This window comes from Pogona vitticeps, chromosome 3 (genome assembly GCF_051106095.1).
Source record: "Pogona vitticeps strain Pit_001003342236 chromosome 3, PviZW2.1, whole genome shotgun sequence".
Lineage (NCBI taxonomy): Eukaryota > Metazoa > Chordata > Lepidosauria > Squamata > Agamidae > Pogona > Pogona vitticeps.
Window position 1 is genome coordinate 20,275,469 of NC_135785.1, and position 72,089 is coordinate 20,347,557.

At 40.7% G+C, this 72,089-nt stretch overlaps 1 long non-coding RNA gene across 1 annotated transcript; it reads right to left on the reverse strand.

Moving 5' to 3' along the window:
- Positions 1–7,429: 7,429 nt before the first annotated feature.
- LOC144587775 (uncharacterized) lies at positions 7,430–25,721 on the reverse strand. The gene is made up of 2 exons (XR_013542916.1): positions 25,535–25,721; positions 7,430–7,531 (listed from the first exon to the last, which is right to left on the reverse strand). It is a non-coding gene; the product is annotated as an uncharacterized LOC144587775 (long non-coding RNA).
- Between the last annotated feature and the right edge of the window lie 46,368 nt (positions 25,722–72,089).

The following is a 72,089-nucleotide window of genomic DNA, read 5'->3' on the forward strand; positions in this document are numbered from 1 at the left end:
CGTCCTTCACAACGTTGGTACTTTCTGTTCCTTTAAAGCTGCTTGTTGATGGAACTAAAGTTTTTGTAAGTCATGTGTTCTTTACTGCTAATCCATAAGTATATCATCCAGCTTATTAAAATCAACTGCTTTATCTGTGACAACTTGCCTATCCCAGTATAGTATTTCAGAATTGTTTTCTAAAATTGGAGGTGGCTGGAATTTACAGTATAGAGGAAAAGATGTGAATAATCCATAGAATTTAGCTACTTGCTGAAAAATGACATATGCAGTTTGGTTATGCCTGAATATATAATCTGTTGATACTAGTTTAGGGCATCCAGTTATGATACGATAAGCTGTTCAGATCCATGATAGGTCTTATATGTATCATTTTTAACTTGTTTCATAATTCTTTTCTGATAGTATCTGGTACAAATGGCCTGGCCTTGCATTGTGCATATGAACCCCTCAGTTTCGAACTGAACATGGTCTAATTTAAGCTAAAGATTCAATTGTTGTTTGTCAACATTACCATCTAGAAGATAACTGGAGTGCTGTTCCTGCAATGGTTTCTCAAACCATGTATCTCTGCATTCCTGGGCTTTGGTTAACATAGATTAGTTCTCATTTACAATTTGTAAGATTGCTAATTCTTTATCGTTTTCTACTATCGTATGGTGAAGTGGAACGATGGTCCCATGGGAATAGTATCCATGTTTGATTATTTGGACTGAAACAGAGATCCTTGAGGTAATAAATCCATACCCACCCATACTCCATGACAAATAAAAGCATTGTCATCATCTCGGTCTCATCATCATAGCTCAAAACTGCTGGATAGATCAGTGGTTTAGGCATCCGGCTGTGGAGCTAGAGGTTGTGAGTTCTGAAATACATTCCAAATAGTTTCCATATTATTTCTACATAAGCTTTTCAAATTATGACGTTTAGAAGTCATAATTGCAGGATGTTCAGATAAAGGAAGAGGGTTACAAAGCTGAACTGATCCAAAATACTATAAAGAAATATTCAACATGCCCTTTGGGCATGTCAGCTTTCTGAGCGGAAATCACGGTTTAGCATAGTATTTGGCGGTTCAGGCAGTCCAGAAATAACTCACACGTAGTCCAACAGCATTTCCTTCAGCATAGTGTATTTACAGCAAATATATACAGCAGTCTGGCAGCATAGCAGGCAGATGTGATCTTCAAGCAGGTAAAGATATAACTAACTGTACAGCCATACATATATACATACACAGGACCAATCAGGTTACACATTACCTCATCCCATTACCTCATCCCATTACTTCATTTCTGGGTTGCATCAGCCCTGGATTACATCATCTTTGCTGAGTCATCCTGACCCAGTTTCAGCACACCGGATTGTTATGGCTTCTCATTAAACCACTCCATTCTGTTCAGGCCTGCAATTTTCCTTGAGAGGGCATATATTCAATAGGGTGACATAAAAATGAAGAGCGGCACAGCAGAATTCTATCTGTTCCAGTGGCCAGCTGGTCCTGGAAGGCACATAAATGACGAAGGCAATGGCTCCCCTCCTCCTGTTTGAACCAAGCATCTGGTGCTGTGAAGCTTCCATGAAAAGCTTACTATGGAATCTCAGGTGGTGTCGGCGGTCCGTACCGCCTTTTTTCATCTCAGGCAGATAGCCCAGCTGCGGTCCTACCTTGATGTTGGGGCACTCACTACCTTGGTGCATGCGCTCGTAATCTCAAGATTAGACCACTGTAATGCGCTCTACGTGGGGCTACCTTTGAGGCTGCTGTGGAAACTACAGGTGGTACAGAATGTGGCGGCCAGATTACTTAGTGGAGTGAAAAAATACCAACATATCTCACCCACTCTGACCGCACTGCATTGGCTGCCTATCCTATTCCGCATTAACTTCAAAGTGTTGATGCTTACGTACAAAGCCCTAAATGGTTTAGGGCCTCGATACTTGGCGGAACGCCTACTCCCACCAAGATCTACCCCTGTCACTCGTGCGAGCCAGGAGGTGAGGCTGAGGAGCCTGGAAGGAAAGGACATTAAATCGGGCCTTCTCAACGGTGGCTCGTCGCCTCTGGAACAACCTACCTCCTGAGATTCGCGTGGCTCCCTCGCTGGGTATTTTCAAGAATCAATTAAAAACATGGATGTTTCAGCAGGCCTTCCCATCAGATAATTCCTAACGCCCTCTTTTCCCTCTCCTATAGTTCTCCCATTTTGTTTAATGTTTTTGTTATGTAAAGACTGTTATATATATATATATATTTATTGTATTATTTTATGTTGTTAGCCACCTAGAGTGGTCCTGATCCGACCAGATAGGCGGGATATAAATAAATAAATAAATAAATAAATAAATAAATAAATAAATAAATAAATAATAAAATGTCACTTAGGCATCAGAAGCACAGTGGCATGAATAGACCCATTTACTGGGTGTGTTTAATGCTTTTTAAAAAAATACATAGAGGCTAGAAGCTATCACCGTATCATGTGACCATTCTGTTTTCCATGAAGAAGCACTTAATTTTTCCTCTTGTAGTTCAAATTCTTATAGGGCTTTCCAGAAACTACTCTTTTTATAGAAAGAAACCAAACACGTTCGATGAAATAACACATTTACTTGACACTGGACATGCCTATGATTGTGCTGGAAAGGTATCCCCTTCTTGGCCTTAAGCTAATGTTGTGCTAGTGAGGCATTCCTCCTCATTTAAGCTCATTAGCATATTCAGTATTTAACCAGTGAGTATAGATACTGTCTTCTCAAAAAACCTGAATATAAAATCATATATACATATGCTACATTCAATATGCCAGCAAGTTTGGAAAACTCAACAGTGGCCAGAGGATTGTAAAAGATCAGTCTACATCCCAATCCCAAAGAAAGGCAGTGCCAAAGAATGCTCCAAATACCGTACAATTGCACTCATTTCACACGCTAGCAAGGTTATGCTCAAAATCCTACAAGGTAGGCTTCAGCAGTATGTGGACCGAGAACTCCCAGAAGTACAAGCTGGATTTCGAAGGGGCAGAGGAACTCGAGACCAAATTGCTAACATGCGCTGGATTATGGAGAAAGCCAGAGAGTTCCAGAAAAATATCTACTTCTGCTTCATTGACTATGCAAAAGCCTTTGACTGTGTGGAATACAGCAAACTATGGCAAGTTCTTAATGAAATGGGAGTGCCTGACCACCTTATCTATCTCCTATCTATGTGAGACAGAAAGCAACAGTTAGAACTGGATATGGAACAACTGGGGTTCCTAAGTGACGGAAAACATTTCTGGAGAAGCAGCATCAGTTTAAATGGAGCAACCGCTCCTTTCTAAGAGCAGATTATTTCTGATGTCGTTGGGTCATTCATATCTGATGCAAAATTAAAAGGCTAGATCCAATGGTTGGTTTCCATTGGAGTAAATCCATTAAATCAGTGGGATGTTGATTTATTACTGACTCTACTTTAGGGGCTACCAGTAGGATTCAGTCCACAGAGAAGAATTACTTGACCACATGGGATGTTGATGGAAACTCAAGAAAAGAAGATCCCTTCTGGATTAGACCCAAGGTCCTTCTGGCCCCATTGTCATTTTCCCACAGTGATGGATCAAATGCCCATTGTAAGCCAATAAACAGGACTTGTAGGCAATTATCCTCACCAGCTTTTTCCCCCCTGGCAACTGATATTTAGAGGCATCATGAAGGAAGCAAAACTCATTATGACTAATAGCCATTGGTAGCTGTAGCTTTCATGAGTTTGTCTAATTCACTTTTATAGCTATGAAAGTTGAGAGCCATCATCACACTGTGTGCAAAGCTTCGATAAGTTGCTTCTGGGACTATGACTGCTCTGGGCTGCTGTGATGCGCAGTACTTAGTATCATAATTTGTCTATATTCTGTGCGTAAAGAATGTCTTCCTCTGTTTTTGTCTGCTCCAAATTTCCCACCATTTGGCTTCATTCCAATATTCCCAGTTTCAAGTATTAGGAAATAAATTCTCATCTCCACTTTCTCCACACCATGTGTATCTTGGCCCAGATACTATCCTTCTTTTCTTCACTGCATATTATATAACTCTTATCACCCCCTACGTTCTTTTTTTCTGTACTTTTCTTCTTCTTCTAAAGGCCTAGATATTGAACAGAAACATTCCTTGTGCCTGCTGGCAGCTTTTCGGTTTTCACGTATTTATCGTTCACAGTTGTTCTCTGAAGTCAAACTGGTACATGGTTTAGGAAAGACTATTCTAGACCAGGATGAGAAAACACCCCCTCTTCTAAGTCAACACTAAGGGTACATTTTAGGACATTCTCTTCAATATCAAGAGTACTTTAAATATCTTTTAGATATGGTAAAGACGCCTACAGCATCATTTATAATCTGGTGTCTGAACATGAGTGTGCTAGCAAGAGGTTAATAATGCATAAACAGTTCTTTTATAAAGGAACACAACATACTCCACAACAACTAGAAAGGTGGGCGTCTGTTATTCCATTTGCAGAAAAAAAAATGCAACCTCTCCCTTGAAACAAGATAAATTAGGTCCCAAAACCTTAGATCATTCCCCCTTGCATTTTCCAGCTTGTAGTTACAAGATTTATTTCAGTTTATTGAACCTTTCCCCATGCTTTATTTATGATTAACTAGAATGGTTTGACATAACCATCCACTTCACCATTTCAGAGCATCTCCTTGTGCATGGGTATAAAAAATAATTAATAAATAAATAAATAAATAAATAAATAAATAAATGAATGAATGAATGAATGAATGAATGAATGAATAAATAAATAAATAAATAAATAAATAAATAAATAAATAAATAAATAAATAAATAAATACAGTGGTGCCTCGCATAGCGAGGTTAATCTGTTCCGGATTAACCTTCGCTATAGCGAAACATCGCTGAACGCGACAGGGAAAGCCACTGGAAAGGCTCCTCTACTCACCGTTCAGCGAGGTTTCCTATGGCCAGCAGCCATTTTCGCGCCCTCGTTAAGCGAGGGGAGGGCGCGAAAATGCTGTGCGCGGCCATTTTGAGGCTTCCGGCGGCCATTTTGTCCGCCAAACAGCTGATCGTCGGAGCTTCGTTTTGCGAAGATCGGTAAGCGAAACGCTTACCGATCTTCGCAAAGCGAAATTCTCCCTATCTGAAGCTCGTTGAGCGATCACATTAGCGATACAAAAAAAACGATTGCTATGCGATTTCATCGTTATATGGTGCGCTCGTTAAGCGAGGCACCACTGTAAATATGCACTGAGGCAAGAAAGTAAAACATCCTCTCAGACTTCTCTTTTGCTTTAGGGTGATGTATAAAAGAGTAAATAACTGAAAGAAATGTTTCGAAAAGCTTAGACTTTTTACAGTGATCAAAGTCAAATAGGCTCCAATCCAGCCAAGAATATAAAAATGCTGTATGAACTTCTCTCTTTCTTCTTTTTTTTCCTAGCTGCAGATGAAATTGAAAAGTCTTTTCCTCTGAGTCAGATCTAGTTTAAAATCCATTAGTTAATATGGTGTGCCCAAAGGTTACAAGTGTGAGAGCAGAGAATTCAAAGCCAAAGTCCACATTTTAGATAGCTTTCAGACCTCTTTTTTTGATTTACACATTCCTGTACCCTTCCCTCCCCCCCACACACACACCAGATAGGGAGATAACAAAAAGAGTTCAGTCCTCTGGGCTGAAAGCAGTCTCAGAGGGAATCAGGTCACTGAACATACCTGACAATAAGTTGCATGCTATAGATACAATCCACTGAGAGGATTTCCTGCATGTTGTTTTCCCTGACAGGAAATTTAGTTGATGTGTTCCAAAAGGAGTTTAGCCCAATGGGGCCATGGTGAAACAAAGCAGAGGAAACAGCAGGCTCAGGGAAACTTATGTTTTGCAGAAGAATGGAAGAAAACAATGGAGGGGCCTAAGGGAATAAGCATCTTCTGCTTGTCAAAAACAGTCCAGTGCAAACTAAGTGTGCCCAGTAACTATACAATGTTTAGTGTCTTTGAGGACAAGAGAAGTGGAAACACAGCTGATAGGCTGAAGGTAGGGTATAGCATGAAGCATTCTGAAGAAGGGCATAATTGGCTGTAAGCCTACCCAAATGTCTTCCTTACTTGTTCCAAATTAAAGAAAGAATAATATGCTAAATTGTTTGATTCTAAATTATGGCTGAAGTCCTGTTGAGGTTTTATGCCTACATAATGGCTGGGAATGCAATAGCAAATGACTATGCCGACGTCTTTACTAGCAGCCACGCACCAAAGAGATTTATGCCAATTGTGTTAAATTGGTGGGCTTAACTAAGATAATTTTGGCCATTGTTCTCAAATCTGTCCAACACATACCAATGCTTTGGCTATCCTTCCCCCCCCCCATTTTGTTCTTTACCCAGTCCTGAAAAAGGTGACATACTGTAAATGACTGAGAGGATAAGGCAATTTTCTTATGAGGAAAGGTATCTGTTGGCCTTTTGTGTTTTATGCAACAAGATTTTGCCCAAAGTTGTAATTTCTCATCCTTTTGCAGGCCTCGACATCACAAGGCAATTTAGCAAAGAATTCTTAATCTCTACAAGAGGGATCACATCCATATTGAGAAGACAATAACTGCATCTTTGTTTTGTGTGGCAGCAAAAATGACTGGAGGTACTGGAGATATAATGATGGTCACCTGGATGGCATTAAACAGAGTAGACAAATGCATGCATGATAAACCTATCAATGGCTACTAGTTATGATAGCTGTATGCTACCTCGGCTATCAAACTCAGTGTGTCTTTCAATATCCAGTGCTGGAGAACAGGAACAGATAAGTGCTATGACACCTAAGACATGCTGAGGACTTATCATGTATGTGGTTGGCCACCATGGGCACACAATGCTCAAATAGCTACTCCTTTGGTCTGATCTGCATGGCTCCTCCTGTTTTCTCATTGGGACATCTTAGTTTCATTACTCTCTGTCATTCTAACTTACCTCAGAAGAATGTTCTTACAATAAAGGAGGAAGGGTAGAACCTTTTATGCTCAGTTAAGCTCTTTTGGAGAAATGCAAGATATAAAGGCAATACAAAATTGATGATTGTTCTTGATCTGATGTTTCTGTTATTGTTGTGTGATGTTTTATAGATTAGCTGATTTTAGATAATTTTGTAAGCTTCTCTGACAATGTGCTAGGAAGGTGAGATTATGAAATAAACAAACAAACAAACAAACAAACAGTTTAAGCCACTTTCCCCCTTATTTTAAAATTTGGGTTTGGTTTGGCTTAATTGGTTTAATAATGATTTTAAATTGGAATGCATAATAGAAATATCTGACATGAAAAAATAATAAATCATCCCCACTCACATGCAAGCCCGACTGAAATGAATTGGATCTTTGTAGAACCACAACCCTCCAAAATTCCTTCCCCATACCAGGGCTGCTGGAGGATTCTGGGAAATGTAGTCCAAAAAAGAGAAGTAGTGATTTGTCAGAGAAGGATGCTGAAGAGCTCTGAAGCACCTGCTTCAATTCATTTGAAGTGTCTTCTTTCTAAGAACATACATTTGGATGATATTGTGTTACCAGGAAAAAGTGCAATGATCGAGAATGCAATCAAGACTAGTATCTCTGTCTTCAGCTTGAGGGCTGAAAATTGGTCATGGTCACTGTGTATAGCTCTGCCATAGGATGATTACATTTCTATATGCAGAGTGGCAGAAACCCAGAGGCTGAAAATATAATACACACTTAGCTGGGAGTAAGTCCCATTGAAATCTGTGAAATTTCGTTTTCAGAAGGCACAAAGATTGCACTCTGTAAGGAAAGCGACTTACATCATCCAGATAATAGGAATTATTTCCACTCTCCATTAGTTTTAATAGGAAACACACTGAGCAAAAAAAAAAAGAGCCTTATCACACATTTTTTGGCTTTCCACTGTTTAGAGTTTCTCCTTCTTAGTCTTCATTTGCATCATGTGCCAAGCTAACCTCCTGCTCCTACGATTCTCCCATTAGGAATAAAATGCTGGTCCTCACAGACAAGGTAATCAAAATGGCTCTCATTTCTTACCTCATTACTGAAACTTTCTACAGAAAAGAAAATGTGAAACACTAAAACAGCAGAGTTGAAATAGAGTCATAGAGTTGGAAGAGACCATTGAGGCCATCCAGTCCAACACCCCACCATGCGGGAACATCCAGCAAAGTACTCCCAGCAGATGGCCATCCAGCCTCTGCTTAAAAACCTCCAAAGGAAGAGACTCCACCACACTTTGAGGCAGCTTATTCCACTGCTGGACAGCTCTGATCATCAGGAAGTTCTTCCTAATGTTCAGATGGAATCTCTTTTCCTGTAGATAGAAACCATTGCTCCGTGTCCTAATTTCTGGAGCCCTGGAAAACAAACCTGTCCCCGCTTCAACATGACATCTTTTCAAATATTTAAACATGGCTATCATGTCCCCCCTCAACCTTCTTTCTTTAAGGCTAAATATTTCCAAATCCCTAAGTTGCTCCTCGTAGGACATTGCTTCCAGACCTTTAACCATTTTTGTCATCCTCCTCTGGACACATTCCAGGTTGTCAACATCTGTCTTGAATTGAGGGGACCAGAACTGGATGTAATACTCCAGGTGAGGTCTGTTAGAGTGGTACTATCGCTTCCCTTGATCTAGACAATATAATCCTATTGATACAACCATTGACTTTCTTGACAGCCACATCATACTGCTGATTCATGTTCAGCTTGTGGTCTACCAAGACTCCCAGATTCCTTCCACAGGTACTGTTGTCTAGCCAGGTGTCTTCCATCCTATATCTGTGCAGTTCATTTTTTTCTGCTTAGCTGTAGGACCTTACATTTGTCCCTGTTGAAATTCATTTTGTTAGTTTTGGCCCAGGATTCTAATCTGTCAAGGTCATTTTGAATTTTAATCTTGTCCTCTGGGGAACTAGCAACCCCTGCCAATTTGGTATCATCTGCAAATTTAATCAGCATACTCTCTATTCCTTCATCCAAGTCAGTGATAAAGATGTTGAATAGCACAGGGCCCAGAACAGAACCCTGAGGCATCCAGGATGAAGAGAAGCCATTGGTGAGCACCCTTTGGTTTTGGTTAGTCAACTAATTACAAATCCACTGAACAGTAGCACTGTCTAGCCCACATTTTACTAGCTTCTTTGCAAGAATATCATGGGGAACTTTGTCAAGGCCTTACTGAAATCAAGATATGCTACATCCACAGTGTTCCCTTCATCTATCAAGCCTGTAACTCTATCAAGAGATCAAATTAGTCTGGCATGACTTGTTTTTGAGAAACCCGTGTTGACTTCTAGTGATGACAGTATTGCTTTCTAAGTAATAACAAACTGTCTGCTTAATGATATTCTGTAGAATCATTCCAGGAATCGATCTCAGACTGACAGAGTGATAATTGTTTGGCTCTTCTTTTTTCCTCTTTTTGAAGATAGGGACAACATTTGCCCTCCTCCAATCTGTGGGGACTTCCCCTGCTCTCCAAGAATTCTCAAAGATTATTGCCAGTGGTTCAGATATTGCTTCTGCCAGTTCTTTTAATATCCCTGGATGTAATTTATCTGGCCCAGGAGACTTAAATTCATCCAAGGTAACCAGGTAGTCCTGTACTACTTCTCTACCTAGTCTGTGCTGCATTTCCCACAATACTTCACCTGCTCTTCGTCCCTCAGATTTCCTTTTTGGAAAATACTGAGGCAAAGAAGGTGTTGAGTAGTTCTACCTTCTAAATAAGCAAGTTAGAATTAACATTCTTTCTTCTGTTCTCACATGGTCTGGGTACTGCCCCTTACTGCAGTGGGATGAGACCCCTGTTGAAACCATGGGTTGCTAATGCTGATGCTAATTGCCTCTCACATCACCCTCGCTTTCTCTCTCAATTATAAAGGAACAACATTAAATGCAAAAAGTGATGTAAAAAGTGAAAGTAAGATTATTCTGCTAGTATAATCAGCAATAAGCATTAAAAGACAGTTCCCTAGGCATTCTGGCTGGCTGGATAGCTCAGTGGTTTAAATATCTGGTTGGGAGTTTGATTCCCCAATGTACCTCCTGCAGGTAGAGTCAGCTTATGTGGTTTTGGGCAAGCTGCACAGTTCCAGGTGCCCCCAGAAGAAAGGAATTCTGAATATTCTCTACCTCAAAAACCTTTTTAAAAGGGTTGCCATAAGTCAGAATTTACTTGAAGGTACATGATTCTTTATTATAGACATTATGAATCAAGATTTTCAGGTTTTATGGTACTCTCTTAATAAGGATATTAAAATATTACACTCAGTTCTTCATTCTTACCACTTTAGATGGAAATCTTAGGAGGGAATTTTCAAGTCCTGTCTTATTCCTGGCTTGTGTGGTTGATAATTTTCTCCTATGAAAAGTAGAGAAAGAAACTAGAGGACTAGTTATCCTTGACTTGATTCTAACCAATAGAGATGACTTGGAGGAGGAAGTGGCAATAAGGGGAACTCTGGGCGAGAGTGGCCATGTTCTACTAAAATTCTAGATTTCAAAGGAAACCAAAGTAGAGTGTAACCACACATATATGTTAGATTTTTTTTTAAAAGCCAGTTTTAATAATCTCAGAACAAGGATGAGTAAGATCCCATGGCAGGAGGCACACAAACACAAACAGTATATTTATTTATTTATTTATTTATTTTATTTATTTCATTTAAACCCCGCCTATCTGGTCGTTACGACCACTCTTGTAATAGTCCTTGTAACAGAAAACTGGCTGATAGTTAAAAAAAATTCAGTGACCCTGTAATTCTTCAAAGTCCATCATCATTTTGCACACTTCATTTGATTTGGATGAATGTGCTATTTCAGCAATCTTATTAAATTTGCTCAAAACATTTCTTCTTTTTCTCACTTTCTTTTCTGGTCAATGTCCTTCAACAAATCTGCAATACAGAAGCTCTCCCACCAAGATTATACGGACTCCCCAAAATCCACAAAGACTCAATCCCACTCAGGCCTATTGTAAGCGCCATTGGCTCCCCAATATATGAATTAGCGAAACACCTAGCCACCCTCCTACAGAACCACATTGGACAAACCTCATCCTACAGCAAAGACTCAGGAGATTTCATAAGCAAGATCAGCGCCCTAAAACTCAACCCCAGGGACAGACTGATTAGCTTTGACGTAGTATCCCTATTCACTAAGGTACTATAAAGGACACCCTGACACTCCTCCAGCAGATCTTTCCAGAAGACATCAAGGCCCTTTTCCAACACTGCCTAATGACCAGCTTCTTTCAGTAGGATAATGAGTTCTATGAACAGACAGATGGAGTGGCCATGGGGAGCCCCCTCAGCCTGGTTATAGCAAACGTCTACATGGAACATTTAAAAAAAACAGGCCCTGGCTTTGGCACCTTCACACCCACAGTCTGGTTCCGATACGTGGATGACACCTTTGCAATTTGGAACCATGGTAAAGAAAAACTAGAAGAATTTCTAAACCATCTCAACAACGTCCACCCAAATAAACAATTCACCATGGAAAAAGAAATAGAGAGCCAACTCCCTTTCTTAGATGTCATGGTCATACACAAAACTTACTTCCTATTGTGACACAAAGTCTACAGAAAACCCACCCACACAGAGTGGTACCTACACAAAAACTCTAACCACTACCCACAACAAAAAAGAGGCATAATTAAAACACTGGTAGACCGTGCAAATAGGAACGATGAAGCTCGATTTCTCAGCACCAAACTCAACTGTCTGAATTTGGCCCTGCAGGCAAATAGCTATTCCACGAATGAAATCACAACAGTCATCAAACCAAGAAAACAACACCAAACTGAAGGGGGGGGGGGAAAGCCACCTACAAATAAAGTATTTCTGCCGTACATCAAAGGGGTCACAGACCGCATGGGGAAACTTTTGAAAAAACACAACCTATAAACAGTATTCAGGCCCACTACAAAAATACAACAAATGTTATGGTCAGCAAAGGACAGAAGGGACCCCCTCACCACTGCAGGAGTATACCGGATACCTTGGAGTTGTGGCCAGGTATATATTGGAACCACAAAACACAGCATTCACACCAGAATCAAAGAACATGAGAGACACTGCAGACTAAAACAACTGGAAAAATCTGCAGTAGCTGAACATGCCCTAAAACAAGCTGGACATGAAATTCTATTTCAGAATACTGAAGTATTGGACAACACCAGCAATCATTAGGTTAGACTGCACAGGGGAGCCATTGAAATCCATACACACCAGAAGAGCTTCAACAAAAAAGAGGAAAGTCTAAAACTTAATAAGGCATGGCTCCCAGCACTGGAAAATACAACCTGCAAAATGTCAACGAACTCTACCCAGCCACAAAGACCAGAGATCACTGCACACAAAAGACCAGCTAACGACACCCATCAATCACAGTGACCAATCATCTCTCCCCTTATCACAACAATACACCCACAACAAAAACATGCTGATCATCATAATCACCCAATCTCCTAAAAAGGACAAAAGCTGATCTGACAGCTATAAATACTCAACTATCCAACAAACTGCAACAGAGCACAGACAGAGTTCTGACTCCTGTCCTCTGAAGATGCCGGAGACTGAGACTGGTGAAACATTAGGAAAAAAAACACCTAAAGAACGTGGCAAAACAGCCCTGAAAACCCACAACAACCATCGGATCCCAGCCGTGAAAGCCTTCGAGAAAACATTGAATTATGTTTGGTGAAGACCTTAGAAAGAGCATTATCAGTGGCTGCTCCCAGCATATGGTATTTTTTCCCTCAATGAGGCTACACAGTCCTTTTGCCGGAAGGTTAAAGCCTTTCTTAAGTTGGCTTTTGAACTCTGTACACCCTTGCAGGAATTTATTTATTTTAGTGGGGTAGATGCAGCATAATCAGTGTATTAAAGTTGTTTTAACTTGTTTTAACTAATCAACTCTTTTGGTTTAATCAGATTTTAATGTTAATGCATTGATTTATTGTGATCTTAATGTTTAAAAATGGTTCTACACTGCCATTTATCCCTTCATTGGAAGAAAGGTGGAATGAATGAATGAATGAATGAATGAATGAATGAATGAATGAATGAATGAATGAATGAATGAATGAATGAATGAATGAATGAATGGTCTCCTTAAGTGAATCCAGGCTGCGCTTTGAAAAGACAGCAGTGGCAGCTTTCCCACCCTAAGTGAAGCCACAGCTGCTGTCTTTGCAAAGGGCAGTCAGTGTCCCTTTTTACATGCGTGGCTAGGAAGCCAGGAGACCTTGGCAGCAGCTATTAAGGTAAGGGGATGTTGGTGGGGTGGGTGGGGGTGAGGGCTGGGACTAAGGTAGGGAAATGAAGGGGTGTGGGGCTAGGCTGTTGGGGTGGCTGGATGTGGGAGGGGGGTGGCTGCCTACTGGCCTCTGATCAGCTGATCGGCGGCCAGTAGGCAGAATGGGCTTCTGTGCCATGTGGTAAACTCTCCTGGGGGTACCCAATTTGTGGGTGAGTAACTTGGATGTCGGCACCCAATCTTCACCAAAGTTGGCAGGTTTGTTAGGGAAAGACATAGGAACCTCCGTTGTGATTCCAGATTCTCTTTACGCCCTTTTTTATATTTCTTTTTGCGTCTTAAAATTCGCTTGCAACTAAATCATTAAATGTTACTTTTTGGGGGCATTTCATTTTCTTGGAATTGAATTTTGTTTTCAGGGGTCATTGGATTTAAGTGTCATTAATTAATTAATCCCAGGTAGCCGGCTCAAGGTTGACTCAGCCTTCCATCCTTCTGAGGTCAGTAAAATAAGTACCCAGCTTGCTGGGGGGGGGGGCAATGTGTAGCCTGTATAATTAAATTGTAAACCGCCCGGAGAATGCTTGTAGCGCTATGGGGCGGTATATAAGTCCAATAAATAAATAAATAAATAAATAAGTACCTGGGGAGAGCTTCCCTGGGGGTCTCCTATTTGTGACTGTATAACTCAGGGGTCCACTATCCAATGTTCACCAAAATTTCAGGAGTTGTAGAATCGTGTCTGAGGAAGCTTCTCTGCAAATCCAGTGCCTCTAGGTGCTTAGGTAAAGGTAAAGGTTCCCCTTGACAATTTTTGTCCAGTCGTGTCCGACTCTAGGGGGCGGTGCTCATCCCAGTTTCCAAGCCATAGAGCCAGCATTTTTGTCCGAAGACAATCTTCCGTGGTCACATGGCCAGTGTGACTTAGACACGGAACGCTGTTACCTTCCCACTGAGGTGGTCCCTGTTAATCTACTTGCATTTGCATGCTTTCAAACCGCTAGGTTGGCGGGAGCTGGGGCAAGTGACGGGCGCTCACTCCGTCACGTGGATTCGATCTTACGACTGCTTGGTCTTCTGACCCTGCAGCACAGGCTTCTGCGGTTTAGCCCACAGCGCCACCACGTCCTTTCTCTCACTAGGTGTTTAGGGGCCAGTTTTATAGCTATTTAAAATGCAGACAAATTGACAAATTGATTCATTGATTCATCAAAGAATAATATATTCCTATACGTTGATCCGTTAACCTTGACAACTCACGAATCAAAATGAATTGCCATTTTTTTATTTGTCCCCATCTCTAGTGGTAACCAATTTTTCAATGCAAGAGGGTGGACAAGCAAACAGATTACAACCTTATGCCCAATGTGCTCTTCCTGGATCCAAAGCATGTGGACAGGGAGAGAAGGGTTTCAATATCATGAACACAATGATGTTGCAAAAGCTTTTTATTAGCAATAGAGGATTTGTCCTGGATTGATTTCTGAATATTAGCAGAAGATGACTTTATTCAACATGGTTACACTTGGATCTGAGACAGAAGGATTTCACTCAATGTCTGGATAGCAGAGCAGTTTAGATATCTGGCTATGGAGCCACAGGTTGAGAGTTTGATTCCCACTATGCCTCCTTGATAGGGGCTGGCCTGGGTGTTTCATAGCTATGGTTCCCAACTTTCGGATGTGCTTGGAATACAACTTCCAAAAATCCTGGCCAGCACAGCTAGTGGTGAAGACTTTGGGAAGTTACAGTCTAAGAACATCTAGAGACCCAAGATTGAGAACCACTGATCAATAGGGTGTATTTCAGATCTTCAGTTTTAAGATAAGATGAAGAAACCAAGAAAGAACAAAATACAAGCATGTGAAGTTGAACCTCCCTTGTTCTTTCTCCCACTGCTCCAAGCTTGCACTCACAGGCTTAAGGAAAAATGTCTTACTTAGATGTTTCCAGAATCTAAAATAGTCTTGTTCTTTATCCAAGGAGTTTTGGCACTGGAGTGGATCTGGAACAACATCTATGAAGGCTGCAGAAGAGCTCCAGAAGGTTATCTCCAAACTGTAAGAATGGTTCCTTTCTTCCTGAAAACCTCTGGCTAACATTCATATATTCATGTGCACGTACGCGTTCATGTAGGCTTGTGCATGAGAATATGTGGCATTAATACATGTATAAATGCATGGAGCAGGGTTTTGTTTGTGCAGAAACATCAAAGGGTGTATGCACGTCTGTTCTTTGCTGCAGGGACACCCCTGTTCTCGTTCACTGGTGCAGTATCATTGCATTAAAAAAATACTTTGAAGAACATTTTTCTAAAGATTAATGTGGATTCTAATATTGGCAACACTATCATCCAAATGACAATGATATTCATTCTCACAAATTTTAAGGTATAGTGATTATATGCGTTGGCTTTTTTTTCACTGTGACACAGATTATTCTAAAAAGAGGGAATCTATACCTTTAGTGTGTGAAAAATGTGTTCTTCTGCTTAAAATAGTTCTGAATGCTGTATAATATTTTAAGCCAGCTAATTAAAATGGAACATTCAGTAGATTCGTGATGGCAAAGATCTGAATCCTGCCAAAATGTCATTTAAAATCTCCTTTCCCCCCTGAAAATCTTGACAGCTGTCAATTAAAGAATATTTTTAATTTACCACTAAGAGCACTGAACACAGATAGCCATGTAGGACTTTACCACACTGTAGATTAAGTTCCAGATATCTTCCTGTCACTTCCACAACAAGGCATAATTCAGTCTAGGGTTTTTCCACACTGGGAAATTTCGTGTGGTCCAGTCCATGCTTAAAAGGTTCTTATTAAACTGGCCCAAATCCTGTTGATATTGTGATTGTTGTGGGTTTTTCGGGCTCTTTGGCCGTGTTCTGAAAGTTGCTCTTCCTAATGTTTCGCCAGTCTCTGTGGCCGGCATCTTCAGAGGACAGTAACCTCTGCTCTGGTGTAGTTGGCTTGAGTGCAGTATTTATGACTGTGAGATAGGCTTTTGTCTCTTTCTGTATATGGGTGATTAGTGTGTATTGTTGTGGGTGTATTGCTGTGCTAAGGAGAAGAGATTATCTGTTCCTGTGGTTGATGGGTGTCATTACTTGTTCCTTTGTGTGTAGTGATCCCCTGTCCTTGTGGCTGGATAGAGTTCGTTGACCTTTTGCACACTGTATTTTTGAGAGCTGGGAGCCAAGTTTTGTTGAGCTTCACACTTTCCTCTTTTTTGTTGAAACTGTGCTGGTGCTTGTGGATTTCAATGGCTTCCCTGTGCAGTCTGACGTAATGATTGCTGGTGTTGTCTAGTATTTCAGTATTTTGAAATAGAATTTCATGTCCAGTTTGTTTCAGGGCATGTTCAGCTACTGCCGATTTTTCCAGTTGTTTTAGTCTGCAGTGTCTCTCATGTTCTTTGATTCTGGTGTGAATGCTGTGTTTTGTGGCTCCAATATATACCTGTCCACAACTCCAAGGTATCCGGTATACTCCTGCAGTGGTGAGGGGTTCCCTTCTGTCCTTTGCTGACCGTAACATTTCTTGTATTTTTGTAGTGGGCCTGAATATTGTTTATAGGTTGTGTTTTTTCAAAAGTTTACCCATGCAGTCTGTGACCCCTTTGATGTATGACAGAAATACTTTATTTGTAGGTAGCTTCCCCCCCCCCTTCAGTTTGGTGTTGTTTTCTTGATTTGATGGCTGTTGTGATTTCATTCGTGGAATAGCTATTTGCCTGTAGGGCCAAATTCAGACAGTTGAGTTTGGTGCTGAGAAATCGAGCTTCGTGGTTCCTATTTGCACGGTCTACCAGTGTTTTGATTATGCCTCTTTTTTTTGCTGTAGGTGGTGTTTGGAGTTTTTGTGTAGGTACCGGTCTGTGTGGGTGGGTTTTCTGTAGACCTTGTTTCCCAGTCGGAGATCAGTTTTGCGTAGGACCATGACATCTAAGAACGGGAGTTGGCCCTCTATTTCTTTTTCCATGGTGATTTGTATGTTTGGGTGGATGCTGTTGAGATGGTTGAGAAATTCTTCCAATTTATCTTCACCGTGACTCCAAATTGCAAAGGTGTCATATTTTATTTATTTATTTATTTATTTAATTTATTTAATTTATATCCCGCCTATCTAATCAATTAAGATTACTCTAGGCGGCTTACAACAATAAACAACAACAATACGGATAAAATAAATTATACAAAGGAAAAGTTACAACAAGATGGGACAAAACTAAGGAAGAAAAAGGAAGGGTGATCAGGAGTTAATATTGGAACCAGACTGTGGGTGCGAGGGGTGCTGAATCCAGGGCCTATTTTTCAAAATGCTCCATGTAGAAGTTTGCTATAACCAGGCTGAGGGGGCTGCCCATGGCCACTCCTTCTGTCTCTTCATAGAATTCATTATCCCACTGGAAATAGCTGGTCGTTAAGCAGTGTTGGAAGAGGGCCTTGATGTCTTCTGGTAATATCTGTTGGATGAGTGTCAGGGTGTCCTTTATTGGTACCTTAGTGAACAGGGATACTACATCAAAGCTGATCAGTCTGTCCCCAGGGTTGAGTTTTAGGGTGCTGATCTTGCTTATGAAATGTCCTGAGTCTCTGATGTAGGACGAGGTTTGTCCAATGTGGGTCTGTAGGAGGGTCGCTAGGTGTTTGGCTAATTCATATGTTGGCGAGCTGATGGCACTTACAATGGGCCTGAGTGGGATAGAGTCCTTGTGGATTTTGGGTAGTCCGTATAGTCTTGGTGGGAGAGCTTCTGTCTTGCAGATACGTTGGAGTGCAAGGAGAAACTCCTGATCAGCATGTTTGTTTGTTTTGTGACTATGTTGGTTGGATCCTGTTTCACTTTTCTCTAGGTGGTGGGGTCTAGACGTTCTCTGATTTTGTCCTTGTATTTTTCTGTTTCCATGATTACTGTGGCGTTGCCTTCTTCTGCTGGCAGGATGATGATGTCCGGGTCTGAGTTCAGGGACTTGATGGCATTTCTCTCCTTTCTCGTTATGTTGCTTTTGGGGTTTTTTGCTTTCCGTAGAATCCTAGTCACTTCCCCTCTTAATTCCTCTGCTTTTTCTTCTGGAAGATGATATAATGCTGATTCCATGTTGGCAATTATGTCTTCCATAGGAATTTTACTGGCTGTGATTGCAAAATTTCCTCCTTTGCTTAAGACTGAGGTTTCTTCTGGGGAGAGTTGGTGTCCCAATAAGTTGATGATGATGTGTATGGTGTCTAGTGTAGGTTTCTGTTGGCTTGTTTGGCATTTTTTTGAATTTCTCTTTTTGTCTGGCTGTGTGGTTCATCATTTCTTTTTCCATCTTTTTGTAAGAGAGGGTATCAATCTTGTCCCAGTCTTGGCTTCTCATTTTTTGGCTGATAGTGATGTGTAGGCCTAGTAGTTCTTTGCTTGTGGAGTCCAGTTTTTTGCGGGTTGTGTGGATTCTTTCCTGTAGGAGGGCATGTTCCAGGTGGTCATAGATGTGGCTGGCCTTTGGGGAAATGATGGTCGTTTTTGTCCTGAGGAAGGCTGCTATGGTTTTGTGTCTTTGCAGTGTAGTAGAAATGTTAAGGAACATAGTAGGTGTGCTCTTTTGCTTCGGAATGTTTCCAGTCTCCGGGTTTGTCTGACTGTTTCCTCCCCATAGAGGTGTTCAATATATTCATGAAGGCTTTCACGGCCGGGATCTAATGGTTGTTGTGGGTTTTTCGGGCTTTTTGGCTCAGTTGATATTCTTTATCAATCAGGGATCTTTCCTTCTGAAAAACTAAGATTTTGAAGAGCTGTGCCTAACCTCTGGAAGAGGTCTAACTGTACACATTGCAGCTATTGCAGATGTATTTCTTCAGGTAAAATGACTACACAACTCATTCAGATGCTAATTGAATCAATAATGAGCATACGACTGTAAAATCTGGGCAGAAAAATCCAGCAGGCTGTTTCACACACTTTATAGGGCATGGAGGCAATTAGTATTCAGGGGTTTTCTTTTATAAAGGCTGAACATTCAGGAGAACAGCTTCTGGTATCCTTCATGAAGCCTGAGTTTTGCAGGCCCTCCAGTGCTATTTGACAGGTAGATGTATGTCAGTACCACTTCAGCTTAACCATCATGACATCTTCCTAAGAATCCTGGGACACAGGAATTTGATGATTATGCTAGAGACCCCTTGCTTTCTTTACAGCACTACTGTTTTCCAGTCCCCGACAAAGGAGAGAGCCCCATGGTTAAACCCATTGGAATCCGTACTGCGCCTCCACCCTATAAATTCTTCACTGGTGAGATAGCTACCCATTGGGCATCTGCTCTAAACTTCTCAGCTGGTGCTGAGCTATCAAAACCACCATTTCCAGCTGGCTGAGAGGGTTAAAAATAGAAGAAGGCTCTGTGTATTGAAGGTTATATTGATTCATATATGCAGCAGTGGAATAATGAGAACAAATTGAGAAAGCATGCTAATGTTTTAATTGGGAAATTGGCTAGATCTGGGCAGACAGGGTGATTGGGTATTTTTCTGTGTCATCTTCCTTTGCATCTGCCTTTCATTCAAGGATTTTTTTTCTTCTCATGACATAAGTAGTCAGCCTGCATGAAAAAGCAGCACTAATCATTTTCGACATGGAGCCGAGTGGTGACAGGAATGTTACTGGATGTTGTGGAGCAGTTGAAAAAGTTGGAGTTTTATTTACAACGTCACATGCTGTCTATAATTTGAGTGACCGGGAAGGACTTTCCGGAGCTGGGTTAATTGTCTATTTGGCATTAACCAGTTGTTCCTTCCAGCTTTTGAATTCAGAGACAGCCCCTCCCTGCCCACCCCTGGCTGAGTGTTCTATCCCTCTCTTTCATTGTAGCTGTTGACCTGTTCAGTTGTTTGCTAGTATGTGTGCAGTAAAGAAAGCATATCAGGCAAAACCCAAAGGAAAAATAATTAAAAAATTTAAAAAGACAAAACCCCTGTGGCATCTTGCAGACTATTATATTTTAATGTGAACTTTAAGGACAAGTCCACTTCTTCAGATATATGAGATAAATTATTCCTTGAATATCTGATATATGTTTTTACCTCATAGGTCTGAAGAAGTAGACTTGTCCATGAAAGCTCACAATTAAATATAACGGTTAGTATTTAAGGTGCCACAAGGTTTTGGTCTTTTTCATTATTCATTTTTCTTTGAGTTTTGCCTGATATGCTTGCACATACTAACATGGCTATCTCTTCTAAAACTACAACAGTAAAGAAAGCAGTATACACAAGTGTGTAATTTCAACGTGCTGCACGTAATGTTTTTTATTCTGTCTACTACAAATGTCTCAGAGAGAATTATTGAGACTTTAAGTGCCAGTTAATGAACTCTGGGGTGAACTCTGGGGAACTTGTAGCTATTCTTCTCTATAATCTCTGTACATCTACTATATAGCAAAACAGGTATTTTTCCAGAAATCCAAGACTCTGCAACAGAAAGCTACACCAAACAAAGAGCTACAAATGCATAAATGAACCCCTAAACACTTTAGATAAACTATCAGACTTAAGCCAAGAAACACAGTCATACCCTCTCTTATTGCCTTCAGCAACCAGTACACAAAATGTCCCTTTTCATTCTCCCTGTTCACAAGCACCTGTTCATGAGTTCACAGGGGCTTGGCTGACATCAAATTGAAAAAAAATGCACAAAACTCAGTGCATCCATTTCTTAAATGTATACAAACCAAGCCTTGACACAGTGACATTTTTCAGTACCATATTACTCATTGTCATTACTTTTTCTGAATAGCAGGAAATAGGGAGTAATGAGCAACAAAATGCATTACTAATGCATTTCTCTCTAGGATTTGTTTGTTTACTTATTTATTCACTTGTTCATTTTGCAAAAAGCATGGTAAAGATAGGACAAAATGGCTAAAAAATAACATGTTTGCAATGATGGACAAACATTCTGTAAAAAGAAAAAGAAAACTCTTACATTTCCTTCACTTCAGTTGAAACATTTAAGTAAAATGTGCTGCTGCTTGTACGGCATTGGATTTCATCACTAAAGGGGGAGTGAGTGAGAAACAAGACCTTTTAGTTTTAATGTTACTTTCAAGGAGAAGTGGGGAGGATCCTGCTTGTTTCTTCCACTTGCACAACTGTGTACTGTGTGTGCAGTTAGGCAGTTTCCAGGCTTGTGGAGGATGGTGTTATTGGATGCCTCCTTGCTTAGGTTCTGTACTCATCCAACCACTGGTATAATGTACCATTGTATGGACAGAAGTAACAAACAAGCTTTTGTCCAGCATGGTTAATTCAATGAAGGCTTTGGAAATACAATAATGCTGGGAAAGATTGAAGGCAGCAGGAAAAGAGGAAGACCAAATACAGAATTTTTCTGTTTATGGTGTGTGTGTGTGTGTGTGTGTGTGTGTGTGTGTGTGTGTGTGTGTGTGTGTGTGTGTGTGTGTGTGTGTGTGTGTGTGTGTGTGTGTGTGTGTGTGTGTGTGTGTGTGTGTGTGTGTGTGTGTATTGTTTTTAAGTGTGGCCGGTAGCCATATTAAATTCCGGGTATGGTTTACATACCTGGCCAGTAAATAAATAATAATAATAATAATAATAATAATAATAATACAAGATGGACTGCCTCACTAAAGAAACCACAGGCTTGAGTTTGCAGGAGCTGAGCAGAGCTGTTGAGGGCAGGACATTTTGCAGATTGTTCATTCATAGAGGCACCATGGGTTGGGAGCCACTATGTGACACACAACAACTGTGCCCGTTAATGTGTATGTGTGCAGTACAATTTATAGGCTGCCTTTCCCCCAGTGAGGGTATCCAAGGCAACTTGCAATATTAAAACAAGCAATATTAAAAGCACAAAAATTTATAAATTAAAAGCAATTAAACTATGTTGGTAACATATGGCCCAGTGACCACAATGGCTGGAGACAAAAAATTTGTAACTCATTATTGCCAGTCCCTGAGGTTAATATGAATGACAAAGGTAAATGGGAGTTGTATTAATGTAAAGGAAACAAGGTTTTCCATAACAGGACTTTAATCAAATTTAACAAACACTCGAACCTCTGAGTGCATTCTATTTTTCTGTACAAATGTTTCTAGGTAAACATACTGTCCTCATTCAATGAATGGAATATATCAGAAATTGATTCCCAATCTCCATAACTATTTGGGGTCTCCATATTATTGACCAGAATCCTGTTGTGTAGCTCCACCTGCTCAGCAGGACTCATGTCATAATCTGTGGCAGACTGCCAACACTAAAAGTTTTCCTTTTTGATTGTGGAATGTATGTGACTTTATCTCATTGCATGTTAGTCACAAATGCCTAGCCAGTGATGGTGATGTCATTCCTGTTCTATAGGTGGCATTGTGCAGCAGGATACTGGCCTCTGCCAGTATCTATATGCCTGTATCTATTTCTAGATATAGATCTGCATACAGATGTCAAGAGGCAGGTTGATAGATTAATTGATGGTTAGATAAATATTACTACATATTGACTAAGGATATGCTTCAGTTCTATTCATTCATTCATTCATTCATTCATTCATTCATTCATTCATTCATTCATTTATTTTACCATCTTTTTCCTTGAAAAAGACCCAAGGCGGCTTACATTTTTAAAAGACAACATTAAAGTTCAGAGCGAATGTGAGCCAAGAAGAAGGAAGATGGACATCTGAAGACAGCCCTAAAGGCCCGTGAATATCTAAAATGGGCCTTTAACAAGGCCATGTCCTGACCCAGCAGGACAATGGAACAGTCTGAGACCCAGAGCCAATGGAAGAACCTGGTCATTCCTTACATGGCAGTTGTGTCTGAAAAGCTCAAGCTGATTTTTAGTAAACACCATGTACCTGTGCACTACAAACCCACAAACACACAAAGGCAGAGAATCATCTACCTGAAGGACCAGACACCAAAACACAACAGGAACAATATAGTATAGGCGGTCCAATGCAAAGAGGAGTGTTCGGAGCTCTATGTTGGCGAAACCAACAGCCATTAAACAGGAGAATGGCCAGGGAGGGGCAATGGCTCAGGAACATAATTAACAGTGTTCCTTCATTTGAAAGACAAAGAACACTCATTTGATGGCCAAGATGTACCCATTTTGGACTAAGAAGATAGGTGGTTTGAGAGAGGGGTCAGAGAGTTCATACATGTGAATATAGAAAATACCTCACTCAACAGGGGTGAAGGCCTTAAATACAATCTGTCTTCTGTTTATCATGTAGCCCTTCCATATGTCCTCAGGAAGATCAGGACCACATTCACCAAAAATACCCTGATTAATGATTGTTAATGACCCATGACAATGGGTGGAGAAGGGTTGCAGAGGTGGGTTTTTCACTCACTCCCCCTTGTCCATTGTCCATCTAAGGATCCTATTCAGACCAGGGGTAATATTTGTCCATTTCTGAATCCAAAGCAAAGTGAGAAAGCTCAAAGCAGCACTAACACTGAATCCGGGGTTCTACAGCAACAAATACTGTTTTGGTGCTTTGGAGATTAAAAAAGCTGATTTTTTAAAAAAAATACTTGCTGGGAAAACAAAGGTAATGCTGTAATAGAAGAACAATAAAGTCCCCAAGCAGAAGGAGATTGACAGTTCATGCATCAATGCAAAGCCCCAGCTCTCCTGGAAGACTTAGTCAAAGAACTCTTAGAAAGAAATCCTTTCCAGTATTGGTGGTCCTTTTGTAAGGGGAGCGTGTTAGAGAGCATAGAGAGGTATAACTATTTCCATTTCTTCATTTTTTATAGAGAATAGGATGAGTATTCATAGGGGATTTTTTTTCTTTACTTTTAGGCAGCTGCAGATATGAAGCCAATTGACTGAACAATTGTGTGTAGGGATCACAATAGGATTAGGAACTGTACCTAAGCTATCTGTTACACACCCACCCCTAATTAACCAACCACCCACAAACACACACAAACACACAGAGAGACACACGTTTTTCACTTTAGGAAGACAGGAGAGAAAGAAACCAAGAAACTGTTGGGAACTTTCTGTGCACAGAGAAGTTGAGCAGTAGTTGATAGTATTGAATTTCACTTCCTTAGAGGTCAGAGCCTTTATTTCCCCTTTTTCATATTTTTGCTGTTTGTGTGTTTACTATTTGTACAAGTAGTTTGAAATATTTGGCTGTAAATTGAATTGGATGGGTATAAATCACCTCAGATTCACCAAGATGTGATTTAATAATTCAGATGAAATTGAAGCAAACAGTATTCACATACCCCTAGTACTCACAAATAACAAACTCCAATTTTATCTAGTTTGATCACTTGAAACACATTTTCCTTTCATTTTGTTTTTTATCCTTTCTATAGCTCCCTGCCTGTTTCTTCTTATGTAAAGAGCTATCCAATTTGTTTCAACACCACATTGATCAAGCTGGCAATCCTGCATCCAGTTAACCTGCTTCGTTACTTCCAATTGCCTATAGTGGGGTTTAAGCATTCTAGTAACAAGCAGGAAAGGATACCAGATCTTTCACATGCCTTCTAGATAATGTGATTAGACGTAATTTGCCACATAGTAGTTTGCTACAAAATTAGATGAAAGTGAGTTTTGAATAATCAGGATTCACATAATTAGAGTTTTCTATATAAGTGTGTTCTATAATACAAATACATAAACATTATTATGTTATTATGTAGCAACATCAACTGCTAAATAATGGATAGATACATCTCTCTCTCTCTCTCTCTCTCTCTCTCTCTCTCTCTCTCTCTCTCTCTCTCTCTGTGTGTGTGTGTGTGTGTGTGTGTGTGTGTGAGAGAGAGAGAGAGAGAGAGAGAGAGAGAGGAAGCATGTATGCATGTGCAGCTTTGAATTGTGAACATATTGTCTTTCTTGCATACTATCAATATAAGTTTATTCCATATATTTGATTTGTACATAATGAAGTAGCTTTATTTTAGCTTCAGGGATTGTATTGAATTTGAAAATGATTAGAAATCTCCCTAAAGTTCTTTTTCCCCTCCTTTTTTTATTTCCTTTGCAAATGAAGCTCTAATACTTGGAAATTCTTAAATATTTATGGATTGACTTATGAATCTGCAGGCATTTGCAGATTTCCCTTGAGAGCATGTATTCCTGTATTAAAACTCATCTGGTAACTGCAAGTGTCAAAATTATTTCTCCTCTGCTGAATCAGCTTAAGCCTGTCATCCCATCTCAGAGGAGAGAAAAATTAAAAAGGAATGCATTTGCTTCATAGATTTGAAATAGAAAATACCTTGTAGAAATGAGATCCTTATGCTCAAACATAGATTCCAGATATGGGCTGAACATGTTCGCTGAATCCCTCAAGACATTCCACAGATTCCCATGTTTGTCCATAAGGGGGCAGCCCCAAGTTGCTCCATAGTTTCTCCTCAGGTGAAATTCCAAGTGACTTGTGAGGATTGCGCTGCTTGAGCGAAGGAGCTGCAGAAATGAAAACAGCTTCAGCAGAAACAACAGGAAGCAATTAGTATTGCAAGATATTCAGTACTTGGTGGAGTTTGCTGGGGTTTATTTCTTTAAGAAACAGCCAGCCAAACAATTCCTAATTGGCTTTTTTCATGTTACCAAATGTCAGAGAGAAGAGAATGGAAGCAGGTGGGCAATGGAGGAGAAAGGTCCCTCGCCAGAGCACTGAAGAGACAAAACAGGAAGAAACAAAAGACCTGCTTCTTCATAGAATCATAGAATTATAGAATTATTAAATTGGAAGGGGCCTGTAAGGCCACTGAGTCAGCCCCCCGGCTCAATGCAGGAATAAATAAGAACATAAGAAGAGACCAGCTGGATCAGGCCAAGGGCCCATCTAGTTCTTTTTGTCCTGTATCTCACAGTGGCCCCACCAGATGCCCCTGGGAGCACATGAGACAACTAAATACCTGTCTCCTGATCCCCCTCCCCTGCACCTGGCATTTTGAGGTACTTTCCTTTGAAGCCTGGAGATTATACATCCCCATCATGGCTTGTCACCTGGACTTTTCCTCCAGGAATCTATCTGTCCAATCCCGTTTTAAAGGCATCTAGGCCAGATGCCATCACTACATGCTGTGGCAAAATCAAATACAAAGGACATCTGTCCAGTGGTTGTCTAAATTTATCTTGAATGCCTCCAGTGTGGGAGCACTCACCACTTCTCAAGATAATTGGTCCCACTGTCATACTGCTCTAACAGTTAGGAAGTTTTTCCTGATATATAACCAAAAAATGGCTTCTTTTAACTCATTGTTGCACTCTGGGATGATCAAGAACAGATCCTGCCCCTCCTCTACATGACAGCCTTTCAAGTATTTGAAAAGTGCTGTCGTATCACCTTGGCCATCTCATGAGAAGAGAAGACTCCTTGGAAAAAACCTTGATGTTAGGAAAGTGTGATGGCAAGAGGAGAAGGGGACGACAGAGGATGAGATGGCTGGACAGTGTCTGTGAAGCAACCAACATGAATTTGACATAACTCCAGGAGGCAGTGGAAGATAGGAGGGCCTGGCGTGTTGTGGTCCATGGGGTCACGAAGAGTCGAACATGACTAAACGAATAAACGATGACGGCATATCACCCCTCAGACTTCTTTTCTGAAGGCTAAACATGCCCATTTATTTCAGTCTTTCTTCATAGGGCTTGGTTTCCAGCCCCCTGATCATCCTTGCTGTCCTCCTCTGAACTTGTTCCAATTTGTCAGCATCCTTTTTGAAGTGCAGTGTCCAGAACTGCACACAATACTCAAGATGAGGTCTAACAGTGCCAAATAGAGGAGTGTCACACTTTGCATTTATCCCTGTTGAATTTCATTCTGTTGTCTTCTTCATCATGGCAAGTATCAGAACAGGATCTTACTGAGCTAGAAGAAATTGTTCTCTAAATTTGATCAAATGCCAAGACATGTCAATTTTTCTGAGGGCAAAAAACAGTCCACATATAGGTTTTTGACTTGTTCCATTCTTGCAGACAAGAAAGAAAAACTTCAAAAGTTTCCTCACTGCTAGGCAAAATTATGGAAGTTCCTTAAAACTCCTTTTCCTCCAGTTTTTAATAGTGCAAGACTTCTCCTGCAAAGAAATTGGAACAAAGGTTTTGCTAAAACAAAATAAAACAAAAACAAACTTTTAATTTGTTTGCACACACATGCATACACTCACACATAAAGCATACATTTTGTGCCATATACAATGTTTTTGCTGTGCAAAATCCCTTCCCCCCCAGCAAAATACACTTTTTTTGCTGTTAAAATTACTGTTGAACAAAAAGGTCAGGTCATTTTGCAATCATGTACAGCAAAAAAACAAACAAAAAACTTTAAGAAGTTGACCGTTTCTTCAGTAGAGTCTTAATATATCAAAATATCCTCCCCGCTCCCAAAAATAAGAACATTCATTACATCCTTAGGCCTCACACTGCCTCACAATGTCAACTTAGGCACAAATTCATTTCGGCTTTCTTTATATAAGGACACACATCTTAATTCTCAGGAATCAGTGACTTTGAATTAGAAAAGTTTTTGGTCATGTAGATATTTATTTCTCCTGAATGGAAGCTAAGTTACTATGGAGGCTGAAACACCTCAGCAAGTTAGTACAAAAGAACTGGGTGTTTTGGGGATATATATGTTGAAATCAGGCTATTTACTTCAATGCTTAAATATGGATGGGGGGTTTTGACTAGAGGCATTTGACTATGGTAATCTTTATGCTTCAATGAATTGTATGATTTAGTTCCAAAGTGGGATGTGGAAGATGATGAGAACTCTCTTTCATGTACAGTGGTGCCTCGCTTAACGATTGCCTCGTTTAGTGATGAATTCGCATAACTATGTGTTTTTTAAGAAAATAATATGCACCGTGTAACGATGTTTCCTATGGGCAATTTTTGCTTAGCGAAGTTTGGGACCATGCTTCGCATAACGAATGCAATTTTAGGTCCCCTGCTTCACTTAACGATGTTTCTTTTTTCAATTTAAAAAGTGTCTTAGAAGGGTCAAAAACGGTTCTAAATGCTTGGAATCGTTAGAGGACCCCCTAAGTCATGTGCAAACCTGATTTGGCTTTGATCTGACTTTTCGTTAATTTATGGTGAATTTTTTTTTTCGGCCCATAGGAACCAATGGACCTGTCAAAATCTGACAGCTCCATGCTTTCCTATGGGGGAGAAAACAATTCACCATAAATTAACAAAAGTTCAGATCAAGGCCAAATCAGGTTTGCACACGATTTAGGGGGTCCTCTAATGAACCCAAGCATTTAGAACAGTTGCTGAGTCTTCGTTAATTTTTTATGAATTTTTTCTTCCCCCATAGGAAATAATGGAGCTGTCAGATTTTGACAGCTGTCAAAAGTTGGGGGGAAAAAATTCACCATAAATTAACGAAAAGTCAGATCAAAGCCAAATTAACTTTTGCATCCGTTTTAGAGGGTGCAGAAGCTAATCCAAGCATTTAAAACCATTTTTGACCCTTTTATGACACACTTAATTTTGCAAAAATTGACTTTGCAAAGCCATTGAAATGTATTGAGTCAGCTTCAATACATTCCAATGGAGGAAACATTGTATTGTTTAACGATGTTTCCTATGGGTTTTTTCGCTTAAGGATGGCAATCCGTGCCTATTGGAACGGATTAACTGGTTTCCAATGCATTCCTATGGAAAATGGTGTTTCGCATAACAATGTTTCACATAACGTTTTTTTTTTGAACCAATTAAAATCGTTATGCGAGGCACCACTGTATATTCCCCATATCTCCTTAGTGTGGTGTTGAGCATAGAGGATTATGCAACACAACTAGTTGATTTGTTTTTTAAAGTGTTATTTATTTGTCACATGCATCTTGCAATAGTTCACACACAAAGATATGAATATCTTTGAAACATTCTTACTGTCATACAAAGTGTCTTTACCTTTGCCTCCCACCACCATTATTCTGATGGCAGAAAATGAGGAGGAATTAAAGAACCTCTTAATGAGGGTGAAAGAGGAGAGTGCAAAAAATGGCGTGAAGCTCAACATAAAAAAAAATAAGATCATGTCCACTGGCCCCATCACCTCCTGGCAAACAGAAGGGGAAGAGATGGAGGCAGTGACAGATTTTACCTTTTTGGGCTCCATGATCACTGCAGATGGTGACAGCAGCCACGAAATTCCTCTTGGAAGGAAAGTGATGACAAATCTCGACAGCATCTTAAAAAGCAGAGACATCATTTTGCCAACAAAAGTACCCATAGTCAAAGCTATGGTTTTACCTGTAGTGATGTATGGAAGTGAGAGCTGGACCATAAAGAAAGCTGACCACCGAAGAATTGATGCTTTTGTATTGTGGTGTTGGAGGAGGCTCTGAGAGTTCCATAGACTGCAAGGAAAACAAACCTATCAATTTTGAAATAAATAATCCTGTGTACTTACTGGAAGGACAGATCCTGAAGCTGATGCTCCAATACTTTGGCCATCTCATAAGAAGAGAAGACTCCATGGAAAAGACCCTGATGTTGGGAAAGTGCGAAGGCAAGAGGAGAAGGGGACGACAAAAGATGAGATGGTTGGACAGTGTCATCGAAGCTACCAACATGAATTTGACCCAACTCCGGGAGGCAGTAGAAGACATCTGAGGGCCTGACGTGCTCTGGTCCATGGGGTCACGAAGAGTTGGCCATGACTAAACGACTAAACAACAACAACAGACACTGCACAGTATTGTATGCAAACTTCAATAGTGTGCCTGAGATAAAATTTAGGCAGAATTTAGATTCATATTGTTGAGCTTATCTTTGAATGAGCCCTGAACAACTTGAGACCCATCACTACATTGATAATTATGGTGAAAGTGATGATGATGTTTCAAAAGACAGCCCTCATGGGGGCTCAATATTTTTCCTATTTTCACTGCCTGACTTTCAGCAGGTGGGCCACAATTTGTACCAGAATTCCCTCAAACAGAATTCACACAACAGAATTCCCACTTTTATAGGAATTATAAGAACTGTTAGGAACCATTTACTGTGCTGTGTTGTATCCAATCAGAATACAACTTGAATAAACATCTCTCTGTCTCTCTCTCAAAACTGGTGTTAAATTTGTGCCATGAGGAATATCTGTTGCTTTTATTATATTCTATTATTTCCTAGTCCCCAATGATCTCATTAAAGCCATTATGAAGGCACCATGGCATGAACTACAGCACGCTCAGGGGATGGTTTGAGGCAGGCTGATGACCATAGTGGAAGCAATATTTCTTCTCATTTTAGGTCAAGAAGAATCTACGCAGCTTCCAGAATTGTCAGACTCGGTGCCAGGAATTATTTATAGCTGAAGTCATTGTCAAAAAAAAAAGGGTCTCTTTTTAGCTTTTGTGGACTGGGTCGAAACAGCTGTGACACCACATTCGTCTGTCACCTAAGCAAGCACCTTTTCTGGATACTGAACCATATTTTTAAAAAGTTCCTAAACTAATGGACTAGAGAATGATATAATGAAGACATGAGCCTTGCCAACTCAATGTTTTTTAAAATATCTTTTTCAAAATATGGTTAGATTTCTAGACTTCAAATGATGTGTTCATATTAATATTAATATCTTATGTTTGTCTACCCCAAAATAATAATGGCGTATTGTCCAGATTTGCATAAAGGATAAGAGCATCATCATCATCATCATCATCATCATCATCATCATCAACATCAACATCAACATCAACATCATGTGTCAGAAGTTGTTTACTATTCTCTTCTTCTGGGGCCATTCTTGAGCTGTGCAGCTGGTCACACAGGCTGGGTGTACTTTCAAGAGGCACAGTGGAGAACTGAACTGACAACCTCTGGCTCCGCAGCCAGATATTTATTTATTTATTTATTTATTTATTTATTTATTTATTTATTTATTTATTTCCCACCCATCTGGCCTAAAAGACCACTCTAGGCGTCTTTTAGGCCTAGATATCTAAGCCACTGATCTATCCAGCCAACCATAATGCCTATGGAACTGTCTTTAAATGCCTTTTAAAAGCAATTAGGAAATACGGATCTATCCAGCCTAGTATAACCATGAAGAAATCCTTTCACGAATGTCAGTTCAGCTCTTCACAATTTAATGTTAGCCCATTTCCTTCATAGCCTTGCAGGATTCCTCCAACACTTCTCCTCGGATCGGCTGGTCTTCCTTGAACATGCTTAGAACCACTGAGTTAGATGGGGCCTTGTGGAAGACTAAATCCAGCCTCTTGCTACGTGTAGGAAATCCAACACTAGGTAACCCTCAAAAGAAGGGTTTCTCCAGCTTATATTTGACTTCCAGCTCAGGAAAGCCAATTTCCTCTCCAGATAATTGGTTTCACAGCTGAACTGCTCTCTCTGTCAGCTTCTCCTAACATTCAGTCAAGATCAATCCCTTTGTAAATGGAGCCCATTCAGTCTTACCATTTGGGGCAGCAGAGAAAAGGACTTTGCCCTTTCCTGTGTGAAAGTGCAGGTATCTGAAGTGTGGCACTTGATGTTCTCCAGCTTTCCCAGATTTCCAAGCTTCTGTTGTCCCACTGTCCTCACTCTCACCTTTGTCCTTCACTTTTTCACTTACTTCAGAAAAACTACTCTGGGGGTCAAAACAAAGGAAGAGCCTTTCCCCGACCCTCGGTCCCTGGTTGCTAATAGTACAGTCAAGGTTGGTAGGTGCTTGCAGTTTCTACTCTTCTCTGACCAGGAGAATTTAATCTTCTCTCAGTACCTTCCATTTCTTCCAAGACTGTAATTTAAATTCTCACAGACATAGAAGGTAGATGAAACTCAAACACAGAGGTGAAAATCCATGAGAAGATGATTCCAGGAACAGGACTGCCAGCGGTCTCTGGTGGTGATTTTTACAATTAAAGATGTCCTTCCTCCTTGTTCTGAGGCTTACAAAGGCTTCTCCAGGGCAGAATGGAGCCCAAGGAACCTCAAAACCCAAAATGGGAGGAATAGGAAACTCTCCATGAATTCAGATTAAATGTTGCAAGTGCCCAATCCAGGTTAAGAGGGCATAAAGTTATGCAACAGAATTTCGTCCAGTGTTTCTTTGGAAAGAAGGGCCATAGAGTTATGAAAAATTATCCTCCTTTGTAAGAGTTCACATTCCTTAAAGAGCACCATTCCCTGGCTCTGACACTCCTCCCCAAGAATGTCTAAGGGTGGAACATTAGAGACTGCCTGGTAATTATCCAGTACCATGGGATCCAAGGAGAGCATTTTCAACAATTGCTTACTACTGCCTCCTTTAAGCATCCTACCCTGCTTCAAAGAGGCATTCACCATGCCTTCTTCCCACTTGGCCAGTCCCTTCTCTGGCAGCTTTTACAAGTCCGGAAAAGCAAGGGTCCAGGCTGCAGAAAAACTGAAACTTATCCATTAACAGGACAAGCAGGGGCTATAGTTACATTCACAGGACCTGTATCAACTACTACAGCATTCAAGTCAGAGTGGATCTGGGCAATTTCACCTGCAAGGTGTCATGAAAATTCTTCACAGCAGCCTACAGTATGGTCTGTATTCTCTTTCTGTGGGCCAGACTGTTAACAGTCCTTTGTACATTCCAGAAACCTCTGTGCAGATACAATCATGGGAAAGAAGATGGCCACCATTGGCATGGAGAAGCCCTTTCGGGAGTCCTAGCTCATCTTTGGTCAGATTCTCTTCATTTTTTTCCTGCCATCATCATTCTAGTCTCCATCCCAATCATTTCATTGCACACGTTGCCTAGTAAACCAGGGGCCAGTTTGACTCTACTTCATGAGGAAGTATGCTTAAGAGTCATTATGTCAATAGCCCTGGTCATTTACCCATTCCAGGGGCTGACCAGGGCTTCAACAGAATCACTTGCTGAGATGCTAAGAAGCTCCCCAAGAGCTGTCAGGAAACCATTTGGATCCATCAGTCTCCTGGAGCAAACCATCTTAATGGGTCCCCCACCCCTGCAAATACTCCGAGTTCCATTGAGTCTGTACCCCACCTGATAATAGTCTGTCCATGACAATGAAACTGAAGGGAGTTTCTCCATACCCAAATCATTAACATCTACTCCAATACAGAAAACCAAGTCTAATGTGTCTCCCATAGCATGTGTGAGGCCTGATGTCATTTGTGATAATAAATGTGCCCTACCTGTCATAATTGTCAGGTAGGGCATGAAGTCCTGAACCATTCCTATGAAAGCTGCCTCTGCATGGATGTTGAAATCCCCCAGCACAGCAACTTTCCACTGTGTAATCACCCCAGAAACAAATACATGCCTGTGATTTGGTCCAGTTTTGAACATTTGTCCAAAATTGATAAACATGATAAATCATAATTTTCTCTATTTGATCCCATTCCATTGCTTCAGCTTCTGCCCCAGCAGAAAACAAGCTTTGCCATCTTCCATATAACAGTTCCTTAAATATTTGTAAATGGCAATAATATTACTTCCACTCTTCACTTGTCCAAGTGTAACATCACAACTCTATCAGCTATTCCTCCTTCACCTATTCCTTGTTCTCCTGTCTTTTACCATTTTAGTTATCCATCCTGGACATATTCCAGCTTCTCAACATCCTTCTTAAACTGTTTGCTTTGATAGCTCCTATTTACGAATTGTCTCTGCCACTCTGAACTGTAAATACTCCATGCATGTCTAAGTGTAATTTAATTAAACACACACAGCTTTTCAGTAAAAGCTGCCCTTTCTGATCCTCAGCAGATTGGGCACCACAAAGCCAATGGGGAGCAGTCATTGTGTTTGCTTGTTTAAGTGCAGTATCATCAATCAAGATGAGAATACTCTTAATAGCTTTTGAGGAAGCTTTAGTTAAAGCTGAGAACTGAACTCTTTAGTTTTTTTTTGATATCTGGAGTGTTTCACGATTAGTTTAATTTCAATCATATTTTAACTCTTGCTTGTATTTATTATATTAACATAAAGCCACATGAGACCTAAATCATGGAATAACTGGTGATCTCTCCAAAAAGATGTCAAAATGTAGTGTCCCATTCCAGTATGCTCTGTTGATATATATTGGTTCTGCTAAGTTCTACCATTTGTGTGTGTGTGTTCAGTCGTTTAGTCATGTCCGACTCTTCGTGACCCCATGGACCAGAGCACGCCAGGCCCTCCTATCTTCCACCGCCTCCCGGAGTTGTGTCAAATTCATGTTGGTTGCTTCGATGACACTGTCCAACCATCTCATCCTCAGTCGTCCCCTTCTCCTCTTGCCTTCACAGTTTCCCAACATCAAAGTCTTTTCCAAGGAGTCTTCTCTTCTCATGAGATGGCCAAAGTACTGGAGCCTCAGCTTCAGGATCTGTCCTTCCAATGAGCACTCGGGGTTGATTTCCTTTAGAATTGATAGGTTTGTTCTCCTTGCAGTCCAAGGGACTCTCAAGAGCCTCCTCCAGCACCACAATTCAAAGGCATCAATTCTTCGGCGGTCAGCTTTCTTTATGGTCCAGCTCTCACTTCCATACAACACTACAGGAAAAACTATACCTTTGACTATTCGGACTTTTGTTGGCAAGGTGATGTCTCTGCTTTTTAAGATGCTGTCAAGGTTTGTCATCGCTTTCCTCCCAAGAAGCAGGCGTCTTTTAATTTCGGGGCTGCTGTCTCCATCTGCAGTGATCATGGAGCCCAAGAAAGTAAAATCTTTACACTTCTTGAAAAATAGCCCTGGCAATTGCTTTGTGGGGGTGTGGGGGTGGTGGTGGTTAACTGATGAAAAATGTAGTTAGCTTCTGGGATTTTTCCTGGTCTGGTGTCACTTTGTGAATGGTAGTGAGCACAACAGGGTATCCTAGAGCAGTGGTTCTTAACCTTTGTTACTCAGGTGTTTTTGAACTGCAACTCCCAGAAACCCCAGCCAGCAGAGCTGATGGTGAAGGCTTCTGGGAGTTGCAGTCCAAAAACATCTGAGTAACAAAGGTTAAGAACCAGTGTCCTAGAGCATCTTGACTACTGCCATTGGTGTTGTCAACATTCAGGTTGCCCTTTGTTATGTAAAGCTTGGGATCCTTTTTCCTGCTGGCAAACGTGGGCACAATATTGTGCAGCAACATTGGGTTATTTCCTGGCATTTTGAATCATGGTTACAGGAGCACGATATCCCACATTCATAAAACTGGAGGTTTTTTTTAAGAATTGAATTTATATTGTCTGAACCGGCAGCAGAAAACTACAGTGAAAGTTGAATATCAGGTGACAAAGCATACAAATAAAAGAGGAAGTGTGTTACCAGGATGCACATTTTCATCACTGTTTTTTTATTGGTACTGCAAAAAAAACACCTTTAAAGAAGAACTTGCTAGCTCAAGTGTTTATATCATTATCTAGGGAGAGGATATTACTGATGTCTGATATGCAGATAACACAACATCACTTGCAGATAATTTAGACGGTCTGCAAAGATTACTTGAAAAAAAAATCAGTGACTTGAGTAATGAACCTGGTCTAGAATGAATGTTAAGATAAGCAAGTTCATGGTAATTAGCAAAGAGCAAGTGGTGCGAAAAATACAGTTGAACAGGCAAAATTAAAATATGGAGTGTGCGGGCAAATACAACTACCTTGGGTTTGGTTAAATGGGTTGTTGAACCATAACCACATGTTGAAAATCAGCACAGAAACTATCCAGAACAGATTCCTGTAGATCAGGAGTGCATATGCAACAGTAATGTAAAATTGCCTTTGAAAATGGACATTGTACAATGTGTTCTTGGTTCTTCCACACTGACGGGAATTAAGGGTGATAGAAAAGACAGAAGCATATGACATGTGGGTTCACCAAGGGACACTAAGAATTTCCTGGATCAAAAAGGTGGCCACCAAAGAAGAAATCTACCACTGACTATGACATTATTCTTGTTCAGTAGGTGGTACAAGTGAGCAGAAAATTGGCCAATAAATTGCTGGGTTTACTCGGATCGGGACTAACAGTTGCTTTACACAGTATAATTACATATTTAAAATGTAAAAAAATCTTTCACGCACAAAGCAGTCACATTTCTTATCTTCCGTTCCCTTGACTGGAGGTAGCTATCCTATGGTTAGAATGCCTGATAGACTCTGAGGGTGTTCTTCAGATAGAGGTCAATCCAGCTGGGGTCCACTTTAGGGCTGTTCCTTGGAGATAAGCCCTGGCCTGTTTCTAAGACTTTGAAACATGCAGGTGTTTCTTATCAAACCTAGTTCTCTGTTGACCTACATGCAAAAGTCTTGGTCAGATTTTCTTAGCTTATTTTGCATGTTTGCAACAAATGTTCTGACCTCAGATGTGCAAACAATGTGCTTGGGGAGGGAGAGTCTCATTGTTTTTTTCCTCTATAGCAGAAAATCTTTTTTTTTAAAGTGAGCCATACATTTGCCACACTTACAACAGTACTTAATGCTTACTCCAAGGTGAAAATTAAAGATAGGTAAATCTTAGGTCATGATATTATTCAGCAAAGGTAGCTACAAAAAGAAAGCCTCCTGAAAAGGAGAAAGAGGTGTAATATAGTACTATATCTGAAAGCTGGATTTGAGATGTCACAAGAACACAGAGAGCATTATTTAAACGCATAACAGAGTGTAGGAATACTGTATTTATGTATCTCATTTGTCTCCTGAGCCTCATCCCTTCTGGAATTTAATCACCTATTTCACATCCACACAAAAACTTATAACTTGTCCTTCTTATGTCTATACACCGCTCAGGGTGGCTAACAAATGAAATAATTAAAATCACTCACATGACCAAGCAACATTACAGCTTAGAAGTAACTAGTCATAAATAACATCATATGTAATTAATTTATTTTGATTATCAAATAATGCAACTAGTAGTTACAAACCTAGTTTTTAGGCATAGGAACACCTAAATAATGCAACTAGTAGTTGGTACAATGAATGACAGAGTAATCTTCAAAGGGTCCTTTGTAAGGCATTTTGAAGGATATTTTGACAAGAATGTTCAGGCCTTTTGCCATTTTCTTAGCAATCATAAGTGCCAATAGAAGCATTATTTGAGAGTTTCCTTTCTTTTGCCTTTCTATAAATATTTCTGAGATGCAACATCAGAATGGGTCCCTAGTTATCGCCCTCCATTTTCCTGACCTACTAGTAGCATCACTGCAATGTGTTAATAATGAAGAACACAACAAACCAGTGGCACAGTGAGAGCAACAATAATGACAATGGCAAACTGGCCAGCAAGAATCGATGCTTTTATTTTCAAATATAACATTCTGAGGTGTGAACGTATTATGATTTTAAAAAAAAGACAGGCCCAATAGGTAAAAACTGAATAAGAGCCATGAAACAAATGGCAAAATATTTAGCACATCATCATAGGACTACTCGCCACCAAATTTAGCTAGCTGGGAGTGAGCTGCTGGATAGTTCAGTTTAGGTATCTGCCTGTGTAGTGGGAGTTCGATTCCCCACTGTGCCTCCTTGACAGGGGTTGGACTTGATGATCCATAGGGTCCCTTCCAGCTCTGCAGTTCTAAGATGATGGTGATTATTATTATTAGGAATCCCACAGTTTAGGTGTGTTTTCTAAGAAGCCATTATCTCTTGTGCATACCTGAGGCAATGCCACCAAAGTTTTGCCATACTAGTGATGATTTCCCTAACAATGAACTTACCTACATTGAAGTTTACTTAATTCCTATACTGAGGATTTTAAGCAATCAGTTTTTCCCATGGGTTTTTAAATCTTGTGAAATAAATTACTCTAAATAACACTGTTATGTTAGAAACTGGAAAATGAATCAAATCAGTTAAATGAGGTTTTATTAGTACTGAAGTAGCTTATATAAATGCAAGCTTTTATCTCCGTACCACTAATATAACACTGCACAATGGCTGATTCCCATCATAATTGCTTAAATTCGTTATTAATTGCAACAGTTCTCTCCTGCAAGCAACTGGGCCTTTTATTTAAAGTGGTGCCCACAGGCAAGAATAACTGTGACTATCATTGAAGCAAAAAATAAAAAAAAATGCAAGGGGTTACGGAGGAGGTGGCTCGGACTGATGGCTAAAATGCCCCCATTAGGTGACATGAAAATCACCACTGACATTTCAATGGACGTCTGTAACATTAATAATAGGAACAAATCAATTTATTGTAAGTGTTATTGCAGCAATGAATATAAAATGTCCTGCTTTATAGGATATATTAAAGCTATTAAGAATAAAGCTAAGTGAAGATGGTAGTAAAAGTAATGGAAACTCCACAGATTTTCAAAAATGTACCTTCCTCTACGGTTACTTAATAATCGCTTAGGTGAAGAAAACTTGGTAGAAACTTTATAGCACTCACGTATTTAATTAAACTGTTGCTTTAATAATTGAACATAAATAATACAACACATACAAAACAGCATTATGATTAATGGAAATATTTGATCTCTGGGACTTTATGGAAATATTTGATCTCTGCAGATGCCAACTTAAACCAACTTGTTCTGTGTGCCCTGGACCAAAGCAACAATTTCAAATTCACTAGATTTCATATTTTCTTAAACATTGCAGCCCCAATTCTTGGTTCAGAGCCACATCAGAATACATTTTCAAAATGTCTAATTCGATAGTTCCTAGGTTTTTGCCTACCTCTGTGGTGTGGATCCCTGTGAAAGTGGACAATCTTTGCCTAAGCCCTCCAGTGACAAACAGGCAGGTTGTTTACATGTGGCAAGGCTGGGGGCGGGACTGTGCTGGGGCTTCATTAAGCCTGCCCAACTCCAGCTAGCCCTCTTTTGCAATTGGCAGCCTGCCCTGGATTCAATGGGGCCTACATGGTCCCAAGCAAAGACATCACCTTGCCAACAAAAGTCCGCATAGTCAAAGGTATGATTTTTCCACTAGCGATGTATGGAAGTGAGAGCTGGACCATAAAGAAGGCTGACCGCCAAAGAATTGATGCTTTTGAACTGTGGTGCTGGAGGAGGATCTTAAGAGTCCCCTGGACTGCAAGGAGAACAAACCTATCAATTCTAAAGGAAATCAACCCTGAGTGCTCATTGGAAGGACAGATCCTGAAGCTGAGGCTCCAATACTTTGGCCATCTCATGAGAAGAGAAGAATCCTTGGAATGTTAGGAAAGTGTGAAGGGAACAACAGAGGATGAGATGGTTGGACAGTGTCATCGAAGCTACCAACATGAATTTGACACAACTCCAGGAGGCAGTGGAAGATAGGAGGGCCTGGCGTGCTAAACGATGTGGTCACTTTGGGGCCAGATAGGAATTTTGGGTCTGTCTTACCAAATAAGCATGAATGGTTGACCAGCATATTTTTGCCTATCCCCCTACTTGTCACACATGGACTGTTAAGGATTGTTTGACGGTGGGTTGTTTTAAATAAGTCACATTGGCAGTAGTGCAGAATGGGAAGTCAGTTTCAGTGAGTTCGTAATAGGCATGCCGAGTGCTATGGTGACAGCGTCATGGCAACTAGGATCACGAGATTTGCTTTGCTTAGGGGGCCCGAGCTGGCCACTGGTCATCTAAATTCAATGATTGGATGGCTGGGGCCTGGCAAGGGACTCACCATTTTAGCCAGCCAGGTGCAAGCTGCCATGTAAACAGCTCAGCCCATGATGGGTTTGGGACTCACCCGTTGGGGGTCAGGGAGCAGGGTAGGAGGTGTCCCTGGAGCTTGCCCCAGGTTTCCACACAAAGTTCAGGGCCCTCTGCAGGTTGTGGGTGGTTAAAGGTTTCATTAATAAAGCATTTCTAGTTAACCTGTGCCCATTTCTTTATTCTGGGAGGGGTTGGCCAAAGTGTACACATTTAAACATAATTTTGAATTTAAATTTCTGTGATTTTTCCCCCCCAAAATCCCACCTTCATGCAATAATGAGGCAGAATGGTGTGTTGTAGGGGAAAAAAGGAGCACCAAGTAGAAAGCAAGTGTTCATTCCATCCATCCTTACAATCTGTCTTCTGAAAATATTTGGGAATGTCTAATGGTGTCTTGGAAAAAAAAAGGATTACAGTTTACTCCAGTAGTTACAGTGTCTTCTTCAACCTTGAAAAGGCTGTACCTGCTCCATCTCTTCAGTGAGAAGAAAATATGTTACTTCCAGAGTCCAACAGCTGAAGAAAGGTAGGTCAGCCTGACTTTTTCAAGGCAGGAATGATTCATTGGTAATAGGGTTCAGCAATGGCTCTCAACTTGAGCATGTAAAGAATATTTGCTACATTCCTCATGCTCACTCATTTAAGCTGTCTCAGCTTGACAAGACACCTTGAACAAAGAATTTTGAAGCCCCATGAGATTCCTGGCCTTCAAGCAAGAGCCAACAAAAGGTGTGTTATGCATCAAGGTCTCCACAATTTGTTCAAACTGTCACAAACCCATGTCCTTTGAGAAGCAAAGCACATACACACAAGAAACACTGAACAACTGGAGGATTGCTTAAAAATAGGCAAACAACCCCTCTGATGCTTCTGATCCTCAAAGGTTTATCCAAAAAGCAGCAGCCATCATCATTCTGCATGGCTTGTGTTTACTTGTGTTAAAGCATTATTTGTGCAAATCAGATTGGGTGCAAAATATTTCTCCTTAGCCTCTTCCGTTGTCCACAAAATACCTCAGGAAGAAGATGCTGTGGATAATTTTGAGGTTTCTTATCCTTGTGTCTGAGTTCCTGACAGATGAGGATATATTTATTTATTCTCTTGCTCCATATAAGTCAATGGAGCCCCTTTAAAGTGCCAGGTGTGTCACATACTTTTATTTCTAGGATCTGTCCATTTAGGGAGCATTATTAGTAAAAGGTATTTTATTGGAATAGTTATGGGAATTCTTCAGGAATGTTCTGATCCACACAAGAGACCATGAGGAATTTGATCTGTAGAGGTAGTCAGAATAAAGAAAAACAAAGAGAAGAGAAAATTAAAGGAAAGAAAAAGCCCTTACAGCAGACACAGTAGAGAGAAATTCCATATAATGATTAATGATGATGCAAAATTTCAGCACAGTCTGGTTTCAGAAATGAGTTACTTCCATTTGATTGACATCCTCAAACTGATTATGAAGTAGGTCCAAACACTCCCAAAGATTAAAGATGGCTTATAATGGATCGTCTCTATCAACACAGGTAGTGAATACATCCAACTTAAACAGGAAAGAAAAAAAAGCACAAGATATGTCTTGTCCAATAAGACTAGCATTAGCAGTCAGAGCAGAGAGGGAGGGAGGAGAGAAGACTTGCCATCATTTCCACTACCCGCTATTTCCTGTCTACTGCTGATTATGCCAGGAGGCAAGGAGGTGAAAACATAAGCTATGAACCAAGAGAGAAGACCCTACTTCTCTAGATTCTAAAATTAAGTTAAGACTTCTATAGCTTCTTGGTAATGTATCCGGTGATGTCATTATGCTAGTGCAAGATTGAGTATGTGAACAGTTACAAGTTTCCAGAATTAGTGTTAGATGGTATACAGAACTGCAAGATCAATGCTAGTTGGATGAAAACTAGGAAAATCATTTTGCACTATTCATTTCCATCTTGTTCTTGTACTTGATTGTATATTGGTTTTATTCAATTGTTTAATTTCATTGTAAACTTGATTTTGGCTGTTTGACTCTGTACTATTTGAAGAGGCTTTAAATATTTTCTAATCAATTGGTTTTGGTGGTTTGTTTTTAACCTACAAATATGCTATGTTTTGCTATTGAGTTTGGTATTTGTTGAGGACTGCTTGGGGATATGATATATCATGGAAAATACAGATAAAACTAAATACATTTAAATTGATTTTCCTGAAATTTTAGATCCACGAGCCCAGGAAAGTTGCTGAGATTCTACCTGCAAGGAAGCATTGTCCCCCACCCTTAAACATTTACATTATAGCGGCACAAGAGTGCATCTATGTTATTGTCCAGCACAGAAAGTCAACATTCTACAAGGCAATCCTAAAAATGGAGGCAGCTTAGACAAAAAAATTATACCTTTGAAACAGGACTTTTGATCAGCACAAATTTGGTACAGATGTAGAAGACAGTCTGCTTTTGCTCTTTGCTGAATTTGGAGAAATACAAGCAAAAGATTTTTGGGTTATGATTTTTAAAATATAAAACCTTCCCCCTGCTGTGCAGAAACAAATGACCCCAAATGTCCTCAGACGTAAGACAGATCATACAAATTGAAAAGACAAATCTTGCTTACGCTGAAAGAGAATGATTGGCCCCATTTGGTTGTTTGGTTGTTTGGTTTTTAATTTTGAAAGAATTAAGGCTGCAGGGACTGAAATATTGATCTTGGATGACTGAGAGGACATTTGGGAATTAATGACCTCTCAAATGCCCTATCATTAACAGCTCTGCTCAGATCTTGCAAACCAACAACATCTCATGTTAGGTTCTTATCTCTTCCTGATGTCCCCTGCCCCCAACAATAATGTCTTTTTCAGTAAGTTGTGCTGAAATCTTGCAAACTAGCATTGGTGGCTTCCTTTATTGAGACAATTTGTCTCATGTTAGATCTTCCTACTGTTGGCTCCCCACTTTCCCCAAAGCTGCCTTGGGTCTCCTACGGGATGAAAAGCAGCATACACAAACAAACAAACAAACATTGTCTTTTCTAGTCAGTTCTGTCTTTTCATTATATATGCATGATAGGGCAGCCTCAGTTTACTCCTTTTTGCTCTATTGAGGATTGACTTTCTTTAGCATTCACTGTTCTGCTTTTCTGTCTGTGGTATGTGTAAGGTTCTCGTCCAACACCAGATTTCAAATGGGTTGATTTTTATCCCTGTCTTTCTTCACTGTTTACTTTCACATACTATGGAGGATTTTGACCTTGGTTTCCAATGTCAATCTTTGCTAACTACCTTCTCTCTCGTTTCTTTTTTTTTTTAATTTAAAAGGTGAGGGAGGGGACATATTTTGGAAAGCATGCACATAATATGTTCATAGAGCTCTTGGTCCTTAGGTTGACTACCTGAAGGAAAAGGTTTGGAAATTAGAACTGCACTCTGTGGAGTGGGCATGACAACATCAGTTAATATGAGAGGTTAAAGAATGTGTATGTTTCTTTGATATATGTGTCGTGCATTTAGTGACAGCTTTGCTTCACCTTTTCATTAAGTCTAAAAACAGCTCTCCAAAATACTGATCTACAGGATACCCTTTTGTGCTTACTACCATTCACACTTATTGAAAAACAGCCCTGACAATTGCTTTGTGTTTGGGTGAGAAGTGGTTAACTGGTGAAAAAAAAGGAATCCGCTTCTGTAATTTTCCCTTACTTTGTGTCACTTTATGAATGGTGGTGAGCACAAGAGGGGTTCCTGTAGACTATCTTGACTGCTGCCGTTGGTGTTCTCAGCATTGAAGCTGCTCTTTGCTACGGGAAGCTTGGCATCCATTTTCTTGCTGTCCAAACTTTGTAGCTCAATGGTTGAGGCATCTGGCTGTGGAGTCAAAGACTGGGAGTTTGATTCCCTATTGTGCCTCTTCAACAGGGGTTGGACTTGATGATCCATAGGGTCCTTCCAGCTCTGCAGTTCTAAGATGTTGAACACAAATGCTATATTGTGCAGCAATATTGGGCTATTTCCTTGCATTTAGGATTGTGAACACAGGACAATACCCCATATATATCAACTGGAGGGTTTTTTTAAAAATTGAATCTTCTGTGGTTAGTTGAATTTTAAAGGAAAAAAATATTTAAAAACCCCAAAGAAATAAATTACTACCTAAATGTGTGGCAGATTTGTGCATAAGGCAACAGAGCAGAGACGTTTTACAGATCACGGTCTTCTTAGGACACAAACTCTAATTAATACAGACATTAAAGCGTAGTTAATATATGCATGCCCCAAACTTCAGTGGCTGAATATAATAATAATAAATCTCTTGCTCCTCTGGTCAGAAAAATTATCGCTGATCCAATTTCAAATCTCTGAACCGGTAATTGAAGGCTGCAGGAGGCCGTTCAGCAAAACTGCAGATTAGAGCGTTGTTGTGCATGTCAGCAAGCCACAGTATCTCTGCTCATCTCGTTCCCAATCCTGTGCAGTGTATGATGACTTCTTCTTATTGCAAGCTGAAAATTCAGTCCAGGTTATATGTGGAAGAAATGGAACATCGCTACATGAAAAGCAAGATGAGCTTGGGATAAGTTTTACTTTTAACTTGGAGGATGGAACAATGGAAACTTTGTCTCCAATTAATTTGGGTCTCCTACGGGAGAAGTGCTTGACCCAGAGCTTGGAAAGTTGGGGGGGGGGGTGGCAATAATTCTAAGTATTCTCTAGATAGGAGATTCCAGGAGCTATAGCCCAACAGATGTATTGCTAAGCTCTGCTTGGTCCCACTCTCCCTCCTAAATGCATGGACTTGCAAATGTTTCTGTAGCTGATTTTTTTTACTTCCCTGCTCCATTACATGTTAATCACATTTTCTCCAAAATTTCCTCGCCCCCACTGTCTCTCCCTTATCAGCACCAATCATTCCTCAGAATGATGATGGGCAGAGGGCATTGTTGTGAATGGGATGCCACCATGGTCACTACTATCACAGAAGCAGTAGGAGTGGGGGCGAAATGTAAGAAAAACTGGTGGAGCTCCACTAAAGCCGCCTAGAGTGGTCCTGACCCGACCAGATAGGCGGGATATAAAATAAATAAATAAATAAATAAATAAATAAATAAATAAATAAATAAATAATAATGATAATAATAATAATAATAATAATAATAATAATAATAATAATAATAATAATAATAATAATAATAATAATAATAATAATAATAATAATAATAATAATAATAATAATAATAATAATAATAATAATAATAATATCGGATAGTGAACCTCACCTCTGAGAAACCATTAGAGAAGTTTCCCTTCCTCTGGATAAACAGAAATCCAACTCTACTTCTTTGCCCATTACTTGCAAAACAAAAAAGCATTTCTGAGAGACCACTTACACACAGCTGTATATGTATTGTACAAACTCATTGTGACACATCTCTACCCTGATGCATCCTTTGAAGATAGAGACTTTTCCAGAAAACACTTGTTTTCTCTTTTAATCCTATCATGTATCATGGCTCTCCCCCTGCCCCCAATGTCCTCATCACAGTCATTGTTTAAGAAAGAAAAGACAAAATAACAGTACTATGACAGTACAATGCCATGACAGTGGAGTAAAAAGCCCTCCTGGCGTATGGTTAAGATTGTGGGGAAAGGTATCCTGCCAGCATGGTGCGAATTCTGGCATTCAGCACTGGCTCAAATTATTATTTTTATCATTTATTTATTTTATTTATATCCCGCCTATCTGGTCGGGTCAGGACCACTCAAAGGTCATGAAGCTCAATTTCTGTCCTAAGAAGACCATGTGTAAGGCTAACACACCACCTGCTCTATTGCATTATCCATCTTCTGTGTCCAGCTAGTACAGAAGAGTAACAACTACTTACACAACTACCTATTTTACGCCTTCCTCATAAGATAATAATCATCATCATGTGCCCTCAAGTTGATTATGATTTAGGAAGACCCTTTTTCTAACTTTTTGTTCCCTTTCCCCACTTTTTTGCAACTCTCCAAATGCCAAATGTTCTGGTGCGAAGTGGAAAGGTCTTGATCCACAGCAGATCTGGATCAGGGCTTTTTACTATGAACTGGGCCATGTTCATAGTAAACATCTATCTATCTATCTATCTATCTATCTATCTATCTATCTATCTATCTATCTATCTATCTATCTATCTATCTATCTATCTATCTATCTATCTATCTATCTATCTATCTGTCTGTCTGTCTGTCTGTCTGTCTGTCTGTCTGTCTGTCTGTCTATCTATCTATCTATCTATCTATCTATCTATCTATCTATCTGTCTGTCTGTCTGTCTGTCTGTCTGTCTGTCTGTCTGTCTGTCTATCTATCTGCCCTAGACTCAATTTGTTCAAGAATTTGGCATTTAACTAAAGTCAGTACAAAAGAAAAAAAAAGCAAAATGTGTTGCTTAGGTACCACCCCATAAAGCACTCTCTGAGCAGTTTACAATTTAATCATGCAGGCTTCATCATGCCCCCATAAAATGCTCGGTACTCAATTTACCAACCTCAGAAAGATAGAAGGCTGAATTAACCTTGAGCTAGCAACCAAGGATTGAATCCGGATTGTGAGTGGAGTTTTGTCTGCAGTACTGCAATTTAACCCCTGCACCACGAGGCTCATGTGGACAACCCTAATTCAAATTAAATTGACTATACTTTAAAATTTTGTTATATCTTCTCTCTAAAACATAGGAGGGGCAACGGTAGTCCCTATATTATTGGACTGCAGTTTGCATAATTCCACACCATTGGCTAAACTGACAAAGACTGATGGAAGTTGCTTTCCAACAACATCTGCTGGGTTCTGTGATTGCTCATCCATGCCCTAGAGGAACAGCATTTGTTCTGTTTCCTCTCTGGAAGCAATTAAGAATTCCTATCACTGTCACTCACTAATATATAAATAGCTGCCTATTGTCAGTGATCCACAGATTCCTTTAAGACAAACGTGCATGGACTACCTTGTGTAATTTAGATAAATATAAATGTTCTACTCTGTGTCCACATATGAAATGGCTTTTAATAACAGAGGTCTCAAACTGGACAAGGGTTCACAACCCATCTGGCATGAGGTGGTGACAACTTCTTTTCTTACCTACAGTTTCAAGTTGGAGAGTGAGAGAAACATTGATTTGCAGCTCTGGCAGAACCACTGAGTTAATGCAAATGTCAATGGCTGTGGGCTCTGCCATCACATGGCATGGAGTTGCTCTGACCTTGATCAGGAGCACTACGCTATTTTTCTACTGTCTGTACCAGAAGCAACCATCCTGGCAGTTCTGATAGCAAGACAGGAAGAGCACTCTGGTTACTGCTGTAGGTAGAATTCTCTGGGACTTCATTGGGTTGCACGTAGAACAGCAAAGTGAGAACCACAGGTTGCTCAGTGATGATTTTTGAGGGATAAGAAAAATGTTTTGTGTGGAGGCAGAGGGAGAGAGAATGAGGATTTCAGTGAGAAAAAAGTTGGAGATCAAATGTTGCTCCTTTCCATGTGAGAGGGCTAGAAAGGTATTCTTCTGCATGGGTTACCTGTGCACTTGGAGGCCCATCTGGTTCTCCAGGACAGTAGGGGACTAAGTACATTACCCCATAAAATGGATTAATAAGCATCCCAGTTCTCAAAGCACACTACAGAATGGTAAATGGTGAGGAATGCAACATGGGCAATATCTTTTCAGGATCCCTTGAGCCCTTGTTATGAGTGAAAAAGGATGATGGGAGGGGAGACTGAGGAAGGGAAAGAAAGGAAGGGATCATGAGAATAGTATGAACAAAATGGGCCTGAGCACAAGTTTAACAGTTCTTTTTTTCTTAAAAAGAAGAAAGCTGGGAGGAACTGTATACCCTAAGAACCAAGGTTCCGGCTGCAGGAAGGACGTTGCAATGCCCTTGAACTGTGGAGCCAGCCTTTGCCTCCTTGGTTCCGGAGGACGCAAGATAGATCTGGCCACGTGACCAAAGGGAGGGGCTGGCATTTACTTAAGGAAATGCCAGCCCTCGAATCGTCCTCTTTCTCTTTTGGGCACCCGCCCGCCTGCCCTCTTTCTAGTGTGAATTTTGGTTGCCTTTATGGGGCCGGATAGGAATTTTTGACCTCTATCCTGATTGGCTAATGGATGGAGGGATTTTTCGCCTATCCCACACTGGAGAAGGGCTGTTGGCATTTGATTGGCGGTTGTTTTTGGTCACACTGGCGGGTAGTGCGGGAAAAAACTGGTTCTCTCGGTGTGTCCCTTTGATAATTATGCTAAGCCAATAGCACATCAGACCTCCCGGCTCTGCGGATCGTGCGATTACAGGGCTGGCGGCGGGTAGATGCACTGGGCTACTTTCGGACCGACAGTCATCAAATAAAGATGGCTCGAGGTCCGAGGTGTTTAAAAGAGGCTGCCCGGGTTCCTGATGTTGTCAAGACAGATGGAACCTGGTGCTCAGGACTCACCCATTGACTGATAAGGGTATCATGGATGCCCGACATTTCTTTCTCTGCACTACTGCAGGCCCCCTCATTTTATGAGGACAATGATATCTATAATCAGAATTGAATTAATAACATGTGGCCTGCATTCAATCCATATCACTGTATTGTGTCTTAATTTCGGGACCTGGGAGGGCAAGAAAATGGGAAGGAAATAAGTGGGAATGCCATGATTTAAGTTTTTGCACAAAACTACTGAGTGGACTAACAACGAGGTCCCTGATCTACTCTGATGCTATCTAGCCTTGAGGTGTTCACTTGTAGCCAATACACTCTTAGTCATGAAGCATTCGCTCTGAAGGGCTCTGAAGGGCCATAATAGCATTTTCGTTCAATATCATTATTGGGTTAGGGAATGGGCAGGAAGAAGATCTCTGTATATTCCAGAGCAGTGATGTCCTGTGTTGACTCATTCCTCCAGTGTGGGATGAGGTGCTTGATCCACAGGTTGCCTCTGTTCCATGTGCCCAGGACCCACAAGTCAAGTACAATGTTGTTGTTGTTTTGTTTTGTTTTGTTTTAAATGAAGGTTCCAGAGTTAATGGCCCTACAGCATTAGGCTAGTATAAGAATTGTTGTGCTGGTGATTGTGTTTTTTCAGATTTAGGTGTCAGATGCAGTTTTTGTTGTGCACATGGTCGTGCATGCAACTGCACAACTTTTCAATAATTTTAGAACTGCAGAGCTGGAAGGAAGCTAATCATCAAGTCTAACCTCTGTCCAGGAGGCACAGTGGGGAACTGAACTCCCAGCCTCTGGTTCTACAGACAGATGCCTAAACCACTGAGCTATCCAGCACTTCTTTTGTACAATAGTATGCTCAAACATCAGTGAACTAGCAGGGATTTCCATTCAGCTGGTGTCATACTGGATGCACACCTAAGAATGTACCAAAAATGGCAGCTCCTTAACAAGTGAACATTATTATAGTCAGAATCTCTGTCTCAACACAGCTAAATGTTGATCCTTCTAAAAGTGCAGAATCCATAGTGTAAAGTTATTGGTTTAAAAGTTTTGCCAAAATAACAACCAGACTATGAAGAAAAATATTGTTTGGAAAACATGAGACATTTTATACCAAATGATGGAAAGCTTCACTAATGTAATTCATAAAGTGTAAAATATTACATCATGAATATGCAGGAGATTTATAAATGACTGCATTTACAGATTGATACCTTTGGAATTTGCAAGTTACATTTAGTTATATTAAAATTCACCATAAATGTCTTTCATAATAAATATTTCTCATGTAAACTTCAGAGCAATTTTAATATTATGTTAAAAAATTCAGAGGCCTAATAAATATTTCGTTGTTTAAAAAAACTCATTGTTACATCTCACAATTTGGTTACTAGTTTCATATTCGGGGAGGGTATGGAATTTGAGAAAAAGAACTTGGAGAAAGAAAAATAAAATACACCAACTATTTAGACTCCTGTTAGGGAGGAACGCTGTGCACGTAGGAATAATTTTACTATCAATAAATAACACTACAAACACTCCAAAATTTGTAGTGGTTCATTATGACACCTGGACTGGATCACATCAAAAATCTTTAGTTCTCACAAGTACTAATCAGGAAAGATATATCTGAGGTGCTTCCAGATGGACGGCTCCTAGCACAACCAAGACAATCACCTGGAAGCAATGTCATACAATAGTTTTATATTTTCATAGAATCACAGAATAATTGAGTTGGAAGGAGTTATTTTTTCCATGTATATATGAGGCTGGCTGGGTAGCTCAGTGGTGGGGATGTATAATCTCTGTGAGATACAGGAAGCTGGACTAGATGGGCCCTTGGCCTGATCCAGCAGGGCTCTTCTTGTGTTCTTATGGTTTAGGTAGAGGTTAGGAGTTTGATTTCCCCACTGCACCTTCTGTGAGTAGAACCAGCCTATGTGGCCTTGGGCAAGCTGCACAGTCCCAAGATGCCCCCAGAAGAAGGGAATTGTAAACCACTTTGTCTGTCTGTCTGTCTGTCTGTCTGTCTGTCTGTCTGTCTGTCTGTCTGTCTGTCTACCACCAATGCACTATTCTGGGAGGTTTACAGTATAATCAAATAAAATGCCACAAGGACAATGATTGTAAATAAACAGCAAAAAATAAAACAAATGACAAGAGGTATACTATCCTGGTAACAGCTGGGACATTTGGCATGCGTTCAGGTAAGGTTGTTTTGGAAGGCCCCTCTAAAAAGCAAGGTTTTGAGAGGCCTTCTAAAGATTGGGAGGGAGGGAATCAGGCACAGCTCCACAGGGAGTTGGTTCCAGAAAGTTGGTGTCACTGCAAAGAACGCCCAACTTCTTGTAAATGATTTCCTGGCCTCCTTTGGAGTGGCCACCTGAAGGAGCATTGCCTGGGAGGATCTGGTGAAGTGAGCAGATAACCTTGGGGAAATTTTAGTTGTTTAGTTGCTAAGTCGTGTCCAACTCTTCATGACCCCATGGACCAGGGCACGCCAGACCCTCCTGTCTTCCTCCGCCTCCCGGAGTTGGGTCAAAGTCATGTTGGTAGTTTCGATGACACTGTCCAGCCATCTCGTCCTCTGTCATCCCCTTCTCCTCTTGCCTTCACACTTTCCCAACATCAGGGTCTTTTCCAGGGAGTCTTCTCTTCTCATGAGATGGCCAAAGTATTGGAGCCTCAGCTTCAATATCTGTCCTTCCAGTGAGCACTCAGGCTTGATTTCCTTTAGAATTGATAGATTTGTTCTCCTTGCAGTCCAGGGGACTATCAAGAGCCTCCTCCAGCATCACAATTCGAATCAGTATCAGCTGCTTCACTTATCCAAGGTCTGGAAATATTAAATATGGTCAGAGACCATGCTACGTATACCGCTTGCTATTAGCGTTCCATTTTTTTCCAGCATTCACAAGGGGGGCTTGGAACCGATTCCCCACAGATACAGGGGATTCTGTTGTCTTCTATTTCTCTTTCTCTTTTGTTTTTGCCTGAGATGCCAGCACAAACTAACATGGCTACCTCTTCTAAAACCCATTTATACATCTTTCTGTGTGACCGGTAAAATCTTAGATTGTCTTTGGACATCCTAAAGCTTAGTAAATTTGATTTGGCGTGAGCTGTTGGGAGCTGTAGCCCACTTCTTCAGGTGCATCTACAAAGGTTATGTCAATTCAAACCTGTTAGCCTCACAAAACTCTATGGCACTTTTTGATGCAACAGACCACAGACTAACATGGCTAGCCCTCCTTAAAATCATATAATTTGATTTCTGGAAAAACTGAGTTTAGTCCCCTCATAAAATAAAATTTAATTTGAGAAAGGAGGAACTAAAGGCTGGGGAAAGGTCCTGTACAGCAGTGGTCCCCAACCTTGGGCCTCCAGAGGTTCTTGGACTTCAACTCCCAGAAATCCTGGCCAGCAGAGATGGTGCTGAAGGCTTCTGGGAGTTGTAGTCCAAGAACATCTGGAGGTCCAAGGTTGGGGACCACTGCTGTACAGAGCATATTTCAAGACCTGCCTCATATCTAGGGCAAGGCTGGAAATGTCTAGCCTAGTCTTTCAGATTTAAGCCCCACATACCTCAGCACACAGGGCCAATTACAAGACATTTTAGAAGTTGTGGTCAAGAGGGTCAAAAGGGCTAAAGAATCCTACCCCTGCTACTGAGTCTCTAATATAGGAACTTTCCTTTATTTTGCAGTCAGCAAGTTAAGAGATTGCATTGCCTTGGTTGATCAGCTTTCATGACCTCGATTACATTTTGCTAGTTGTGGAAAGATCACCCTGGGATGAACTTGTACCGATACTTATTGATATGATTGGTGTTCACAATAAAAATTTTTGTGGGGGCAATAAAAAATTACACATGATATAAGAAACACTTGATTTTATGAACCAGTGCAGAACATCTGGGAATAAGAGAAAGTTATTCATTTTGTTGCATTATTTGGCATTTCCCTGAACCATTTCTGATATACAGTGAGGTGACTTAGCCTCCCTCTCTGTCCACATGCATCTCTGGAGAATGACAGTTTCTCTCCCTCTCCCTCCTTCCCCTCTCTCTGTGTCCTTTCAGTTCTGATTGCACAATCCTTTAAGAAGAAAATCTGGGACATGAGAAAACTTTTGCAAACTGTGGCCCTGAATCAGCTCGAAGAATTATGTTTGCTAGGCAGCCGTCCCTCTATGGTGCCTGATAAAGCTGTGGGGGTGGAGAAGTGAGAGCAGCACACTGAGAAGCAAGAGCAGGTGGGAGCGTTCCATAATCTGCTCACTCACCTGCAATTTGGGGCAAATAAATTCCTGTATTAGCACTGTTGCTTAGAAGATCCCAGGATAGCTGCTTAATGTCTCTTCATAGAAGCAAAGTGATGCTTTCTTGATATATTAGAACATGTAAGCTTGGTGATGGTTGGTGATGTATTGGGGTAAAGTCTGACATCTCTCAGCTTTCTAAAACCTTGTTACACACTAATGCAGAATGTTAAAATGGAAAGAACTATATTCCAGAACTGGGATGGGAAAGCTCCCTGGCCCCACAGCCCTGTTTTCGAGGAGGACTGGGGAGTCTCTAAAGATCTGGAGCCACACATGACCATCCTCACAACTTGGAGGACCATGTCCAGCTCCATAGCCCCTACAAAACATGCTTTTAGTGAAAGAGACCTCTTGCATCTTCTAGTGGCCAAAATGTTTAATGTAAATTTGAGGGCCAGGACTGCTAAGAAAGGAGCAAATGGCCCACATACCCCAGGAGGGAGAAGGAGACATTCTAAGCCTATTATGTACAAAAAATTGAATTCTTGGTTTACAGTGGGGGCTTGACTTAAGAACGACTTGAGTTAAGAACATTTTGACTTAAGAACCACTCTCATAGGAAAATATTGACTTGACTTACATACTTAGATTTGAGTTAAGAACTGAAAAAAACCCATGTGGGAGGCAGGGAAAGTGCAAAATTTGAACTTTCAGTTAACTGTTGGCCAGTGAAAAGGGTGCCTGTCTGCTCCCTCACTCCTCCCAGCGTTTAGAGAGTGGATTGGGAGACAGTCTTCAGACTGCCTGCTTCTGTACTGCCTGGACTGTATTTTCCCTGCCTTCCATGAACCTTTCTTGACCTAAGAAAAAAAGAAACAAAATATCCCCCTCTAATGGTCGAAGGCAGAATAGCAGCTTCCCATTAGTTTCTATGGATGGAAAAGAGCAAATACGGATCAAATGGTTTTCAATGCATTCCTATGGGAAATGCAGATTTGACCTGAGAACTTTTTGACTTGAGAACCGCCTTCCAATACGGATTAAGTTCTCAAGTCAAGACCCCACTGTACTAGGAGGGGGCAAAGGTGCTGGGGTACATTTGGGTCACATAGGAGGCTGTAGGCAGCCCACGTTTCCAGCTCTTCACCAAGATGTCTGAATCTCCTCTTTTGTGGGGGTAATTTTCTTGCCTGAATTTTTTGGTGGGAAGGGGCCCACAAAATTGGATTCCTACCAAAAACAAAACAAAACAAAACCAGAAAGGATAACATTCATCCAATAATGAAAAGGATTTCTTGCATGTAAGAACAACTTGTTCACAAAGTCTGGAAAACATCACTGTACATAATATTTTCCAGAAATCAAGACACAAAGTAAGTGTTTTTTTGTTCAAAATACCCATGTTTGCTCAAAAGGAAATAAACACAGAGAAGTGGATAGAAAGCCAATGAAGCATAGCTTCATAAATGATTTATAGATGTAGAAAACAATTTCGTAAGACTGCAGCAAGCTGTGGCATCTTCCATGATATGTTAGTATGTGTGTACACACATACACACAAACACACACATATAATTTCATAGTTGCAAGGAAATGAAAAAAGGTAATAAAGAGGTACACCGTAGCCTTTTGTATAATGTGAAGCGACAGACCAGAGATTTAGAGTTAATCTGGTGAAAACAGAATGTTTCTGCAATTGTCTTATTATTTGTTTCAGAAAACAATTGCCTAGACTTACTGTTAAAGCTACTGTCCCCAAAATTTACACCCCAGTCTTTTGGAACCCTTTTATTGAGAAACAGGTGAAGATTAGGGAATCTAAGCTTGCACTTCTGATGCCTGCCGAAAGACCCAGTTTGACAAGCCAGAGACAACTTATTTTAATAAATTGTTTCAAGACACCCTTTCAAATTATAACAAAGCCAATGAGTAGAACTGCCCGCTGTCTGAGTCATAGTAAAATACCTACATATAAAAATGTCATAGCCATTTTGGGACCTATGTCTTGTGTAGCTAATATTAAATGTTGTTGTTATATTCCATCCAGCCACTTTCAATTTAAGTTTGCAAGAGCTGAGCAAGGGCTGCTGAGGACAAGACAAGCAAATGGCTCATATTCTCTTGAAGGCCACTGATTACGTGATAACGGTGCTCAGTTCAGTGGTTTAGGCATCCGGCTGTGGAGCCAGAGGTTGGGAGTTTGATTCCCCAGTGTGCCTCCTGTGAACAGAACCAGCCTTTGTGTCTTTGGGCAAGCTGTGCAGTCCCAAGGACACCCCCCCTCCAAAAAAAGAAGGGAATGGTGAACCACTTCTGTGTATTGTCTATTTGGAAAACCCTGGACAGCACATGATTATCTTATTAATAGAGTTTTTGAAGCATGCAAGATTTGAAAGAAAATTGGCCACCCACAACTGCATTTCCATGTTATTTGTTTCCTTTCCTTTTACTGACAATTCTTGGAAAAAACCCAAAAGCAATAAAAGGAATTATAGGACAAAGACCTAGGGCCCAGTTACCTATACAATCAAATACACAACAATAAATGTATCTCTATGAATGATACGATAATTTTTTATAGTCCATTAACCCATGCATTCTATCAGACCTAAAAGGTAATGCACTAGAAATCCAGCTGACCTTTCAAAACCACATCCTCCCTATTTAAATCCAAACCAAGAATATAATCTGGGAAACTTTATGATGTTTATTAGAGAAATATTTTGCCATTATGTCATTACCAGAACTGGCCACCAAAGGAAGCCAGACAGCATGTTCATTCTCTCTCTCTCTCTCTCTCTCTCTCTCTCTCTCTGTGTGTGTGTGTGTGTGTGTGTGTGTGTGTGTGTGTGTGTGTGTGTGTGTAGGTCGGTCGGTCGGTCGGTCGGTCGGTCGGTCGGTCGGTAGGTAGGTAGGTAGGTAGGGAAACAGACAAACAGGTAGGTAGACAGACAGACAGACAGCCTTGGATCTTTATATTGGAAAAATAGATAGATAGATAGATAGATAGATAGATAGATAGATAGATAGATAGATAGATAGATAGATAGATAGATAGATAGATAGATAGATAGATAGATAGATAGATAGATAGATAGATAGATAGATAGATAGATAGATAGATAGGCAGGCAGGCAGGCAGGCAGGCAGGCAGGCAGGCAGGCAGGCAGGCAGGCAGGCAGGCAGGCAGGCAGGCAGGCAGGTAGTGTTAGGGTTTTGGCAACAGTAGAAATACGCAGAGTTATTGAAGACACTTTACCAGTTCTTCTTGTTGCAAGATAGTTGTATTTACAAGTATTTACAGTTATATACAGGCAGGTATCTTAACAGTACAGCAGGAACTCTTTATACAATCTGACAGCATGCGTGGCAGCAAGTGATAGCGGAGGAAGAGAAAGAAGCAAACACACAGTCCACTTATATACATTTACATGGCATATTTTGTCCAATCAGAAAACAGATGACTTCATGCTTTGCACCTAGTCTTCTCCTGGTTTCAAGCCATTACATCATGTCCAGAGTGATTCAGCACTCTCACATCTGTGCATAATGGCAGCTCGTTAATGAAACACATATACAGGTTCAGGCTTATAAAATTTCTATACTCTGACAGGTAGGTAGGTAGGTAGGTAGGTAGGTAGGTAGGTAGGTAGGTAGGTAGGTAGGTAGGTAGGTAGGTAGGTAGGTAGGTAGGTAGGTAGGTAGGTAGGTAGGTAGATTTATTTGGGGACTTTTCTTTTACACTTTTTAATATTTTCAGACTGTGGATAAGTGAATCAGTGGATACTGATTGCATGGATAAGGGGGTCCTTCTCTCACACACACTCTTGTGTGTGTGTGTGTGTGTGTGTGTGTGTGTGTGTGTGTGAGTGACAGATGTCCTAAATCCTAGGCTAACACTCTAACACTACATCACACTGGCTTTGCAATATTAAAATACCTCAATATGCATACAATCTAACCAATTTTGGAATCTGCTTCCCATTCCTATATTGAGAAAATTGTATCCGTGTCCCATAAGGCTAATATAAAGGTAAAATGGAGAAGATGCCTATGTGTGCCTCTTTGAACTCCTAAGAGAAAAAGTGCATATAGATAAATAAATAAGTTAAAATGGACAAAACATAGCTGTATTTTGTCCATCAATAATGCCCTTAAAGTACCTGCAAGGCATCTTTTCTATGGTGTATTTCATTTATTCCAGAGGCATAGAGGAAAGGCCCACTCAAGGTGCTGCCTTTGAATGATTGTCTCCATCTGTCAAGCTTGAGAGGATTCCCACCATGCTAATTTTATACATTATGCAAATTTAAGTGCCGGGCTCTTCTTTTGGAAAAGTGAACCACCCATTATGTGGTGGTTTAACATTCTCTCCCTGTGTGTGCGTGCGTGCATGTGCAGCCTGTGAAAGGATCCTAAGCCTATTAAGCCAGTGAGGATTAAAAAAATGCTACAGACCGTCTGCACTGATTTGCTAGGCTTTGTTATGTGGATGAGTGAGCCCCACCTGCAATATATAAATATCTTCTTACCTTCCTTTTTCTGAGCCTATAAGGCAGCAGATTTAGCTGATGGATGATTCTGTGGACAGTAACCTTGTTATACCTAGTGGAGTAGGAAATATTATTTGCAGGTACGTACCAGAAAAGCCTGCATTATGTTTTTTTTTCTCACTTGGAAAAAAGAAGAGGAAAATGAGCCCTTGAAATGAGAGCTTTCCAAATCTGCTGCATAGGTTCACGTATTGAGCCTGGCTTTTTGATGAGTTCTACTTACTCCCAGACCTTGGAAACATTACTTTTTGGATCACTGGACATGCTGGCTGCTGGATTCTGAAAGTTCAAAGAAGTAATTTTTCCCACAGTCCACTGCCTACTTCTTGATAAGTATATGATGCATTCCTAAGCTATTCCCGCCAGAAAGAAACATGTGCAGTCCCTCCACATACTCACGATAAATTAAGTGGGCACTCTAAGCACATTCAGATATATCTGAAAAGGGTGGAAGACATGTTTCAGGGTCAAGAAGCCATGTGCATGACACTGTCATCAAAGTCTTGAGCATATTGGTCACAATAATTCAATTCCCAACCTCCCTGCATTGAGTAGGAAAACTAAGAGGGCTTTTACTTGTGTTAGCTTGAAATTCAGAAATATTATAGGAGCAGGGGCCATTCATATAGCAATCTAATAATCTTAGAACCGCAGAGGTGGAACAGGGTCACTCAGCTTCCTTGAGTGCAACTGGAACTCATTTTCTGACCTTAGAACTTAGTTCAACAAAGCTGAGAACAAGGAAGGCAGGTCAGACAATGTAGGCTTAATTGTGACCAATAGATGAACATCATATTATTTATTTACACTACCAGCAAACACAGGTGTAATACCTGAAGAGGGCTTATGTTACCTTGAGGAGAGGGCAGCAGGTTCTCTGGCCGAGGTCAGCCTCTCAGCCTTGAAAACATATAGGACTAAATACAAATGCTAGTCTCAACTAAGTTAAATTCAATAAAAACTGCTAAATGACAGATCGACACATATGGAAGTCCCACTGAATCTATACATCTACTTCTGTTGGGTAAAAATCCAGCCTATAAAAAAAGAATGGGAACCAGTGTGATTTGGTAATTAAAGCAACAGAAAGATTACTGCTCTGCAGATCTGAGTTCAAATTTCGCTTAGTCACAGGCACTCTTTGGAAAGGTGGGACTGGTAAAACTATTTCAAATATTTTGAAAATCCTATAAGGAGCATCATACATCAGATGTGACACAACAAGAATGACATAATAGTTTTGATGAATCTGTGAGGACTCCTCCCATGCTGATGAACTTGTACTCTGATGATAGAGCCATCTAAGAAACTGCTGGATAGTTCAGTGGTTTGGGCATTTGGGTGCAAAGCCAGATGTTGCGAGTTTGATTGCCCACTGTGCCTCCTTGAGAGGGGCCGGACTGAATAAACCATAGGGTTACTTCAGTCTCTTCAGTTCTGAGATAAAGAAGGACACAGTATACAGCTGTCTGAAATTAAGTTTCTTAGGTTTTATTATGGACTCCTTTATACTGAGGAATGGGAAGTTATAGGAGTTACCATATTTGCTGGTGTATAAGACGACCCCCAACATTTCCACTCAAAATATAGAATTTGTTATATAGTCGCTGTATAAGACTACCCCCTCTTCTGCACACCTTCCACACACCAAATAAAAGGTGCTATTCATTGTCACCATTGTACGGCCGCAGCACAATTGCAGCGCCTCTGGCCCGCCCCTGCATCTCCCTGTGACCGGCGCAAGTGCGCATGTGTGAGCTCTGTGTAGACAAGGGGCGGGCCAGAGAGCCGCTGCTTCCCACCAAGCAGAACGGGCTGGTCACTTCGAAAAGGCTGGCACCCCTGTCTCACTGCTGATGCTCGCCGTGGCCGCGCTGGATACCGCATGATACTGGATGGTATATAGAATGAGGTGGGCGAGCATCGAAAGGCCACTATGGGCAGCTATGTCTATCCCAACTGAAGTGCACCCGGCGTATAAGATGAACCCCCCCCCCACTTGGAGGCATGTTTTTCAGGGCAAAAAAGTAGTCTTATACGCCAGCAAATACAGTATTCCAGTGGTTTCATGGGAAAGACAGAGTTTGAATTTTTACATGAAATAAATATGAAGCTAGCCATTATTAAAAATAACTTAGACCAAGATTGTTTCTGCTTCCTTCTTCTCTCTGTTGGGCAGTGAAAGTTTGTCAACATTCTTTTTCTTTTCTTTTCCCCTGAACTTTACAACTAGCCTTTGGGACTCACTAAACAACCTTTACATGGAATAGATTTTATGGGCATAGCTAAAGCCTACCATTTACTGGGTAGAATGAGAAGGAATAGATTTACACTGTGCATTTTACAACTGCATTGTAATTTTCAGAGATATGTTTTACTAGAACTGTTGATAAAACTTCCCATTGACTTCAAACATGGAAAATACAGAGACATATACTTGCTGCTCTAAAAACATTACAATGCTCTGATGAAATAACTGACTTCCGGGCTGGGGGCATGGTTTAATAGTGAACCTCACAGATAGATTAGTTCTGCATGGTTGACCAGGGAGATGCTAAGATCTGCCGGACTGAGAGATCAGAAGATGCTACAAGAGTTTTTACAAGCACACTGTACTCTTAAACTGTTTGTCAATAAAAACACATCCAGTTAAAAGTGATGTGAATGCTTTGACTCCAGCCTTCGAATATGGGAATTGGTACTACAGTTAGAGGACCTTTGATTATATACTGAATTCCTTCAAAGCACTTTTCAAATATCTTTCCCCTGCCCTTTCAATTCTTTCTTTCCTCCTTTCTCATAATTCTATTGTTAGTTTCATCAAAAATCTTTCTGGAATATAGAGCTAGGATGGGCAAAATAGGGTCCTTGGGATGCCATAGGATTCCAACTCCCATCAGCCCTAGCCACGCTACCCAATTGTGAGAAAAGTTAGGAACTGCAGTTAAATAAAATCTGGCATTACCACACTTTGACACCTTTATTATAGAGGGTGGGTTACCCTATTAAGGGTTCAAGCATTGTTGTGAGAGTTGGACAAATGTAGATGGCAGTAAGGCTGCTTCGCATACTGCATGTATTATAGGTCCCCAGAAGGCTGCCAATATAGTGTGCTGATAGTAGGATTCTACATTCCATAAATCAACTCAAAAAATAAGGATGCCCCAAACTTGTTTTCACACTTGTTGAAAAACAGCCCTGACAATTTCTCTATGTTTGCGTTGTAAGTGGTTGACTGATGGAAAAAGGAATCAGCTTCAAGCATTTCCCCTTGTGTGGTGTCACTTTGTGAATGGCAATATGGAGAAGAGAGTATCCCGTAGACCATCTTGACCGCTACCATTGGTATCGTCAACATTCTAGCTGTGCTTTGCTATGTAAAGCTTGGTATTCTTTTTCTTGCAGGCAATGTGGGCAGAATGTTGTGCACCAATGTTGGGCAATTTTCTGGCTTTTTGAATCATGGGTAAAGAAGCAGAATATCCCACATTCATAAACAAGCAGTTTTTAAAAGAATTGAATTAGTAACGCATCCTCTTATAATATCTCGTGAGTAGAAAGCCATTGTCTACCTTCACTGACAACTCTAGCCTTTCTTTGATAACCAAATCCTCTGGCTAGGGCCTGGAAACTCAAGTAATTAACAGCTTGATAGACCCACTCCTTTGTTAATGAAATATTGTCCCTTCCTTTTTTACATATTTACCTGATCATGACTTTTAACACCATGTAAGTATGTATAAATACAGAGGATCGGCATTAGCACTCTCTATGTCTGAAGAAGTGGATTTTGATCCCCAAAAGTTTGCAATGAAATAAATCCATTAATTGTTAAAGTGTTACAATATTTTGCCTTTTGCACTCTCTTTTTCCTCTTGAATGTTGCCAACATTTCTACCATGGGTCCCAGCCCACAAATATACAACAGTCTGATCCCATCCAGAACACAATCACTTCTCTATCTTTTTCCTTTGGTTGTGCTTTCTCAAAGTAAGGCTATGTGGGAGCATGTGTGTGTTCATGGGTGGAAGTGCAGGCACGGGTGTGTGTGTAAGTGCATATATTCCAAATAATGATATATTGCACCAAATCTTTGTTACACAATTAGGTAAGTAACAATTGCAACAACGATGAAAATAGTATTATAAAGAGGCAGGAAAATCTTTATCTGCCAAGTAAAAGTATCCTCAAAGGGGTCAAGCCCAGCTTTTACAGACTGTCAGGGAAGTAGGTCTCAGTAATAAATTAGCTGCCTGTTTCTCTGATCCCAAAATGTCTCCTCCTTTCACACTCGTATTTTCAGCTTGTTAGACTAGCAACATGACAGTACAAAGGGATGAGATATATATCTGCTCATGCATACTGAGAAAGTCATTTTCCAGTACCCTGAGTCAGGATTTTGTAACTGAACAGGAAAGCAACAAGAACGGACCTGTTTTCCGTCTGTAGAAGAACTCTCCCCATCCTCTTAGAAGACAGATAATTTCGGAAGCTAGACGATTTAAAGGTAAACTTACACTATCATCTTAGGTGTCATACATCCTCATTCATTTGTTTCTTTGAGAACTACATTTCAATACTAGAGATGGGCACAGACTGGAAGACGAGTGGTTTGTGATATTTCGTGATTCTTGGCAAATCACAAACCGCCATGAACTCATGAAAAAACGAAAAAGGTTCCTGGGTCGTTTTTCTGGTCAAGGGGGGGGGGGCGCTACCTGTTCCTGCTGTCTCTGCCCCCACCATGGGTGCATGCTCAGAGGCAGACTCCTGACAAGGAAGCTGGACCTGCACTGGTGATGGATGATGGGGGGCTGACAGGAGCAGGTAGATGATGGGGCAGTGTGAAGGGGTGGGTGGGCATACTCTTTTGCCAAAGCAAACAAAATGCCAAAGAGAAAAACGCTTGGCACCCCTATACTAGGTTGTGAAAAGAACTACAAACCAGCCAGGAGCCTCAGATTTTTTGGTTTGTGGTTCACTTCATGCCTATCTGTATTCAATACCAAAGGCTTTCTTGATTAGCCCAAAAAACCCACAACTATTAGATCCCGGCTGTGAAAGCCTTCGTGAATACATTGAACACTTTCTTGATTCTCACTCATTTCACGGGAGGAAACAAATCTGTCCTCTTTCGTTTTAGAAAAGAATGTGGAGGAATCTCAAGAAGTGCTGAGATTATAGTCAAGGATAGACTAAACTCTTAGAACCCTGAGATAGCACCTCACGGATTCTTCAACCTCGGCCAAAATGACATACCCTAGAATTGCCAGGTGGAATTCTCAGTGACTCTGGCTGTCCGTGATGCAAGCCCGCTTGTGGTTTCAAAATAGAGCCCAATCTGCACTTTTAAAAACTGCAGTAGGGCTTCCATATGGCTTTTATGTTTCTTGGAAGGCTTTGGGAAGCCCATGAATTGAAGCTTCCTCACATGGGAGGTGTCAGAGAGACAATAAGTGAGATAGGAAAATAGGCCAATTTGCCAAGGAAGCCAATTTAGCTCGTTCACTCACCTAGATGCTTTGATGCCTTTGACATCTCTTTGGTAAGAAGAGTGTAGCTGCCTTTACAGCACAGCATCAAGGGAGCTACACTCTTCCTACCAAGCAAATGTCAAAGGCATCCAGGCATCCAGGTGAGGTACCATTGTGTCCTTCCTCTTCCTCAACCCCAAGGAAAGAAAATGAGAAACATGGCAGGAAGGGGGAGAAAGAGACAAAGAGAAAGAGAGAGATTGGATGCTAACTTTAGTTTCCTTTAAGAGGAATCACATCAATACAGGGTGTGTGCTGTGAACAAATTCATGCCCATTTGAAGCTAACCCAGAAGAAATACCTTTAGTGCAAATTACTGCAGATGTGTAGTTCCAGCCCTCAGAACCAGTGCAAGGCTGGAACGGTCAGCTGTTTCTTCCCCCATTGTGTTTGCAATTTGTGCAGAACATAATTTGATTTCAGCTCCTGCTTAATCTAAGCATGTATACTTGCCCACCCTCACCCAAAGCAAAACAGGCTGCTTTATCAGAATTGCCCCAGGTCACCCAATACTATTATTGTTTTTTTTTTCAGTCAAGGAGGCAATGGTTACCATATTTTTCAACACTGCACATTGTATATCATTGTTTCAGAAACACTTGTGAATATGCACAATTTTTCTCGAAGGCCGAACAAAAATTAAAAAGCCCGCCATCTTGTGGTGGTTCAGGGTGAGGATAAATTTGTTCATGTCTTCACGTGAAAAATATCTGCATGGCTAATTCTAGACTTGTCCCTTCCATTAAGCTGTATGTTTGCATAATTTTTAAAGTAGCATTCAGAAACAATTCTCAGAAACAGAAGGCATTTTCATTCCTTCCTCTGTTTTCCATTGATATTCCACCACAACCCCCTGCTGGAGTTCTCATATATATGCAACGCTGTGTCAAAGGGCTGTCTAAGTCTGCCTTTCAGGGATTTGATGGTTTGTAGTCAAACAGAGAAGGTCAAAAACCCTTATTTTTTTCCAATTATAAAGGAAAATGCCTTGCCATTGTAGTAGGTTGGGGCACCTCTTTATGTGGATTGCAGTACATGACTGTGGAGCCAGGGGGAAGAGCCATCCTGCACAGCCTTGGTCAAATGGCATGTTCCTGGATTACCACCATGCAGTTATATAAACTATTATAAAATAAATAAATGCACCACAAAAATATCCAAATCCTAAATCTGAAACATGTGGCCTTTCTAAAGACCAGTTAAAAACAGCAAAACCAACAATGTGAACAAATATAATCATAGAGAGTGACCCCATTAATATATATATTGACACCAATTCCACATAAGCAAACACCTCTGTCCATGTTATTTATATACAGTGGTGCCTCGCTTAACGGGTGCCCCATTTAACGACGAATCCACATAGCAACGAATTTTTTGCGATCGTTTTTGTGATTGCATTGTGATGTTTCTAATGGGAAAAATTGCTTTGTGATGATCGGTAAGCTATTTTGCTTACCGATTTTCTCATAACAATGATTTCCCAACAGCTGATTGGTGGTTCCAAAATGGCCCCCGGGTAAAAAAAAATGGCCATCCATTGTGTTTTCGCCCAGATTCCTCGCTTAACGGGCAGCAAAAATGGCCACCGTATGGAGGATTTTCGTATGGAGGTGAGTTTTTTGCCCATAGGAACGCATTAAATGGGTTTTAATGCATTCCTATGGGCTTTTTATTTTCGCATAGTGACAAATCCGTATAGCGACGATTTTTGCTGCACGGATTATCGTCGCTATGCGGGGCACCACTGTATTTTAATTCCTGCTATCTGGTACAGCTCAATACCAGATGGCAAAAATTTTAAAAAATGAAACAAAATGAAAACTTTGCAGTTGGCTTGCTGAAGCCAGACTCTTTGGCGTGGGGTTGAGTTGTATTCCCTGCATGGCCCTGATCAGCTGGCGGGAAGCTTGGCCACTGCAGGAAGCCTACTTCTTCTAAACAGCTAGCCTATTGTGGGAGCGATTGCTAAGATGACCTCCTTTCAGCTGGGGGATTTGGTGATGTGGCTTCTCATGGCTTCTCGGCACCATGTCAAACAGCTGAATGCGGAAGGGATGCAAACAGCAATTCATATAACACATGACTGTCACATGATTTCGAATCAGTTTCATTTAGAACTTGCATATTGTGAGGTAAATGTGTAATCTAACCAAGCCCATAATATAATGTCTTAAAACTTTGTGTAAATGTTGACAGCATTTGTTAACTTATTTAGAATTAGCTTCCAACCTGTTAATGAGCTGCATTGTTCCTGTAAGGTCCAGTTTTTAGTCCAGGGATATTTATTTCTTATTTATTTTTTCAATTTATATACCACCCTATTAGTGCAATGCACTATTCTGGGAGCTTTGCACTAATAGGGTGGTATATAAATTGAAGAAATGAAAACATATAGTAATGGTGAATTAAATGAACAGCTTAAAAAAGCAAAAGGCAGAACTTCAAGAATAAAATGCAGAATGCAAGGCAAATAAATAGCCAGCAGACAGGACATAGAAGAAAAGTTAAAAAGTGCATCAGGCATGGTCGCAAACAAAATGGCCTCTTTGTAGAGTGGTGCCTTTTAACTGTGGGGAGGGACGAAGCCACACACAGCTCTTCCAGAAGTTGATTCCAAGATATTGATGCCACAACAAAGCAGGCCCTACTTCTAATAGATGATTTTCTAGCCTCCTTTAGAGTGGCTTCTCAGAGACACCTGGCCTGAGACAACCACATGGAGCAGGTAGATGATCTTAAGGGGGAGACATTCCAGCATGTCCTTGGTTCTGGGCTGTCCCTTTATGCTGTAAGGAGTGGTTTTGCACAACTATCTGGGCAGCACCAGCCACAAACCTTCCTGAGTTGATATGACTAAGCTATCATCAGCCATGTCTCAGTTACATCATTTCTTGACTGCTGCAATACTACAACAGGGCAACTGTGAGGAGGACAGGAACACAAATGTTCCTGCCAGCAGTCTGTCGACTATGATACATCCAGTCTCCCAAGGGGCAAAACACTGGGGCTATCATGAAAAATCACAAGGAAGGAGGAAACTACACATGTAGGTCCTGTGGCAATGGGATGCAAACCAACAGCTATGTGGTAATGGCTGCTATAGGAGTGGGAGGTACTCCTAGGAGGAAGAGGGAGGAGCTCAACCAATCAGAGGAAGCTGCAGAGAAAGAGGAGAAAATGGAGAAAGGTGGGAAGAAAGGAAAATCATGCACCCAGAGAGGAAGGGAGAAGGTCTCCCAACTTCACTGAAGAATGGTTACCACCAGGACAAGATTTTAGCTGGACCATCTGGACAACATTTAATATGAGGCCTGGAACCAACAAAGATAACTAGAGATGTGAGATGTGACTCAAAGGCTTGTTCTGTTCATGTTCAAACCTTTTCAAGTTTAATAAATCATGTTTTGTTTGAAACCACTGGTCTGTCAGGTACAGAAACAAGAATAGAAGAGGAATATTTCCTCCCCCAGGTGAGTCTGGTATGGGTCATAGCAACACCTGAATATTGTCCAGAACTCAGTTCGTGCAACATGTAGTAGCTGGATTGCTTGCTGCTACATGATAGTGAGTTCATATGATATTAATACTGAAAGGTCAGCATTAATAGCAAATTATCTCCCAGGCACATTTAAAAATTTAAGTTTTACCTAGAGGTAGGCATGAACCATGCTTTACTGGTTCAGCCCAGTTTGATGTGGCACATGCACAGGAATTCCATGGGCACTGAGTGCTTCTCTCCTCCACCTCCTCGGCCAATCACCCATTCACCGGCAGCAGCATGGGCTTCCTGCCTTGCCTCCTCAGTGATCATAAGAGGAGGCAGGGCAGGGAAGCCCATGTTCCGGCTAGTCAGTGGATGATCACCTGAGGAGGCAGAGGAGGGATGCACGCTCCTGCCCATAAGTGGGTTTTCACCAAGAGGAGGTGGGGGGAGGAAAGCACATTGTGCCTGCAGAACACCTGTGCAGGCACAGCACCAAAGGGGGCAACATGCCAAGTGCCATTCATGCCCATCTCTAGTTTGAACCTTTACAACCATAAATGCTGTTAAGGTCTGGCTGTAAAAGAGACCAGCGATCCTATAAAATGTGTAACTCCATCTTCAGGAGAGGTCCTCTTGAGAATGCCATCACTTTCAGATGCCTACTTGAAGGACAAGCAAATTGTATTCACCTTAGAGCTGCGATCTCTTCCTGCTTTTGCTTCCTTTAGAAAGGGTGTGAAGATGCATGTTTAAAAACTAACTTTTAAAACTGTGTAATGTCTATCTTGAACAACCTTGTTTGTAGATTACGTTTTAATAGTTTTATGGTTGAATCTATTCTCTATTTGTTTGCTTTCATTCTGTGTTATTATGTTTGTAAGTCGTCTAAAGAACAATTTTGTGGAGGAGAATGTAATGAATGAACAAACAAGTGAAGACATAAGTTTTTGTATAATTGTATCTGGGTGTGCGGCATATCAAACACTTCAAATTAACAGGGCAAGACAAATACCCTGAAATAACCTACTGCAGGACAAATCCAGAATAGAAAATGATGAAACACTACTAGTTGTTATTTTCAGTCCATAACTGAGGCCACCCACATGCACCATATGTGATCTCCAGCCCCTCCTTGACAAGAATACTTCACTCTCCCTCCTAGATAGGAACTTGGTGGCAGACCTTTATTTGCTCACAGACTCCCCCCATCTCAAACAACTACTGGAACACAATGGACTGCACAACATTGACACAGAGATGAGAACTAAACCCTGCTACAAACCCAGATGCCAGCTCTGCCCCCACATTTATTCTGGGAACACAATTGCAGGACCTAGCAATGTCACATTCAACATCAAGGGTACTTTTATCTGTTCCTCTAATAATATTAATGCAATCTTTAATGCCCCTCTGCACTCTATATGGGACAAATAGGACAATCTCTGTGCAAAAGAATTAATGCACACAAATTGGACATCAGGAATGTCATTATGCAGAAAACTGTTTCAAATTGTTTGAATTTACCTGGACACTCTGTGCAAGATCTGGAAAATGTTACTCTGAAAAAAGAGAGATTACAGGACAAAAATCCGGTGAAGGACAGCTGAGAAAAAAATACATACACGTGGTGGACATCCATTTTAATAGACCCAATATTAGCCAAGGTTTCTTAGGGCACTGCCAAATGTGAAACACTGTAATCATTGAGCTATACCTGCTGTATTCCCTAGCTATATTTCCTTTTTAACTAACTATACCCATCTTACAAACTTCACCTATAATCAGTGACTCTTGACTCATTCTCATGTTGTTCTTGCTGCCATCAATAGCCTAGGGTACTTTAACCACCCACCATAGTTATTGTTTACAGAACAAAACTTCCTAGAAAGGAACTGAATATCAAACAGAGGTCTTAAAAGTCATTGCCAAGTGTCGGTCAATATCAAATCCAATATCAAACCAAAGCAATCACTAGATGTGAAATACCACATTGTCTCACACAATTTGCAACTTCTGTCAGTTACCAAGCACTGTCTCTTTATTTTGGGGCCATCTATAAATGTATAAAAATTGCCATGTCTGAAGACTTGATCCACTGAAGCTCACACTAAATTATAGCAGTTAGTCTTTAAGGTGCCACAACATTTTTCTCTTTTTTCCCTTTTTTCTTTTTCTTTTGTTATTGCCTGATGTTCAACTTCCATAAATCTCATGGGTCCAGATTGTAAAAAGTATGGTAAATAAATTTTAAGTGGGGAGAACAGATGCCTCACGACCTTGTACTCAAGTTCAGTCCTCCTCATACATAAAGAAGAACAAAAGGGAAACTGTGCTGTAGCTCCCAATGTGTGAACCAGGAAACCTGGAATATTGTACTATATCTACAATGATGAGAAGGTGCTTCCATATAGCCCCATTGTTAACATCATCTACGCCCCATAACTCCACCCCTAGGCATCTATGTATGAAGTGAGACATCTCTGTACAATATGTGGAAAAAGCTATTGGAAACTAAAGCTTGCCATCCCACCACTGCACTGGAAGAACCAGCACAGAAGTTGAAGAATTCTTCACAGTTTCACCATCTCAAGGTGCCCAGTCTTGGTGAGAAATGAGACATAATGAGACATTTCCTCACATTTCTACCTTGCAGCCTCAGAAGATGCTGCACTGTTCTTTCTCCTGAATAGGAAAACACATAATTTAGCTATCTGGTAGGCCAAGGTCCACACTGATATTAATTTTATTTGATCCCAAGGCCTTTACTTTGGGCCCTTTTTATGTCCTGGTAAAAGACGCTGATGTTAGGAAAGTGTGAAGGCAGGAGGAGAAGGGGACGACAGAGGACGAGATGGTTGGACAGTGTCGTCGAAGGTACCAGCATGAATTTGACTCAACTCTGGGAGGCAGTGGAAGACAGGAGGGCCTGACATGCTCTGGTCCGTGGGGTCACAAAGAGTCAGAGGAAACAACAACTACAAGGCATCACCCAAGATCCTTTCCATGTTGTAATTCAGCTCTCATGCTAAGAAAGCCCCCCCCCCTTTATCAACCAGCGAAAGGCTGGGGAATTGGAATCTATGTGGCTGGCAGAGATGACTGAACCACTAAGCTATTTCTCCATGCCAAACTGATCTGTAGCTTATCATACTTTCCACTGCAATTACTTGTGGAAGTGGGGAAAAAAATCTTGAATAGGGAAAGAATTGAAGGGCTTTCATACAGGCTTTTTCATCCTCCTCCTTGCTCTGAAACTGCCACCAGACAGAAGCTGCAGTTCCCTTGCTTAAGACTCCTTGAAAGCAATGAATAACTAATTGCACTGAAAACCTGGGCGGAGTGTGTCACTGTGTAAATCAAATAAAGGAAACACATTATCTTCTGCTTTCTTCAGAAACCCCATCTAACTCTTGTCATGATTAATTCAATACAAATCTGGAGAAACAACATCTTGGCAAAGTGAATTGCTTAAAAAGTGGGATAAGTGCATTTACATAGATTATACCTTCTTAGGCTATTATGTGCAAGGTAAGAATGTGTGTGTGCGTGTTTAAATCTAAGCAGCAGAGATATTTAGAAGATCTAAAATGCATACAATTTATCAGCATTCCACTACCTGAACACAAAGCCTGAATAACAAGGTAGGGGGCACCTTCTGTTCTGTTCTGTTGCTCATGAGCATCACATGGTATCAGATGGCTGCCTTAGCAATAGCTCTGCTAAGCCTCTAAATCAAGGGCTTGATATATCTGAGTTGGTCCCAAAAAGTGATCTGTGGGTGATTGGTGATCTGTGGACCTCCAAAGGAAGGACTCCAATGGTTGTTGTGGGTTTCTCGGGCTCTTAGGCTGTGTTCTGAAGGTTGTTCTTCCTAATGTTTTGCAAGTCTCTGTGGCCGGCATCTTCAGAGGACAGCACTCTGTTTCACCACAGAGACTGGCAAAACGTTAGGAAGAACAACCTTCAGAACACGGCCAAAGAGCCCGAAAAACCCACAACAACCATTAGATCCCAGCCGTGAAAGCCTTCGCAAATATGAAGGACTCCAACTTGAACAGCAACATCTACCATTACTTACCATTGGCTGTGCTAACTAGGGTTCCTGAGCACTGCAATCTAACACCTGATGAGTCTCGTAGTCCCTACTTACCCTACATCAGTGGTTCTTAACCTTGGGTTACTCAGGTGTTTTTGAACTGCAATTCCCAGAAACCCCAGCCAGCACAACTGGTGGTGAAGGCTTCTGGGAGTTGCAGTCCAAAAACACCTGGGTAACCAAGGTTAAGAACCACTGCCCTACATGAAATGCCCAATGCTCCTTCCCAACATGAGTCTTAACTTTTCAGCATTCTAAAACCACCCTGTAAAATGTTTTGATTGAAGACAATCCTAAAATGCTTTAAATGAAAGAGAAAGTAAGATGATTAAAACAAAATAAGACTGTGTTTTTGAGACATGATAAGAGTATTCATAAGATTATTGATGTTCCTTAAGAATGCAGGTGTTCCAGATTAACTTTTCCTTTATGTTGCCCCAGTGTTACATAGATTAGCATTCCTAAGAATGAGGAAGAAATGTAATTGATTTTTATTTCCGAAAGCAACACACAAAACCAAAAAGGGCTATCTTTTGATATCTACACTTGTCATAATTTTACATATGAAAATCTATACATTATGAGAAATGTGTACATCTACTCCAGCCCTGTGCCAAACCTGTAGAGTCTGATTTGGATTTGACCTCCCGCCCCACCTCCCCTTGGAGCAGACTTGATTTACTGACATGGTAATGCTCATAGCCACATTTCCTGTGTTGAGGCAATAATTGGAAGGCATAGAAGCCCCCATCCAACCTCCACCTAGGCCGTTTTTGTGTTCTGCTGGGTACTTGATAATAGGGTTCTGAATTTAAGGGCACTGGTATTAGAGTTCTTCTCACATAGTGAAGTCATGTTGAGGGAGTTTCATGAAGTCATGGGACCCCTTAACTTCACATGTTAAGGTGGTGCCTTGAGCAGGGCATTTTTGCACAAAGTGGGGTTTACAGCACCCCAGAACCAGAGTAAGAGCAACTAGAAGTGTGCAGGAAGATTTAGGCTTGTGGCTTCAATTTCCTGAAGAATTTAGTGGAATGTTCTTTTAGAATGATAAACCTATGTTAGGGGTACAGCTGCAAATTCACAAGATATGGAAGTCGCTATTTTGGGGAAAAAACACTATGAAACAAGAATCCAGAGGTAAACAGCTGATACAAAATTTCTACATATGATGGACACCCATTAAAAAAGACTGAATATCAGTCAGGGTTTCTTAAGTCATTACCAAATGTGATTATGTTGAGATTTACACACAGTGGTATTGTTTATGTTGTTTGAGATTCTTCAGTAATCTCCAGACTGAGAGCAAAAATAAAGACTCTGGACACAGATGTTCCCTTCACCGAGAGTGTACTTACAAATATACATACGCCACACCTCAGAACTGGCATAGTCCACGATACCAACTGACAGTGACGTGCTGCTCCTCCATACATCAACCCAACACTAAGCTTAGTCAGCACCTTGCTTATATAGTGTAGTCTGATGCAATCATGACAGAGCATATTGAACTCTGCACATGTGCAGCAGAGTCATATGGCTTTCACTCTTGGCTGACTGCCAATCTGAGTGACTCATCCTTTTCTGGCTTCCCAAAAACCACCAAGGCAATTCCATATTACATTTTATTCAAAATGCTGACAGATCATTGTGCTGTTATCTACTGTTATTTTCCTTCATAACTACCAGACCCCTCTTTCAGAACAAGGTTCAAAGGTAAAGTCTGTCATTCTCTATATTAACACACATTGTTCCCCTGTTATCTTCTTTAATCATATTACTGCTTACAGTTGGTTTGCCTTGTTTTGTGTATCTCATTGGAATGTTTACAGAAAAAAATATTATTATTTTGTTTTTGCCTGATACGC